This window comes from Sarcophilus harrisii, chromosome 5 (genome assembly GCF_902635505.1).
Source record: "Sarcophilus harrisii chromosome 5, mSarHar1.11, whole genome shotgun sequence".
Lineage (NCBI taxonomy): Eukaryota > Metazoa > Chordata > Mammalia > Dasyuromorphia > Dasyuridae > Sarcophilus > Sarcophilus harrisii.
Window position 1 is genome coordinate 83753654 of NC_045430.1, and position 72089 is coordinate 83825742.

Below are 72089 nucleotides of genomic sequence, written 5' to 3' on the forward strand. Positions count from 1 at the left end.
GGGCTGGAATTCTAAGGGAATTCTAGCAGAAAAACAGAAGCAAGGAGATATATTTGTACATCTTTCAATCATAGATATGCTAATTCTATGGCTCATAGATAGGAAAGAGATTAATCAGTCAGCAATGAACTGAGGAGTGGTCTACACTTTTGTTTCAGGAGTTTTATCTGTGGGAGTTTCCTGAGACCTGAAGCTATCTGATTAAGGGAGTGGTCAGAATCAGACACATTGAATATGGGAGGTTCCTGAGGCAGATTCCAAAAACTAGAAGATTTAGGACTACTGACTTACTCCTAGAACAGAAGCCCCCCCCCCCAAGGTCAGGGGACCCCAAAACCACCAAAAGCTATATTTCCCTAGAAGCTATACCATATCGGATAAAGTTATTGATGTTAACCTTGAATGAAGTAGACAGAGTGCCAAACCTAAAGTGCCAAACATTCATTTCCTTGAGCTTAAATCTGGCCTGAGACCTTTACTAACTGTGAGGCTGGGTAGTCACTTAACCTTGTTTGCCTCAATTCCTCATCTGTAAAATAGTTTGGAGAAGGAAAAGGAAAAGCATTCCAATATCATTGCCAAGAAACCCCCAAATGGGGTCATGAAGAGTCAGACATAACTTAAAAGAATATAACAATAAATATAACAAATATCCCTAAGTAAACAGTGTATTATAGTAGACCATAGATGAGGTCTTGGGCAGCTAGGTAGGCATTGGCAAAGAAAGCCTGAAGCACTGATAGGATTATATTACTCCCTGGGGTAAACAGAAAGGGATCATCTAAGACTTAAGTGAGACTTTGTTCTTAAATCTTTTGTTCAAGTGGGCTTTTAATTACAAACCCATCCCAGTTGGAGGTCTTTAGAAATCCCTCTTTATTTATCCAGTCAGAAAGCCAAGATATTACGTCAAACTCCCAAGTTATAGTTCTCCTACACTGATAGTGTAGATCTCCACTAAATTCCTTTTAGGGTTAGCCCACCATGGTGTCCTGCCTCATGATATCTTTCTTCTCATCTCTTCTCCCCCATAGTCTCATGGCATCTTTCTCCTTGTATACATAACTCTTTAGCATTTTATCAATTCTATCTAACCCCCTTTTGGTGTTAATAGGCTAAACTCCTCTATGGATTTAGACTGCTAGTCAATATTGTTCTTCCACCTCCTGGCATATTTCCTTTATATAGGAATATATATCTTCCTTCTGGTTATCTGTGATTTTCACCAGGGAACTTGTCTTTCCTCTTGTTAATTGTTATTTGGGTTTTTTTTTTAAATCCCTCATCTTGCTAACTCCTCTCTGTTAATTCACATAATAAGGAGCACTTCTTTTTTACCTGATTTATTGTCGTGGTTGTTCCATATTGTGAATTGAATCTCTAGTAGGCTATTTTTATAATATATAATAACATATTTATATATGTTTATAATATAACAACAATTATTGATAATAATAAATATTAATATTCTTTTTACAATTTATTTAATCTATTTCATATTTATCATTTCTGATGTCTATTCTATCTCATCATCATCAAATTGCCAGAGTAAAGGCTGGACTTAGTTCAAAGTAAAATTTTAAAGTTTACCTTATTGAAATTGCTACAATAAAAAGACCAAAAGAGCCCAGAGAAAACCTTAGTCTGCAAAAACTTGACTTGTTAAATAGAGGGGGAGAGGGGGTCAGTCAAAGACAATGTTGATTTAGAACACAATGTCATTTACAAAGTTTTATAAAGCAGGATGATGGATGATCATGTGCAGAATTATCCTATACAGCAGAGAGAAACAGTGGAGGGGTAGGTGACATTAGTTTAAAGAAAACTTGACAACAGATCCAGTTAAGGATATTTATGGGGGAATATAGAAGGAGAACAGAAAACTGAAAAAAAATTGGACGAGATTTTCAAAGATTCTTATGAGAAACTCTTTCCAACATCAAGAACAATGCAGTGGATTCTGGTTTTGTTTGTCCCTTGTCTCAAAGTGGAACATGACATCAGGGAGGTAATACCATGATATACCAGTAAACTGGATTTAAGTGAAGGAGGGCTGTGCAAGGTCACTTGCCCCACTTTCCCTTTCAGAGCTATCTGGGTTCAATAGCCAGATATAGATCAGGATGACTGGAAATAGCTCTGGATGGAGCAGATCTTGGCCTTTTTAAGTAAAGGTCTTCAACAGATCTTAGTTTGACTGAGGCTACACCGATTCAGTGATTAAGGCTAGATAGCAATTGAGGCAAAGAATGGCCTCTTTCTTCTGGTAAAAAAAAAAAATCTAAGCACCAGCCCTGAAGTCAGGAGGACCCGAGTTCAAATCTGACCTCAGACTAGCTGTGTGACCTTGGGCAAATCACTTAATCCCAATTGCCTCAGGAAAAAAAAATTCTAAATCCATAAATAAATAAATCTGGAAGGGGAAGAATCTTGAGATTTCTGGCAATCATAAACTCAAATGTGTCTATAGGGAAGGTAGGAATAAAATATAAAAAGAACCAAGGTAAGGCAAACACCCTAATCTGGACAAAATGAATAAAGCAAAAAGTCCTGTTGGTGGCAGAACAACTGTGAGGATATTGAATCAATACTCAGAAAATCTGATGGAAAAGAAAATAACAAAGACAGGGAAAAAATTAGAATTAATTAATATAATTAATTTTAAAATGACTGAGAGAATATAAATAATAAATGACCTTTATGCCTACTGAAAAAAGCATACGCAAAAAAGAAATATAACTATACAAAATCTTTTCAAAAGTCATCTGTGCAGAAATTGAGAGTATCCTCAATGAGGATATTAATAGACAACAAGTAAATGATATTCAATGATGGATTCCACTGTTACCATTTTGTACAAGAAAATGTACAGAATACAGTGTCTCATAATGCTTTTTATTGAGGATTCGGAGATGTACTGAGAAAAAAATACATTCTTAGGAAGTCCTTTTAGAACACCATGTGAACCTTCTAGCTACAGTTTCTCCAGAAATCAATTTAATTCTATATTTTCCATTTTGTTAGTCATTCTGTTTGATTTATCTAAAACTGCGAAAGAGAAACTGAAGTCTATTGATTTTATTATATTACTGTATCTTCTTTTTTTCTTTATAATTTTTCCTTTATAAATTTAGATGCTAAAGCATTGGAAGTATATATTTAATATTGATATTGGTTTGTTGTCTATGGGTCCATGTTTTTTTCCCTCTTTTATCTTGTAAAGTTTTTGGTTTTATTTTTGTATATTGTAAGTTTTTGGTTTTATTTTACCTAAAAGTAAAATTTCAACTTCTGGTTTTTTGTTTTTTTAATTCACCAGATGCAAAGTAAATTTTTTTCCAACACCTCATTTTTATTCTGTCTGTTTTTAAGAGAGTTTCTTGTAAGCAACAGGTTGTGGGGTTTTGTTTTCTTATCCAATCCTTCAATCTTTTCCAACATATTAGTGTAATCATATTTTATGTATTCCCAGGTCACCTAAAAGGGAAACAACTATGCAATGGAGGTCAGAGACCAGCTTCTGTGAGAATATTAAGATATTCTGAGAATATTAAGATATTCTACATTATCCTGTCATATAAGTAGGAACAGCTCATTTACATTAGATTGTTTAATTCATTCAAAATAATGAGAATTAGGTTTACATTTTTCCTCCATTCATCTCTAATATTTTTTTCTCTTCCTGGCTACTACAGTACTTTGTTTTCTTAACTATTTTAGTTCAAACTACTTTAAGATAATTCTGTTCCTACTGACTCTCTTCCCTTCACCCTTAATCTCCCATCTTATATTTTGTCACTCCTTTCCCAAGTTTTAGAGTTTTGCCTAACTTGCCTTCTTTCTTTCTTTTATCTAATCATTTAATTCTTTCTCACTTTTTTTTCCTTCTCAGTTAATTCATTTAGAACTTATTGGCAGTTTCTCTTCTTGGCATCATACTCTCCCATGGAGTTCCTCTACAACAAAGGCTAGCCTTTATTTTCCTTCATAGAAAATGCAGGTGAAGCAAAGGATTTACAGGAACCCATAAACAGATATAGCTGATTGGTATAGTTAGGAATATGAATTCAAATCCAACTTCAGACATTTCCTAGCTATGTGACCATGGAAAAATCACTTAATCTCTGCCTTCATTTCTTCAATTCAATTCTTCAAGGATACTAGCATCTACCTCCCAAGGTTGTTGTGAGGAATCAATGAGATAGTATTTACAAAGTGTTTAGACACAGACCTTCAACATAGTAGATGTCATATAAATACTAGTTTACTAATTTAAAATACATTGAGTTCTTTTTCGGCCCAAGTGCAACATTACCAACAGGAAAAGTATTCACAGCCATGGATTGATAAGCTTCAAGGGCAACCATAGCTGTCTTACCTTACCTCCTGTAGAATCAGTCATAATTTTAGAATTGAGGTTTGTCCTTCATATTCAAGGAGAAGCAATCCCAATATAATGTTGGGGTCAAAATTTACCATGTACAACTGTGGCTGATTAATCCAATATGAGCTCGGAAGATTCAACTACAGGTCAGACACAAATAATCTTTTTGAACATTTGAGATGGAGATGTCTCTAGATTTGCTCAGCATACATTTCCTTGGTGTTACTGAGAATCTATTTTGCTCACAGAACACAGTGCCTCCTATATCTCACAATCTATACTAACATACTTCAGAGAGACTTTGAGAGTGTCCTTATACCATTTCTTTTTTTGATTTGTTTTTTATTTTCTTTTTTCTGGTTCTACTGTAATAATACATGTATATTAATTATCAATTAGAGAATGACTTATTTTATACATTTGAATTTATTTCTTATATATCTTAGAAATAAGATCTTTTTCAGAAAAACATGCAGCAAAGATTCCCCCACCCACCCCAGTTAATTGTTTCTCTTTTAATCTTAGCTTTATTAGATTTATTTGTGCAAAAACTTTAAAAATTATCCATTTTTTTATTCCATGATAGAAGTTCATTTTGGGGTTCTTAATTTCTTTCCTCTGATATTGGATTGTTTAAATTCTATATTTCTTCTTCTATTAATTTGAATGTAATATTCTTCATAAGTATTCATCTATTTCATTTAAGTTTTTGTACTTAGTTGGGGGAAATAGTTTCTATTAATCTCTTTTATTTCTTCATTTTCTGTGAATTCCCAGTTTCATTTTTATACAGTTAATTTGGTTTTCCTGTGTCCTGACAGGTAAAAAAATAACTCTAATTGGTTAACAATTAATATGAGAATGAATATTATGTACTGGTGGGTTTATTCTAATGAGAAGGTGAGGAATGTGATTTTGATTATATCAGTCTTGGACAAAATGAGTCCTTTCTACCCAAAACACCCCCGCTTCAGGCAATTTAAACAAAAGGATCTATTCTACACCTGTCTAGCCAGAGTAGGTTAGTGGTGAGGTTACAGTAAGAATTCCACCTAGATAAAGAGGGCTATACCCTTTAATCAGAACTAAACTTTCCTAATCAAACAGGGTCTCACACAAGATTGAAGCCAATCTCATCATCATCTCCATCCTTCAGAGGCTCCCTTCCTCTAATAAATAAATGAGGAAATATAAAGAAGAAAAAACCTAGATGCTTCCATATTAGTAACTTTAAAAGAATCTTTTTTTTTCCTCTGGCTGAGATGAATAGGGTTAAGCGACTTGCCCAGGGTCTCACAACTAGGAAGTGTTAAGTGTCTGAGACTAGATTTGAACTCTGGTCCTCCTGACTTCAGGGTTAGTGTTCTATCCACTGTGCCATCCAGCTGCCCATAAAAGAATCTTTAAAAACCATAAAGAGAAGGGCAATTCTTCCAATAAGAGTCTGTTCCTCTTAACTCTTAACACCAACAATCATCTTAAGGGTATTAGAGAATCAATCAGAGTATGTTATGTCTTGTCAGTAAGGTATTCATACTGGAGAATTTTCCCCCTCAAATGCTTTCAAACAGTGGACTCTGATCTAGAATCTCACCATATTTGAAGGAGACAGCCTCATTAAATTGAGCAGTAGATCTCCTGATCAACCTTTTTACTCTTATTCTTATTAAGAATTCTTATTACCTAGACTATATCATGCCTTTGGAAAGACAGTTCTTTGAATTAGCCCATCAGTGCATATATAGGTTAGACGTTATAGAAAAACAATGAGTTGGGTTCAGAACTGAATAGTAATTAGAAAACAAATTGATTTGTATTTTTAAAAAATTACACCTTCCATTTAATAATCTCAGATTGTTCCCTTGTAGAGATTGAATTCAATGCACTGAGGTCTGGACTGCTAAGCACTTGAGGCTAACTACTGATTGGACAATACTCTATGGGCATATGCTACGAAAATGGTCCTTTCCACTATCCATACTGTCTCAATGATTGGTGTATAGAGGATTGTAGGATGGACGAAGGGGTGGAGTAAAGCTAGCTAGGGACACACTCTCCGCGGAGGAGGAGGAGGAGGAGGAAGAGGGGGAGAGGAGAAAAGGAGGAGGAGGAGGAGGAGGGGAGGCAAGGGAAGGGGAGGAGGAAGAAGAGGGGGGAGAGGGGAGGAAGGGGGGAGGCAAGAGGGGAGGAGGAGGGGGGGAGGTGGAAGGCAGTCGCAAAGATTCTGCTTCCATCCTGTTTAATCCTGAGTCTAAGACTAAGAATAAAGATTAAGGATTTTTGCTTATCCTGACTCTGGTTGATTCTGGGGTGTCCTGGGTGCTAGCGTGGTCGTTACATTCCCTATTTAAAAAAATAAAAAAAGATCTGTTTAACATCAATCCTCTTCTAGTGCTGCTATATAATTTTGATTCAGATAAGATTTTAATTTCCAAAAAAATCAAAATTTCAAGCAATGCAAAAGTTAATAGATCCATGGTGGGCATCAGAAAGCTGCCATATGTTGTCAGTGATGATATGTATAAAAAGACTAGAGAAAAAAACACCATCCAAGAAATGTATTATCTGAATTAGGAATGGACTTGTTCATGTATCTAGGTAAAGGTATAACACATGGAAAACCTGAATGCTCATATTCCTAAAATGTTAAAGCCCAGGAGCAATTGTCTCAGTTAGTCAATAAACATTGATTAGGTTCTGTTCTAAGTGTCAGAAATACAGAAAAAAAAAAGTTTAAAAAAAATTTTTTTTCAGTTCCAGCCCTCAAGCATTCATGGTCTAATGGGGAAGATAGCATGATGAGAAAGAAGAGAATTTCATTCTTAATAAGTAACTAATGAAAATGTCATCACAGGATATGGATAGGGGAAGGAGGAAAAGTCAGGACTGGAAAGGCAAAAGGAGACCAGTTTATGAAAGACTTTAAACACCAAGCAGAGGCTTTTATATTTGGTCCTAGAGATAATAGGAAGCCACTGGAGTGTATTGACTTGGAGCTTGATTTGGTCAGCTTTAGAGAGATCATTATGACAGGTAAGTGAAGGATTTATTGTAGTAGGGAAAGACCTAAGGTGAGGAGATCAACCTAAGGTTGAGTTTAAGATATCTGTGCTGCATCCAGTTTCAGGGTCCAATAGATCTCTAAAATATTTTGATTGTATATCTCTATTGATAAAAAAATCTTATATATGTTCCCTTAATATTTTGTTATTTATCTTTCTGTTGAGAAGTAGTTTGACCCACCAAATAAAGAGCTTACTTTGAAGATGAAAAAACAAAGGTCTAATCCCTTCATCCCACACATAATGAGGGAACTAGCAAATAGGGAACCAACCTTTGAAATATGTGCCATATGTTTTGCTTGCTGGCAATCCAAGTACAGGTTCAGTAAGCCAACTTCTATAAATATGTAATATTCCATAATTTAAGGACTCTGCCCACTAAAATACACAAGTATTTGATAGTTATCTTTTCGGTTTACTGAATGGTAATGAAAAGTCTATTTTTTGTTGAGCCAAAACTGGTTGTGCACACAAAAGATACAATAAGAGGGAGCTCTTCTTTGTTAGCATTAAAATGAGAAAAAAGAAATGTCATTTTTTAGGCACAGATACTTGCCTATCTCCCCCAGCCAGGCTGTCATATGGCTATAAACACATGGTACCTCTACCCTGTGTCTGCCATATTTATTCTTTTCTGCTCTTAGATGATTAAGAACCAGAAACAGACTAGACCAGTTTAGGGAACATGTCAAAGTAGGTCAGTAAATTTCAAGGTCTCCAAATTTCCTCCACAAACAAAATTTGTGCCTCAGTGAACATAGTCTGGTTAAAAACAAAGAAGACTTGGGGCAGAGCAGGGGTCCTTCTGGGATAGCCCAAGAAGACCAAATCAAAGACCCCAGGCTGAGTATTATTCATTGTAAAGTGCAAATACCCAACCATAGAAGTTTACTATGGAAATTCATAGTTCATCTTCAGAGGAGGACACTGAAGTAAAAAAAAGCTTCTTCTACTCCAAAGAATAATGATAAGTGGTTCCTTCCCAGAGAGAATTTATAGAATAACTCATAAAAAGAATTTAAGAATCAAATGAGATACAGGAAAAACTTAAAAAAAAATCCAAGAAAAACAAGATAATTTTTTTTTTTTTAAGTTAACCAACTAGGAAAGGAGATACATAGTCTTTAAGATGAAAAACTCTTTGAAAATTAGAATTTGGCAAGTGGAAACCAGTGAAGCTGTAAGAGACCAAGAAATAACAAAACAGAATTTAAAGAATGAAAAAAAAATGAGCAGAATGTAAAACATCTCATTTAAAAAACCAAAAGATATAGAAAATAGATCAAGAAGAGAAAATATAAAAATAATATGAGTACCTGAAAGCTGTGACTAAAAAAGAACCTTGACACAATAATGCAAGAAATAATCTAAGAAAAGTATACTCAAGTAATAGAACACGAGAGAAAAGTAGTAATAGAAAATCCACCAATCATTATTTCAAAGAGATCTTTTATGGAAAACACAAAGGAATGTTACTGACAAATTTCTAAACTCCCAGATCAAAAAGAAAATATTTCAAGAAACAAGTAAAAAACAATTCAAATACATTAAAGCTACAATTAGAATTGTTAAGGCTTATCAACAGCCATGATAAACAACCACAGGTACTGGAATCATATATACTAGCAATCAAAATAACAAGGTCTGAGGCCAAAAATATCATATCTAGCAAAATTATTCATAATATTAAGTGAAAAAAATGTATATTCAACAAACTTGAAGATTTTTAGGATTTTCTTTCAACCAAACCCAAACTCAATAGAAAATTTAACATATAAGAGTTCACTTTCAAGGAACTTAACATGGACAAATTGTTTGTTTTTTTAACATGGAAATATATATCATATGTTTAAGATTAACATCAGCTATTAATTAGGTAGCTCAAAAGAAAGATTAGGACAGAGTCAAATATGATCTGACTTTAAAATGCAGAACCATCTAAGAAAAGCTAAAAATAGTAATTACGCTATACAAATGAGGTTCAGAGGAAAAATAGAGAGGCATTAGAGGGGGGAGGAGGCTCACAATTTTGAAAATCTATTCATATTGGGAATAGACTAAATAAGCAACACTACATATATAAATAAATAAGAGGGGAGAGATAACAAAGGGTGAGGGAAGAAGACAAGAGAGGGATCCATGGATGGGTGGAGGTTAAGTACTATCAGGACAAGTTATGGAGCAGAATTAATGTTAAATGGTAATAATATTTGAGATGGTAACTTGATGAGAACTTTGCAACTCCTCAGGTTTCACCATAATTCTGAGAAAATCTACAACCATTGGGTTCTGAGGATCTAACTCACCGATATGACTATCTTTTGAGAAAGAGAACCCAGAGCCTATATATGATACACATATACTGACTGTCTGACCTACGGCAAGAAAGTTAAAAAATCTTTATGTTTTAGTCAACTACTAAGTCCACAAGTTATTATTGTTGTTCTTTTGTAAAGAGAACCAAAGACATCATGAAGGTGATATCTTGACTTGTTCATGAATTGGATTTAAGTGAGGCAGAGTAGGGTGTAGGATGTGTTCAGAGAAAACTAGTTCAATGTGAGGGTAGCTGACTCCTTTCAGGGCTGTTTTACCCCCTTTGTGTCCACCTGATCCACCCAACTCTCACTTGTGGCTCAAAGAAGTATACAGAGTGTACAAAGCATGTATAGCAGCCATACACCAGCAAATCATTTTGGCAGACAGGATTAGCAGGTTACCAAAGGGTCTCAAAGTCTATGGTGAGTTGGGGTTAAACATGTGAAGACTTCCCCTGGTGGAATGAGTGGATGAAAACAATTTGTTTCAATAGTCATGAAGGCATACAGCTAAAGCAGGAGCTGAGGAGTACTTAAATGAACAGCTCCTTTTGTGAGAGAAATCAACAGATATCACCTCCAAATAGCAGCCCTGAGTAAAACAAGGCTGGCAAATAAAGGCCAGTTTACTGAAGTCAGAACTGGATATGCATTTCTTTAAAGTGGCCACAGTGAAGGGGAGAACCATTAAACTGATGTAGGTTTTGCAATCAAAACTAATCTAGTAAATAAGCTTGTGACCACCAAAAGGAGGCCCATAACAATGCAATTGTCACTTGCAGGAAAATGCCATGGTACTATCATCAATGCCTATGCTCCCACCATGACAACCCTAATGAGGTCAAAGAAAAATTTTATGAAGATTTAGAGACCCTTATGTGGTGTTCTCTTCTTTTTTATAATATAATCGTTCTCTGGGAACAGGTTTCTTGGAGAGGTTTTCTCGAGGCAGCCTTAGTTTCAGTTATGAGTAATAATCACCTCAAATACAGCCGCTGATAAATTCCAAACGTTTATTTTCTCCTTCCAAGTCTTGTCTCTTTCCTTGGGCCCGGGTTGTTTTCTTAGAGGTCTATATCCCTCCTTGGTTCCAAGAGCTCTTGCAGCTTGTCCTTTGTCGCCTCCAGCTCCTTCTGAATCTTGGTTATGAATCTTCACAACTGTCGTCTCCACTCACTCCCGGCTCTCAATCTCCCAGAGTGCTCCTTGGCCCTGAGAACTTCTTGCTTATATGCTGTACACTGAGTACACACCAATCATTATATCACTGGGAAACCATTATTTGTTGTAGGATTAAATCAATGCTAAACTAGATTTAACCATTGTCTTCTCAATTCTACTTAGTACCTTGTTTCAAGTTCTGGTCCATAACATCTCCTTGTAGGATCAGATCAATCATACTGAACCATGCTAAATTAAATAATTATTGTCTCTATCAATTCTAATGACTTAACACTTTGTAAGGATTCCAACACCCTTATCATAAATATATCAAAAGAGGTTAATTTTTTTTAGATCCATTTTTTTTAATTATAGCTTTTTATTTACAAGATATATGCATGGGTAATTTTTCAGCATTGACAATTGCAAAACCTTCTGTTCCAACTTTCCCCCTTCCCTCCACCTCCTCCCCCAGATAGCAGGTAGACCAATACATGTTAAATATGTTAAAGTATATGTTAAATACAATATGTGTATACATATCCATACAATTATTTTGCTGCACAAGAAAAATCTGATTTTGAAATAAGGTAAAATTAACCTTAGAAGGAAATCAAAACTGCAAGTAGATAAAAACAGAGGGATTAGAAATGCTATGTAGTGGTTCACACTCATTTCCCAGAGTTCTTTCCCTGGGTGTAGCTTTATTCTATTTATTATTGAATGAATGGAACTGATTTGGTTCATCTCACTGATGAAGAAAGCCACGTTCATCAGAACTGATCATCATATAGTATTGTTCTTGAAGTATATAATAATCTCTTGGTCTTGCTCATTTCACTCAGCATTGAGATCCATTTCTAAAACCATATGGCCTCAGATGAAGGAAGACCCAAAGGACTCTAAGAGGACAAGTTTTAATGCTAGAATACGCTCATATTACCAGACATGGCAGGTAGTCCTTGGGATGAATGGAGATGGAAACAGTAACAATTATGGTCATTTATTATTGAAGATTTGTGCATCTCATGACCTTCTTATCACCAAAACTATATTCCATTTACCTAAACACAATAAAACGTCATGGATGCACCCTTATAGCAAACATTAGCATTTAATAGACTATATGATTGTAAGGAGAAGAGACAGATAGGATCTGAGAGTTACAAAGGCAATGTGTGGTACAGTGATGGACTGATCATAGATCTATCCTCCCCAAGCTGAATTTTTACATTCAACAAAAGTGGAAGCCCCAAGACAAAAAGACTACCAGAAGAATGTATGTCAACAGCTTAAGAGGACTTCTCTGAGAGGGAATAGCTTGTTGCTAATTTGGAGTGAAAGATGAGCCAACACACAAAAAGTGAAAGTGTAGCAGAAAAGGACAGCCTTTTGGTGTACAATGTTACATCTACTCATCTGATAATCTTTTTGCCTTGGGGCTTCCACTTTTGTTGAATAAACACTCTGCTTCACATGATAATCATAGGATATCACTTGAAAAGGACCTCAGACATCATAACTCTAGAGTCAAAAAGCCTGGGTTTAAAAACTTCTTCTGTGGTTTATCTGAGATCTTGGGGATTTCATGTCTCTGAGACTCAGTTTCCTTATATATCAAATGAAGGGAAGGAGTAACTTGATGGATTCTGAAGTCACTTTGAGCCCTACATTTATTTTCCTATCATCTTGTTCTTATTTTAAAGATGAGGAAGTTGAGGCTGAAAGAGGTAAGAACCATCTTCAAATTAATGAGTTAAAATAATGATATTGCTTGCTAGAAATAGGATTGTACTTAAAATTAGAGGACCTGGATGGAATCCTCACTACTTTGTGTGACCTTATGACCTGTGTAACCTTTCTCCTCCAGATCTATAATCTTATGTCTAAATTGTATCTTAAGCACCTTTTAGAACTGAATTCTTAAATTGTCATGAGATAGTGTGGAGCAATGGAAAGAGTAAGCAGAATAGTTTAGTCTTCCAAGTAACAGCCATTCAAATATTGGAAGACAACTCTCATGGTCCCACCCTGGGTAAACACTTCTAAATCCTTCAGTTGATCTCCACTGAATTGGTTTCAAACTACTATTCTGGGTACCCTATCTCTATCTTATCCTGTCTATATCCAAACTCAATGTTCTTTCAACTCCAACAAAACAAAACAAAACCTCACCTCAAAGTTCTTTCCACTGTTCCACACTATCTCATGACATAACATGTCTGAGGACACGCTCAGTGCCTGGTACATAATAGGTACTTAATAAATGTTTATTGATTAATTCATTGAAAGTTGCAGAAAATGACATGTAGACTTCTTGCCAGGGAAATCTTTCTAACAATAAGAGCTGTCCCAAAGGGAGTGGACTCTTCTCAACAATCTGGTGACTCAAGGCAATTCCAATAGACTTAGGATGGAAAGTGCTATCTGCATCCAGAGAGAGCACTATGAAGATTGAATGTGGATTGAAGCATAGTATTTTCACCTTTTTGTTTGTTTTTTTCTTTCACATGGCTTTTTCCACTTTTGGTTTGATTCTTGTATAATATGACAAATGTGGAAATATGTTCAAAAGAATTGCACATGTTTAACAAGACAGGTTGCTTGCTGCCTTAAGGTAGAGGAAGGTAAGAAATGAAGGGAGAAAAATTTGGAACACAAAGTATAACAATGGATATTGAAAACTATCTTTACATGTATTTGGAAAAATAAAATGCTATTGAAAAACTGAGAAATTTTCCAGATTATATTATGGCAAGAGGAGCTTATACCCCAGGAGTTCAAAAATGCCTCTATTGTCCATCTCTATAAAGGTAAAGGGAATAGATTGTTCTGCAACTGTCACAGTGGGAAGAAGGGATCTCTCTCTTAGTCATTAGTGGCAAGATTCTTGCCAGAGTCCTCTTTAATAGACTGACCTTACACCTAGAAGAAGGTCATTTACTTGAGAGCCAGTGTGACTTCAGAAAGGCCCAAGAAGAGTCAATATGGTGTTTGCCACCCAACAACTCTAAGAAAAATGCCAAGAGCAGAACAGAGGTTTGCACATAACATTTGTAGATCTGACCAAGGTCTTTGATACTGTCAGCCGTGAGGGCTTCTTGGAAACATTGCCTAGTATTGTACATCAATTTTACATTGGCATATTTGCCCAGTTTCTGGACAATGGACAATGCTCTCACTCTTTCCAGTCACCAGTGGATGAAACAAGGCTGTGTGCTTCTTCTCATTGATGGGATGTGAACTCTGAAATTGTGTCCTCTTTAATCTGTAAAAGAAGGGAAATTTGGAGTCTCAGGCCCTCCTCTGGGAAAGCATATCTTCCCAGACAAATTAAGTGGCTTCATTCATTTTGGTCAAATCACCTCCCATTGATCTTTGGGGGGTGGCCTGAATCCCCTTCAGGAAACTCCAGACTCTGGGGGGGAAAAAGCCTTCAAAATGATTTCATTCAATTGGAGATCTTGGTCTGATAATCAGCTCAAACTGCCCCCTGCCCCCAAGTTCCCAGGCCAAGACTTACCCATAAAACAGGGATCTGTTAACACACTTTTTGCAAAATTCCTCACTAGGAACTTGCCTGCTAAGAGTGCCCCTTTTTAGTGAACAATAAACTTTCCTTTTCTGACATTCAGACTTTTTCGTTAGTGAATTCTTTCACGCTGGATCTGCCCTGACCCCAATTCTCACAACTCTCTGCACTACCACATCACCATGATGTTTTCTCTGTTTTTTATAAATTTCTTTCATATAGATTTCCAAAATTTCCTTTCCTTCCCTATAATCTCATCATATTGTTTAGGAAAATTTTCAAATTGAGTAGGTACCTCATCACCACCATCATTTACACTCTTATGTTAAGATAGTGTAAAAAAAAAACTAAACTAAAAGTTAGTTTTATTTTTCAAGTACTTGTATATATTTCTCACTACTGAGTCCTAATTAAAGTTTTGCCAACTCCTAAACTCATTTTATCTTTTCTCTGTCAGATGAGGCAAAATGTTCCCTGATTCATCATCAAAATAGAACATTTTGAGCAAATAAAAATGAAACATACTGAAAAACCTCTCTTAAATATGTTAATCCCTCCATCTTTGAAAGTATTTGTTACACAGTGATCTTAAGTTTAAATCAATTGAATCTTCAACTGAGCAAAACTTACAAGGAACAAAAAGTCCTTTTTTTCAGTTCTTTAGAAAGTCAGGATACAAATAGCTGGCTTTGGAAAACATCAGAGACAGGGATATCATCAGAAACAAAGTGAGACCAGCCATAAAAGTAGAAGGAGACAAGAAAAGACCAATTTCTTCCAATTCTTTACAAAGTACAATTGTATGTAAATGATTCAAAAGCAGAACAGCTTAAGACAGCCAGTTCTTAACATAAGTAATTTATTTTCATTCATACTAGTATTGTTGTTTGACTAAGGACTCTGAAATTGGAATGTCTAGTCTATACATAATTAGAAGAGGGAAGAAAGGGACAAAGAGACAAAAAGAGATAGAGAGATAGGGAGGAGATTCAGAGAGAGAGAGCCAGAAAGAAAGGAAAAGAGAGAAAGAGGAGAAAAGAATAAAAAAAGAAAGAGAAAAAAAGAGACAGTGATGGGGGGTAAGGAAGGAGGAAGAGAAGAAGGTGGAAAAGGAGGAGAAGGAAGCAGAAGTTAAAGAGAGGAGGAAAGTGTAGAATTGTGCATAACCTGTCAGATGAGCCTTAGGACCAATCGAAAAAATTTCTAGGAAAAAGCTGCTAGATTATGTAGAGTGAAAGGAGCAGAACCAGATCATTTCACACAGTAGCAGCAATATTGTAACCCTTTATTGAAGCTGTGTTCCCTTTAAGATTATCATTAAACTGTGTTCCCTTTAAAATTAAATTGTGTCTCCTTTATGATCTCAGAGATCAGAATCATCCAGGCTCCAAGGAGTCTGGAGAGAAGGCCCATCTTCCCAGGATGAGAGAAGCAACACTATTCAAGAGCAAATGAACTCCCATTGATCTTTTTGAAATTCTAAATTGTCATTCAATTGAGAAATCCTGGTTTGATCAGCTCAGGCTGTCCCAGTCCCCCCATCAAGATACCCATATAACAGGTTCCCTTAAACTCACTCCTTGCAAAAGGCCCAAGCAATTTGCTAGCACCCTTTTGCCCACTGAGGAGACATTCCCTTCTCAGTGCAAAATTCCATTTCCCTAATAGGTCTTTGTGGATATAGAAGTCAGTCTCTTAGTAAACTGGTTTCTATCCAACAAAAAATTTTTATTTTGCAATTAATAATTTGGGAATAAGTGAATTCTTTCACTTTAAACCTGCAGCCGACCAAAAAGGGGATTTTAACAGCTCTCTCATTGCCACTAACCTCATTACCACCGGGAATTGAGGGGATACAAACCTCAACCATATGATTTTTGGAAAGCCAAAAATTCCAACTCAGCATTGCCAAAAATTACATAGAGCAGAAATTTGCATTTGTATTTGAAACTGTTTGACAGTGAAAACCCTTGAAGCTAAAAACAGTCTTATATAGAATTTATGGCAAGTTTCTTGGTCTTAGAACATTTATTCAAAAACAGATTAACAAGATTTTCCTGTGGTTTGTTTATGCAATTAAACACTTCAATGGAGTAGGTGGACTGCTGGAAATATTGGGAAGCATTATCAATAGCTTTGCTTTACTTTTTAAGGTAGAACATAAATAGTTTCTAGTGAAAATGTTGATTCCCTTACATACAGTCATGAGCTTATATCTTTTTTCCATGCACAGTTGGCATAGTACAATTTTTGGAGAAAAATCCTTCATTCACAGAGCCAGTTATTAAAGGGCTGATGAAATTCTGGCCTGATGAAATTCTGGCCTAAAGTATGTAGTCAAAAGGAGATCATGATCTTTGAGGAGCTGGAAGAAATTTTGGATGTGATTGAACTTTCTTAGTTTGTTAAAATTCAGGAACATTGTTTAAATGAATTTCCAAATGTGTATTTAGCCCTCACTTTCAGATGGCAGAGAAGGCACTATATTATTGGAATAATGAATAGATTATGACTTTAATAGAGAACAATCCAATATTATTCTTCCCATCATTTTTCCATTTTTTATAGGATTTCCAAAGAACATTGGAACATGGCTGTAGTTACTTTAGTGCACAATGAATTGCTGCTGAGTTCAAGTAAGAAGGAAACAAGCATTTATTGAGTGTTTTTGTGCTTATTATGCACCAGTCACTTACTTAGTTCTGTGACACATACTTATGTCATACCAGAGAAACTGAGGCAAGTAGAGATTGGTTTTTAATTTTAATGTGGAGAGTTTAAACTAACTTACCTGTTGTGTGCTTTCTAGAGCCCCCCAAGCTGGGGTACCAAAGTATACTGTCTGGACCAGCTCTCTGGAGATGTTGGGGCCAGCCTAAGTCCAAGGACCAAGGTCTTAGTGGAGGAGTGATGAGACAAGACTCCCTTGGTTGGTAAAATATGGGGTCCATTTATGCAAAATTCTCCCAGCTTTATATATCCTAATGCCCTTATGTAACCAAAGCAACACAGCGCATGCACTAACTATATATTGCATATGCTGGACAACATAAAAAACTTGTTATTGTATGTAGACGACTCTTTGCCACCTGATATCTCTCTGCTTCAACTACAACACAGGTTGTCACTGACTTCTCAGGAAGGCCGAGAGCCCTTAGGGAAAATGGGGAGCAGAACCAGACATTGTCAGCAGGTTCCCTCTGGGATAAAGGATCTTATATTTTACCCAGATTTCCCCCATTATCTGTGGTCCTCTACACTTAACCAATGGGAAAATGCTTCCAAAGCATTCTATACAAATAAACAAAGGCAGAGAGCTTATATAGAGTTTTAGTTAATTAGGGTTTGCAAACAGAATATATAACCTGAGTACAATCTCAGGCAAATGGGTGGGGGTGGGGGGGGGGGGCAAGGACACTGGACAGACAAGTCATAATTCCAGGAAAGGATCATAACTTAATCCTGACAGGTTAGGGGTCAATGTAAGAAGGTTGAGGACAGGAGACAGTGAGGATATATAAGATTTATATCTTACCTGGATGCTTTCTCACTTGATCTTAAAGTTCCTTAAAGAGCTGATATATATTGAAAGCTACAAATTTTATTTGGGCTGTGACAATTCTTTGTACCACACCTATTGAATAGGCTGAATCAAATATATTTACATCTCTTGGATAATAAGTAAGAGTTAGCATGATTGCATACAATTCTTTCTGCTGAGTGGACTGAAAAGGAGTTCTGACTACTCTCTTTATAGTTAAGTCATGAGAACATATAGCACAAATGTTATGTTTGGATGTATCTGTAAAGATAGTTGGTCCTTTAAGACGAACCTTAGAAACATTTTCTTCAAAAATCCATTGCTAATTATGTAATAGCTGGGTTATCTTATTGGAGACCCTTGTGTAAAATTTGGAGCTGTGGTCAATAAATCTTTCCACTCTGGGATGGTTTCACAGCATACATTAATATGTGCATTGGTATAAAAGGTATATATCTTGTCAGGTCTCATCCCAGATAATTGTACTACTCTCTTAATCCCCTTTAATAAAATTCTAGCCACAAGCTGGTATAAGGCTTTGTTCTGGTAAGGAGTAAGACTGTTTTGGTTGTGCTGGGAGGTTCACCCACTCTATCACACTGTCTCTTTGATGAAAGACTCCTGTGGGTGCCTCTTTTGTAGCAAAAACTGATATTTTCAAGGCTTTTTGAGTGACTCTTTCAACCACATTGGATAAGGCCAGTTCAATCTCTCTTGGAACATAATCTCTTGATCTTCTTTTGTAAACTGGCATGGTGAGTCTAAAGCAGTCTTCCCTTAAAATGTTATATAATGGTGGTAACAACATGATTTTTGGAAACGCTTTTTGTACAGGAATAAGAGCAGGAGCCACATACATTTGACACATAGTCATGCCATTTTTCATTCCCTGTGGCAAAACTGTCCATTCAAATCTTTTATAAGGCTCAGCTAAATTAATGCTGGGCACTGAAAAGACAAATCTTTTCGTAGAAGAATAGAATAGAAACAATCCTTAATCCAAAGAGGCCATTTCCTAGGCAATTGAGGAGATGGAAGCCCAAGCTGAAGAGCTCCCATTCTTTGCATTTGTCCATTTACTCTTCTTAAATCAATCAACATTCTCCATTTTCCAAATTTCTTTTTTACAACAAATACAAGGGAATTCCAAGGACTTAAAGAAGCTTGTAAATGTCCTTGGTCAAGTTGCTCCTGTACTATCTCTAATAAGGCCTGAATTTTTTCACTTTGTAAGATGCCTCTTTCCCACAGATTGAAGGGGATCCTTTCAACTGTAAAACTCCCATTTTAAAGGGGTAGTACTAATTCCAGCTATTATTAATCCTCATGCCAGACATATAGGTATTTGGCCAATGACTAGGCCAACTGACATCTCTAATGACTGTACGATCTGCATCTCTGTCTACCAACCTTTCAATGGCATGCCATTCACATAGATAATGAGCAAAGGACATTCAGTTGTAGCAGCTGCAATCCATAATATTCCTGAATTCTGTTACTGGGAGTCAAAGTTTGAATAAATATCACCAAATTGTATTCCAGGAGTGTAAATCAATAAATCTGATGCTACTCCTCCTGGGTCATAGATCACACATTGTCTACCTGTATTAGTGACTGGAACAATAGCTACACATTCCTCAGTTTCCCAAATCAGTATATGGATAGACACTGTCTTATAAGCCTTCTCAGAGGGTGAAATGATCTAGTTAATTGTGTGTGGAGGCAAAGAATCTGTAAGCTGAACAAAGAGAGTTTCAGCTTTCCTGGGAACCTCTCTATAGTCCCAGCAGCATACAGCTTTACTTTCTCTAACTGCAATCCCCTTCTCCCACAGGCTTGCTTAAAGACTGATCAGGTTGCTTTTCAGAAGACTGATGTTGGAGTGCTGAACTCTTAAAGACCCTCTGGGCATAATAACAATTGCTGCCATCAAGCCAACACAAGTTTTTCTTGCCGGAGGCTCTAAAGCCTAACCCTGCCTCTTGTAATGATGATATAGGGGGTTGGCTGATACTTTGTGGGTGGTACTGATGATATCATCACCCTTCCCTCTCCTCCTCCTCCTCTTCCCATCCACAAAGGCAGAGCTGAGGGAAGAGGGTCAGGAAATGGGAGATACCCTAAAGGCGCATGATGGGTGATAGGCAAAATTGAAACTGAAACCAAGTTTTGAAAGTGAAAAGCAACCTACTCTTTCTCATTAGCAAATACTTAACTCTTTTCTTTATTAAATGACTATGCCCCATAGATTTCCTAGAGCTGTAGCAGATGAGATAAATTAGTAAAACGCTAAAAAGGATTTCTTTAGCTATGTCCCACCTGCTATGCTCTCTGGAGTTATAGTCACCAACTCTCTGCTTGCTTTTTTTCCTGATATTTCCTTGTTTGGCTGTTCAGGTTAAAATCTTCCCTAGTTTTAAAACCTGTGGGATTCTTTAACCCGTTATATTCACTTGGTTCTCCCATTATTAACTGCTGTATATTAGCTTCTTTTTCCTTCTCTGCCTCAGTCAATAGGCTGAGCTCTTATTCTTTCTGTTCTAGCTGCTGTAACTTAACTTTTTGTCTTTTCTCTAACTCAACCTGTAATTTTTGCATTTCTTGTTATAGTTTCTGTAATGTGATTTTTCATTTTTTCTCTAACTCAACCTTGTAATTTTTGCTCTATTTGCTCAATCATTTGATTTTTTTCTTGCTGAGCTGTTCTTAATGGACATGGGAATAAAAAACTTGGAGCTCAGGAGTAAGCTCCCTGCCCCTCTGGTGTTCTCTGTTAGAGAGAACTCCACCTACTTCCTGGTCCCCACAACTTATGTAGGATCTATGAGGTCACATGCACAGCCAGTTAGAGAAGGAGAGGTCTCCCGTTGATAATGCAATCTCAATGCAAGCAGAGCTTCCACCCAGAAGAGGATCCATATTGTTCACAGAAACCACATCCAGGATCTCAGGCTTCAAGGCCTCTATACTTCCTGATTGTGCTATGCAAGCTTCCTCTCCAGATCCTTACAAGAATGCAGTGAAGTTCAAAGGATATGAACAGACAATTCTCAGATGAAGAAATTGAAACTATTTCTAGCCATGTGAAAAGATGCTCCAAGTCATTATTAATCAGAGAAATGCAAATTAAAACAACTCTGAGATACCACTACACACCTGTCAGATTGGCTAGAATGACAAGGAAAGATAATGTGGAATATTGGGGGGAATTTGGGACAACTGGGACACTGATACATTGTTGGTGGAATCGTGAATACATCCAGCCATTCTGGAGAGCATTTTGGAATTATGCTCAAAAAACTATCAAACTGTGTATACCCTTTGACTCAGCAATGTTACTACTGGGCTTATATCCCAAAGAGATTTTTAAAAAGGGAAAGGGACCTGTATGTGCAAGAATGTTCATGGCAGCCTTCTTTGTAGTGGCCAGAAACTGGAAACTGAGTGGAGGCCCATCAATTGGAGAATGACTGAATAAATTGTGGTATATAAATATTATGGAATATTATTGTTCTGGAAGAAATGACCAGCAGGATGATTTCAGAAAGGCCTGGAGAGACTTACATGAACTGATGCTGAGTGATGAGCAGTACCAGAAGATCATTATTTACTCAACAACAATATTATATGATGATCAATTCTGATGGATGTGGCCCACTTCAACTATGAGATGAACCAAATAAGTTCCAATAGAGCAGTAATGAATTGAACCAGCTACACCCAGGGAAAGAACTCTGGGAGATGACTATGAACCACTACATAGAATTCCCAATCCCTCTATTTTTGTCCACCTGAACTTTTGATTTCCTTCACAGGCTAATTGTACACTATTTCAAAGTCCAACTCTTTATACAGCAAAATAACTGTTTGGACATGTATACATATATTGTATTTAACTTATACTTTAAGATATTTAACACGTATTGGTCAACCATCTGAAGGAAGGGGTGGGGAGGAGGGAAAAAGTTGGAACAAAAGGATTTGCAACTGTCGATGCTGAAAAATTACCTATGCATATATTTATACATAAAAAGCTATAATTTAAAAAAATAAAAATAAAAATCTAAAAAAAAAAAAAAAAAGAAAGAAAGAATGCAGTGAAGTGTAAACACCTCCAGGCTAGTTCTACTGAAACAGCATTAGGGGATCTCTGGGACTAACTGAGTTTGGAGGTAACTTTGGCCCCAGCCACAGAAATTTTCCTCTCCAGCATGGGGAGTTGGAAATGTGAATTGGGAAGATTGAGGGAATCTGTTGATAAGGGATTCCAGAGCCAGTTGTGATGTGGAGACATGGCACTGGCTGGGAAGGTGCCAACACATGCCAGGTTGAGTGAATAAGCAGTGCAACAGAGAAGCTGCTGGCCACAGGCACTTATAGGAGGATAGAGTTCTTGGTTTGGGGTTCCAAATCAGAGAGGAGAACTTAAAAGAAACTAAGGCCAGAGGCACCATCCCTCACACTCCAGGACTAGTTATAATTTTGGAATTTGGATATAATTTGGAAATATATACTATTTGAATAATCAAATAATAAATTTGAATAAATCAAATATTTGAAAAAAGAATCCAGTCATAAAAAGTTACAATGGGAATAGAAAATATTGGGTTTTATCTTTAGAGGAGGATACTTAAATATATATATATATATATATATATATATATATATATATATATATTCTCTCCTCAAAAAGTAATATTAACTGGTCACCTGACCCAAAAGAATTCATAGACGAACTCAAAAAAAAATTTAAAAATGAAATGAGAGGTATTGACAGAAAAAAATTGAAAATAAGAACAATTCAAGAAAAACTGGATTATTGAAAGAAAGTCAATCAACTGGAAAAGGAGACCCAGAATCTTAAGGAAGAAAATTATCCCTGAAAAATTAGAATTGGGCAAGGGGAAGTCAACAAAGATATAAGAGGTCAAGAAATAATAAAATAAAATAGGAAGAATGAAAAAGTACAAGAGAATGTGAAATATCTCATAAGATGATCAGCTGATCTAGAGAACAGATCAAGGAAGAGAAAACATAAGAGCAATTGGATTACCTGAAAGCTATAACAATAATTTTTTCTAATCTTGTTACAATAATACAGGAAATAATTAAATAAAATTGTCCTGAAGTATTAGAAGAAGATGAGAAACTCTGCAGATAAGCTCAGGTTCCTTCCATCCTCCTCCAATATAGGAAATGAAAGAACAAGATAAAAAGAAAAAAGTCCAAAGAGTAGAATTATTGGGAGGGACTTTACTTTTTACTGATTTGGAGGAAAGAAAGTTATCCATTTACAGTTTTATGACCTGGAGTTTAAATGGAGGAAATAAGATACTTTAGCCTATTTACTTTTTATTCTAAGTTCCTGGATGAAGGCAAAAGGGAGTCTACATGCCATCCCTGCCTTAGTAGAGATCTTTAGAGCCAGAATTTAGTATAATTCCCTCCACTGGAGTTCTTGCTGAGGGGAAAAGACTTGCCAAGGAAAAAATTTGACTAAAATCTTTGAGCTTAAATCAAATTGAACAAGTTAAAGGTTAAAAAAAGAAAAAGAAAAAAAAAAAGAAGCATGTATAAAATACCTTCTATGTGCCAGGCACTTTACCAATATTATTTTATTTGATTCCCTCAAGGAACCTTGGAGATGTGTGTTATTACCATCTCTATTTTGAAGTTGAAGAAATTGAGACAGGCAAAGGTTAAGTGATTTGCTCAGGACTATACAACTAAGTATCTCAGGTTGGATTTTAATTCAGGTCTTATTGACTCCAGGTCCCATACTCTAACCACTGTGACACTTAGTCTCTGTGACTGTCTCAGTAAAATACTTATAAATTACTTTGTTCTCCACTCAACCTACATGAAGCATAAAACTAAAGGGAATAAAATTAGAGTTGTAGATGTCAAGAAGATTACTGGCATCCTGAAATCAAAACTCAAGGGGAATAACATATTTAGAGTAATTAGCACCTACTCAGTACTAGTCTTACTAATTACTTTGAAACAACAAAATGGAGAATGACAGAGTTTAAAAGTTTCCAAGCAAATTTAGAAATTACCAAGATAATATTAATGAGACACAGGATCCATCAACCTAAAGCATCTTTAGAATTATTAACATTTTTCCTTCAAAAAAAAAAAAAAGAAGAGGTTGACAGATATCCTTAAAGCACATTAAAAACCTAGAGAAATACTTCTAGAATGAACAGAATATTTTTTAAAAATAAAGTTATTTATCTTAAATGTACTTGTAATCTTTTCCTCCTAGTGGAACTAAAAATGAATAATAACAATTCTGCTCCCAAATAATAATAATAATAATAAAACCTTCTTCATAAACATGTATGGTATAACAAAAGCAATTGCTACACTGGCTATGCCTCAAAATGTATGTAAATAGACATCATTTCACAGACAAGCAATAAAAGGTACTAATAGATATATGCCCCTGTTACTTATCAAATGTAACCAGAATTAATTTACCTCCATATAGTGCTTAGGAAATGCTTTAGATCAAAGAATAGAATGAAAATCCAAATATGGATGATATCTTCAGTAATGGGCCAACAACAACAAACAAACAAACAAGATTGAACAAATGGCTAAATCATGAAGATTCATTTACAGAAATGAAAGGGTTAATTATATCAGTTCAAGATCAGGTTATTGCCACCAGAAGTTACAGAAAGGTTACCTATATGGAACCTCTTCTAATTGATTGATAGAGATTTTGAAAGAGGAAAGGTGGTTCAACATCACTGCAAATTACAAAAATTTAAAATTGCACTAAATGCTAACCAGATGCTACTAAACTACAAATGCCTAATAAGAAGCAACCAGATGATCAGAATGATACATCAAAAATTCACTATCTTTCACAATGTAGCAAGTTACAAGTACCTGTTCTATACATGAAAATTTTGAGATGTCCTTGAGCGTTCAGGGACTAAACTATACTAGAACTGACTAGAGCAATATTCTCTCCATCATTTTATCTATACCTGCAGTTATGGAACAGCCTGTTACTTTCTTTAAAAATAGTGAGGGGGCAGGTAGTGCAGTAGAGAGACCACCAGCCCTGAAGTCAGGAGGACCAGAGTTCAAATCTGGCTTCAGACATTTAACACTTTCTAGCTGTGTGACCCTGGGCAAGTCACAACCCCAATTGCCTTAGCAAAAAAAATGGTGAGGTAATAGAGGCATAGTTGGATGAAATCAAGTAGGAAAATATGCAGGTCGAGGAAATACAAGGTATCAAAATCTCACAGAAATATGAAAAGATGGAATTTGATGTATGTGCACGAATGTTTGTGGCAGCCCTTTTTGTAGTGGCTAGAAACTGGAAACTGAATGGATGTCCATCAGTTGGAGAATGGCTGAATAAATTGTGGTATATGAAAATTATGGAAATATTACTGTTCTGTAAGAAATGACCAACAGGATGATTTCAGAAAGGCCTGGAGACACTTACACGAACTGATGCTGAGTGAAATGAGCAGGACCAGGAGATCATTATATACTTCAACAACAATACTAGATGATGACCAGTTCTGATGGACCAGGCCATCCTCAGCAACGAGATCAACCAAATCATTTCTAATGGAGCAGTAATGAACTGAACTAGCTATGCCGAGAAAAAGAACTCTGGGAGATGACTAAAAACCATTACATTGAATTCCCAATCCCTATATTTATGCACACATGCATTTTTGATTTCCTTCACAAGCTAATTGTACAATAATTCAGAGTCTGATTCTTTTTGTACAGCAAAATAATGTTTTGGTCATGTATACTTATTGTGTATCTAAGTTATATTTTAATATATTTAACATCTACTGGTCATCCTGCCATCTAGGGGAGGGGGTGGGGGGGTAAGAGGTGAAAAATTGGAACAAGAGGTTTGGCAATTGTTAATCCTGTAAAGTTACCCATGCATATATCCTGTAAATAAAAGGCTATTAAATTTAAAAAAAAAAAAAAAAAGATGGAATTTGAACCCACATGTGCAGATCACAATGGATTAGTAATCCATTGCCTTAACCATTCAGCCATCTCATCAACTACTCACACAGGGCAAAGGCTCACAAAATGGTTGGAAAAAGTGATACAAGCACCCTTTCAAGATATCTCTTAAGAACTTTAGAATCAATTGTATGGTATGGAAGTCACTAGCACAGGACCGCACAGCATGGTGTGCCCTCATCAAAGAAGATGCTGACTGTGACATATTTAACATGTATAGGACTGCTTGCCATCTGGGGGAGGGGGTAGAGGGAGGGAGGGGAAAAGTCAGAACAGAAGTGAATGCAAGGGATAATGTTGCAAAAAATTACCCTGGTATGGGTTCTGTCAATAAAAAGTTATAATTTTAAAAAAGAGAAGATGCTGTACTCAATGAGCAAAATTAGCTCAGAAGAAACAGGAAATGTGCAAAGTCAGAGAAGCAACCCCAAATTTTCGTTGGGATTATTTGTGTCCAATCTGTGGCACAGCATTCCAAGCTTATATTGGTCTGATCAGCCCAATGGACACCCTATAACTTGACGCTAACATAGTGATACATTTTGATTCTCTTTGAGAACGAAGGATAACAACTGACCAGCCAACCAACCTGAAGTTGTCCCTATGATGTCACTGAACCACAAGAAAATGAGCTTATGTAGCAGTTTATATACTTTTATTTAATTAAAAAGCATTTTTATCAATTTATTTATGTTCACAGAATATTAAACATAAAATGACAATAATGAGATTACACCTAAACCCAAGATGACTGATATCTAAGCTTTATAAAACCAAGACAAGAAGATAATAACAACATGCATCTATCTGTATATCACTTTAAATTTTGTTTTTAAAAAATTGCTTTGTCTAAATTATCTAATTTGATTCTTACTTCAACCCTGTCTGGTAAGTACTAAAGAAATTATAATTCCCATTTTACAGATGAGTAAACTGAAAGAGATTTGTGTGTCATGTTTGCCAAGTTGATCAGATCTCAACATTAGGATTATTCATTTGGAAGTACTACATACTATGGAATGGAAAGAAGTAGAGACCAAATGCAAGTAGAACACTAAGAAGGCTATTATGTCATTTAATTAAAAGTTAATGAAACCTAAAATAAAGTGGCAACATTAGGAAAGGGAAAACTGAGGGCTTGAGAAATAGACACACAAGAAAGATTACAGAAAAGTAAAATTAACAGGATTTGTAACTGATATTATGTAAAGAGTGAGGGAGAGAAAAGTCAAAGATTAAGCAAAAATTTCATAGCTGTTTGAGAAAATTAGATTATCAACAACAAAAAGAAGTCCCAGGTTAATCAGTCAGCAAGTACCTATCAAGCACTTATTACGTTCCAGGAACTGTAATGAGTTCTGAGTAAAGAATAAAAAGTTAAAATTTGGACAAAGCATTTTTTATAAAATTTAAAGTGATATATAAATGTGTGCTATTATTAGTTTCTGCTTGTCTTGGTTTGATAAAGCTCAGATAAATATCACTTTGGGATTAGATGTAATCCCATGATTGTTATTTTATGTTTAATAGTCTTTGAACAATTTTAACTTGTCTTCATTTTCTCAGAACCTTTTTTCTCAGAATTTATTTCAGTTCCAGAAACGTAGAAAGCCCTTGATAGTTACTTGTTGAGTGTTGTTGACAACAAAATGGATACACCCAATAGGCCACTGGAAATAGATGACTGGTCTTCTGGGAAGAGATTAGGGATGGACATACACATTTGTGTATCGTTTGTGTAGAAGTGATATCAAAATCATGAAAGTGAACAAGATTGCCAAGGGAAAGTGTGTTAAAAGAGAATAGAAAATGGGCAAGTATATAGACTTAAGGAAATGACATGATTAGACTGCAAAAGGAGGAGATGAACCAATAAAGGAGACAGATTAAGCACAATCAGAGACATGAGATATAAATCATGATAATGCAAGAAAAGTAAGGAAAGCTATGTTTTATGGTACACACATATATACATACACACAAATGAAACAGTTTTGGTTTTGGATTCCCATTGATTAGGAAATAGCAAAAAAATTATGGCATAGAAATGTAACAGAATATAATTACACAAGAAGAAATGAGAAATATGAAGATTTCAGAGAATTGTAGGAAAATGTGTATGCAGAGTGAAATAACTAAGAGAACAACAACTCCAACAATATTAATTTTTAAAATCACTAAAAAGGAAGTTGAACTCTGAATAATGGGAAAACCATTGAAGGTTCTAATGAAGCATACCCCCTCTTTTTTGTGATAGAGAGATGAAACATTATAAGAACTAGACATGCATATACTTATTGTGTATCTAATTTCTATTTTAATATATTTAACATCTACTGGTCATCCTGCCATTTGGGGGAGGGGGGGGGTAAGAGGTGAAAAATTGGAACAAGAGGTTTGGCAATTGTTAATGCTGTAAAGTTACCCATGCATATAACCTGTAAATAAAAGGCTATTAAATTAATTAATTAATTAATTTTTAAAAAAAGAACTAGACATGCATTAGTAAACAAGATTTCTGTTTCAGATTTTTTTCTTTGTTACAAAAAGAGTTCAATTGGGAGAAAAGAATGGAAAATGACTGTTTTATAAAGATATAACCCTTTTTAAAAAATAAAACGAAAAAGGAAAATATGCCCATGACATCAAATGTTCAGTAGAATATAAATTCCTTGAGAACATGGATTTTTTCTTTAAATCCTGAACACCTTGCTCATAGAAAGCACTTAATATAGTGCTTGTACTGAACTGAATTAAATGTGTTTCATATAATAGGCACACAATAAATAATTGTTGAATAAACTTCAGGACTTGCCAGATATAGTAGGTTGATCTAAATCCTGAAACTAGTCTCTGATTTAAAGGAAATCATGAATGTGATTCATTTAAGAGCACTTTCCACTCTTTCTATCCCCCAAGTATAATAGAGACTACTATAAAAGAACTATACATCAATTAATAAGACTGTCAGCAAGCATTTATTTTTATTTTTATTTATTTATTTATTTTTATTTAATAGCCTTTTATTTACAGGTTATAAGTATGGGTAACTTTACAGCATTAACAATTGACAAACCTCTTGTTCCAATTTTTCACCTCTTACCCCCACCCCCTCCCCCAGATGGCAAGATGACCAGTAGATGTTAAATATATTAAAATATAAATTAGATACACAATAAGTCTACATGACCAAACTGTTATTTTGCTGTACAAAAAGAATCAGACTCTGAAATATATTGTACAATTAGCTTGTGAAAGAAATCAAAAATGCAGGTGGGCATAAATATAGAGATTGGGAATTCAATGTAATGGTTTTTAGTCATCTCCCAGAGTTCTTTCTCTGGGCGTAGCTGGTTCAGTTCAATTACTGCTCCATTAGAAATGATTTGGTTGATCTCGTTGCTGAGGATGGCCTGATCCATCAGAACTGGTCATCATCTAGTATTGTTGTTGAAGTATATAATGATCCTGGTCCTGCTCATTTCACTCAGCATCAGTTCATGTAAGTCTCTCCAGGCCTTTCTGAAATCATCCTGTTGGTCATTTCTTACAGAACAATAATATTCCATAATATTCATATACCACAATTTATTCAGCCATTCTCCAACTGATGGGCATCCACTCAGTTTCCAGTTTCTAGCCACTACAAAGAGGGCTGCCACAAACATTCGTGCACATACAGGTCCCTTTCCCTTCTTTAGTATCTCTTTGGGATATAATCCCAGTAGTAACACTGCTGGATCAAAGGGTATGCACAGTTTGATAACTTTTTGAGCATAGTTCCAAACTACTCTCCAGAATGGTTGGATTCGTTCACAACTCCACCAACAAGCATTTATTTTTAAATATAAATTTTTTTAATTTTTAAAAATCCAATCTATTTTATTTTTAGATCGGAATTCTTTCTTTCTCACTTCCTTCTTCCCTTCCCTCACCAACATTGAGAAAGCAAGAGAAACAAGACTTATTACAAATATGTATACTCAAGACAAGTCTAGAAACAAACAGAAGAATTGGAGTTGCATAAGACCAAGGCCAACCCACCTTTTTATCAACTTTAACTTTCTTTCTGGCATTTTTATTCTGATGTTGATTCTCATCTAACTGTTAATTTGACTGTTTGACCTCAGACATTGACTCTAATGCTCCTGAATCTCTGTTTTCCTGTCTATTGGGTATCTAATCAGTCAACAAGAATTTATTAAGTCCCTACTATGTGCCAAACATCATGTTAACTGCTGGGGATGCAGGGGAAAGAAAAGTCCCTACTCTCAAGGGGCTTATAGTTTAATGGGGATGTGAACAATCATTTCCAAAGAAGAGATACACAAGCTAAATTGAAAATAATTATTAGAGAGAAGGCACTAGCATTAAGAGGAATAGGGAAAGACTTCTCATAGAAGAATTTACCTGAAACTTGAAGGGAGCCAAGGAAATCAAGAAGTAGAGATCCAGCCATGTAAGAACAGTCATTAAAAAGGCACAGCAGGAAATAGAGTGTTTATTAGAAACTATTAGAAGACAGGAAAGGCAGGAAAAGGTTAGTTTCTAAAAGGATTTAGGAGCTAAACAGACAATTTTATATTTGATCTTTCAGGTGATCAAGTTTCTTGGATGAAGGAGATGGATGTGAGAGTCAAACCTGGAAAAATCACTATGATGACTAAACAGAAGATTCATTGAAGTTGGAAGAAATTTGAAGCAGGCAGACTCACCTGCAGGCTATTACAATAGATAGCAATATCAGAAGAGAGAAAGGGAAATATGTAAAAGAAATTATGAAGGTAAAAGGGAGTAGGAGTCAAGGATAGTATCTAAATTTTGGACCTCGGTTACTGGGAGGATAGTGATATTGTCAATGGTAATAACAAAATTCATAAGAGGGAAATATTTAGGTTAAAAGTTTAGTTCAGTTTTAAACATGTTGAGTTTGAGATGAATATGGAACATCCACTTCAAAATGTCCAAAAGGTGATTGGGATTATGAATTAGGAGTTCAGGATAGAGGCAGAACTGAATAAGTAGATCTGAGAATTATCAACATAGAGATGAAGCTGACGAACACACCAAGTGAAGTAGAATAGAGGGAAAATTGTACAAAGTACAAGTAGAAAACCTTGAAGAACATCAATAGTTATGAGGCATAATCTTGATGAAAAACAAAGCAAATAGGACTAAGATAGTAAGTAGAGAACTGAGAGAGAATAGTGTACAGAAAACCTAGAAAAACAAGGTGGATTAATAATATTTAATTATTATTAATTAATAATGTAATTATTATCTGTACTTTAATTTTAATCTTCAAAGCTGCAGAGAGATAAAGAAGGATAAAATGAGAAAAGGCTATTAGGTTTGGCGATTAAGTGATCAGTAATTTTGAAGAGAAAAGTTTCAGTTGAATGATGAAGTTGAAAGCCAAATAGTAGAAAGTTAAGAAGAGTGGGAGGAAAGGAAATGAAAATATCCATTGGAGATGACCTTCTCAAGAAAATTAACCACAAAAGAAAGGAAAGACATAGGACAAAAGTTGGTGAGGCTTGTCAAATCAAATGGAGTTTTTTGAGAATAAAGAATGTATAGACATCTTTATAAGGCATTAGAGAAACAACCAATAAACAAGGAGAGATTGAAAATAAATGAGAGAATAAGAATGATGGGGGACATAATCTTCTGGACAAAACAAGATGGAATGCTATAATTTGTGTATATAAAGGGGTTTGCTTTGGCAAGAAAAAGGGCTCCCTCTTCATATGAGATTGGGGTGAAGAAAAAGATCTAGATGTTATAAGATGAGGAGAAAAAGAAATGTGTCAAATTTTGGAGGAAAATTAAGGGAAAGGGTGCCATGGGAGAATTGAGGAGGGAAAAACCTCTGCAGTTAATGGGATAATGAATCAATTAGAGATGTGTAAAAGGACTGCTTTGTCATAGCAAAGGTCCACTTGAAATTAAGTTACATAAATTTGTAGTGGACCTAGCAATATAATCTCATGATTTTCTCCACTTTGTTCAGCTGTATGTGTATAGCAACAAAGGTAGTGGAAGAGAGTAATCTAAGGCTTAATTTTGATAGGATAAAATCAGCAATAGGATAAGAAGCCAAGGGACTTATGAGAAGAGGACAGTATAGAATTACACTGGTCTACCAAATGGAGTCGGGGCAAGAATGGTAGACTAAGAAATAACTGAGGTATCCAAGGATTAGATGACACGTTGGGGATGAAGAACAGTTTGAAGCTGCAAGACAGAGGGAGAGATTGAATGAAAATAGATTGTGATTGGAGAAGGGAATTTCAGAGTTCATGAACATGGAAGTAGAAAATTTGTGGGTAATAAGATCAAAAATTTTCATCTTTAAATGTTGCTAAGATGGAATGAAGGAATAGGCCATGGGAAATGAGTAAATTGAAAAACTGTAAAGTTGGAGTATTTGTGGAAGTAACAATAAGTGTGTTGAAGTTCCCTAGCACAAAGTCTAGAGTTGTGGAAGAGAAAAAAATTATAAGCCAGGCACTGAATTCGTTGAGAAATGAAGGAGAATGACTTAGAGATTGATAGATAACAAAATTTTGATTGGGTAATGAATATGAATTGAGTGAGCCTCAAAGAAGTTGAGTGATGATAGTAAAGGAAAAGCTTAGAAAGGGCAATAAAGAGCAAGGAGTATTCCAAATGCCCCAATTTGACCCATAAGTTGGTAGGAAAGGGAGAAAGTGCAAGCAGTGCTAGAAAAGATGACCAAAGAAACTTTTATCGTTAGGGAGTCAAGTCACAGTTGACAGTCAAAAGATGGAAGGAGTAGTAAAGGAAAGATTTAAGATGAAAACAAGTTTTTTACTATAGAGCAGACATTCCAAAGAACACTATGAAAGGTACTAGTGGCTTTAGAGTGAGAGACATTAAAGGGATTGAAGTGAGGAAGATAAAAATAAGGAAGTGGGCTGTAAGGAACAGAGAATAGAGTTTGAAGAATAACATCTGGAAGTTTAAAATAACTTAAATAAAGAGGGGTTGACCTGGTGGGAGTTTGTTAATGAATTGTGGAAATTTATCAACATTTCTAAGGGTTTAGGGTCAGGATAGAGTGTTCTCAGGGAATTGGGAAGCTAAATGGCAGCACAATGAAATAGAATGGTATTTTTCTCCTTCCCAGGCAGGCAGAAACAAACCAGACTACATCAGGAGATGAAGAGGCACTTTTTTCCTTAAGCAAGGAAATTTCTAACCTCAACCTTGCTTGAATCTTTGTATTCTGTATCTTATTTGATGTTTGACCATCTGTCTGGTTGCTAACTAATTTATACTGGTCTCTATCAACTCTCTGAATATGGGCTCTTTTTCTGGTTTCTTGATTATCACCTTTTAGCTATCTCCATAGGTCTGGCTTCTATAACAGAGTTTTAACTTGATTTTACTAATCTTAATCCATCAGTTCAACTCATCAATTTATCACAATCCATGATCTTTATTTGCTTCCAAAATTACATAATTACATTTCAGCTTTAAGTAGGTTTTCTAGCCAAATACCCCATTTATCCATTAACTAAGATTTCTAGCAACCTCAAATCAAAACTTAGATTGATAAGTAAATAAAAAGGGCCTCTAAGAAGTCCATACATTTTATTCTACAAAGGAGACAAAATATATACTACTACTCTAATCCAGGTTACAAATTAACTAAGAATTATCTATAAAATCAGAGTTATTGACTAAACAGCTTTTATTAACTAGTAACTAAAATTTTTCATTTGTCTTAGATTATAATCAACAAATGTTAATTAATTAGAGTTAGACACACTGAAAAGATGATAGAAACACAAATAGTGAAACCATAGAACTCTAGGGCCATTTACTAGAGGGGCAAACAGCCCCAGGATGCAGTATTGTTCTATAATATACCACATGGAATTTATATAATAATATATGTAAGGATGGCCAGAGTCATTAAGAAAAGGATCAAGTTCAACAAAAGTACAAAGTAATGATTATTTTCATAATAGCATTTATAAAGTGTAGAGGGCTGGAACTCTGAAAAGGTGTACTTGAATCTTAAACAGCAGAATACTTAAGGCTAAGTACCTACTCAATGTGAGATAATGGTTCTATAAATATATACTTAGATGATATGGTGATATGATGATTGTCGTTTGCTGAATGTGTTGTGGTGAGGTAATTGTAGGCAAGGGTTAGAGGGCTGAGAGAGAGGGTCAGAGTCTCTCTGCAGCAGCACATATAGGAGGGAAGATTTCAGGCTCCAGAGTCCAGGATCCATCTTTAATGAGCCATGTAGCAGTTTCCCTGCCTCCTTCACTTTTCCTCTTAAAGACCAAGGACTTTGACTGATCCTGACTCTGATCCTGAGGCCTTCCAGAGAGCTAGCCCAGACATCATAATAAAGCACTTTAAGGTTTACAAAGTATTTACAAATATTCTCTAGTTTGAGCTTCACAAAAGCCCTGGGAGATAGGTACTATTATTATCCCCCTTTTAGAGATGAGAAAACTGAGGCAGACAGAGGTTGTGACTTGCCTGGATTGACACAGCTTGTAAGTGTATGAGGCTAGATGGGAATGTGGACCTGCCTGACTCAGCTTTCTTCTGAAGCAGATAAATATTTCCTACATTTTGGGAAGATTTTGATTTTTAAATCATTTTGTTGTTTTGGTGCATAAAAGGGAAAGTTTCAGTTTTCTGGAAATTTTATTCATGTGGAATGCTTCATTCCCTGGTGATTTCAAATTAATGAGGCATTTAGGAGCTCCTTCACAAAGGAATAGAAACCTTAAAAAGAATACATTTCTTTTAAAAAGCTACAGAAATATCATTATCAAATTTCATGATGTCCAATTCCTTCACAAGTCAGCTTTCCAATATACTTTTAGATAGCATGTGCAGGTTTCTGTAAATTTTTAGACAACAAATAATCTAACAGTCTTGTAGGCAAATATGACATAGGAATATATAAGAATTGAGCATCCCAGCCGGCTGAATAGCGATATCGGGGGTAAGAGCATGTCAGAGCATGTTCCATACAGTCAGTTACCAGGTTCAAATTCCTGCAGCAACGCTTCATTATTACTTTGATAAAGTTGAGAGCTGTAAGCAAAAAGAAAAAGTACTTAGCCTTTTTGTTCCTCACTTATTCAGTCTAAAATCCAGTAGCACAAGTTTACAAAAATTCAAATGTAAACCACTGAGAGGCTCATACAAATCCAAATATTTGATGCCTTTGGACAAATTTATGGATAATCACACCATGCATTCAGCATTCGATGAAAACTGGGCTTCTTCAGCTTCTTCAAAATGACTGAAACTTAGACCTTGAAATATGGGCAACCTTCCTTTCATAAATTAAAAATTAATCAATAATGTATCTTTCAGTTACAGTAATTATTGCAATAATATAAGTTTTTATTACTATAATATCTAGCATTTATACAATGCATTTTAGGGTTTGCAATGTGTTTTGTGAATGTTATCTTAATTCTCACAACAACCATATAAAGTAAATACTATCATTAGTCCCATTTTAAAGATGAGGAAAATGAAGTTGTAAGGTTAAATGACTTGTCTGTAGCTACACACCTAGTAAGAGTCTGAGGGAGGGTGTCAATTCAAGTCTTCCTAACTCTAGGTTCAGCATTCTTTCTACTATATTACCCAGCTGAGAATTATAAATAGCAAGACCCTGAGTATCCTAACAAAATAAACTTTTTTCTTATTGACTTTCAAATCAAAGATATCTTCCCCCCCAAAAAAAACAACAAACAAAAAAAAATGTTAATGAAGCAAAATAAAAACTTACTTGGATTCAGCTCATTAAAAAAATGAGCTGAATCCAAGAGAACAGTTGTACCTATTAAAAGCAACATTGTGTGATGATCAATTATGATAGACTCTTTGCAGCATTACAATGATCCAAGAAAATTCCAAAATATTTGTAAAGGAAAATGCAATCCACATTCAAAGAGAAAGCTGAGAAGTCTGAGTACAAAACGAAGCATGCTATTTTTTATTATTTTTTTCTTATTATGGTTTTTCCCTTTCTTCTTTCACAACATGACTAATTTGAAAATATGTTTAACATGATTTTACTTGTATAACCTATATCAGATTGCTTGCTATCTTGGGGGGAGGAAGGAAAGGAGAAAGAGAGAAAAATTTGGAATTCAAAATCTTACAAAAATGAAAATTGAAAACTATTTTTACAATGTAATTATAAAAAATAAAAAACTATTAAATTATTTTTTAAAAGAACTGTGACCTTCCCCTTTTCTTCAGACAATACTATAAACCTAGAACCAAAAGGAATAGAACTTCTTCCAATCTACTCCATTTTCAAACTAATTTGGTTGGACCATGTGTATAGTTGGAGGAGCCCTGCAACCCAGTAGAACCAATTTCAAATTCTGCTTTAAATGCTTCTGAACTGGGTGACTACAGATGAATCATTTAACTTTTTTTAATCTCCATTCCCTCGTGTATTTAAAAAGGATAATAATACCCTACTATTTCCCCCACTGACATTGTCGAGAGGATCAAATGGGATAATGAATGTAGTCATTGTAAACCATGGTATGAACAAAGTTTAAAAATAGAGCAACAGAAAGTATTCTGTGGAGCTGGATTTGAGTTCCTCATCTGTTTCTCAATTACCTGTGAAACCTTGGAAGCATACTCTTTAGACCTCAGGTTTCTCACTTGTAAGATGAAGAGGTTAGACTAGATGGATTTTACTTATGATTATGTGACCTATAAAGTTTTATTAATTAAATGGTTTTAGAAAAACCTAAGGAGACTCATATGAACTGATGCAAAGTGAAGTGAGCAGAGTTAAGAGATCATTGCACACGGTAGCAGCAATATTCTATGATGATCAGCTGTGAAAGACTTCCTATTTTCAGCAATGCAATGATGCAAGAGAATTCTGAAGGACTTATGATGAAAAATGCTATAAGAAATCATGAGTTCAATGATCTTACAAAGTCTGGAAACACTTGCCTGAAATGGTGAAGAGCAAAATGAGCAGAACCAAGAGAACATTATATACAGTAACAGCAATATTGTTTTTAAAACAACTTTGAGTAACTAAGTCATTTTGACTATTATAAATAGAAAAATTAAAAATAAAGGAGATATGAAGAGAAACACTATCTGTGGCCAGAGAAAGAATATACCTATTTTTGTCTAATGGTGGCCTTTTCCAGGGCAGGGTAGGAAAAAAAAAAGGAAAAGAAATTTACATGACAATTTCTTGTATATTTAGAAGGAATAGCAAGTTGTACATAATGGGTTAACAGTTTCATGTGCAATTTTCTTTTTTGTTATATCATATTTTAGAAATACTTGTTTTATTCCACGAATTAAAAATATATATATTTTTTAATTTCCAGGAAAAGAATTGATGGAGTACAAGTACAGATTGAAGCATACTTTTTTAACTTTGTTTTTTTCTTTTTTTAATAATGATAACTTTTTATATTTCAAAACACATGCAAAGATTTTCAGCATTCACTGCTGCAAAACCTAGTGTTCCAAATTTTTCTCCCTCTCTGTCCACCTCCCTTCTCTCCTAGACAATAAGCAATTCAATATAGGTTGAAGATGTGCAATTCTTCTAAACATATTTCCATGCTGCACAAGAAAAACCAAATCAAAAAGGAAAAAAAAGAGAATTACTTTATTTTTCTTGGCTCTTTTTAAAAATCTATATTCTCTTTTGCTTACATGGTTAACATGGAAATATGTTTTATATGACTGCACATGTACAATCTATATCAAAGTACTTGCCTTCTCAAGATAGGGAGAGTTCAAAGTTTATTAGGATTTCTTTGGATCTTTGAACCACCAAGAAGAACCAAGTCTATGAAAAACTATGAAAATTGATCATCACACATTCTTGCTGTTAACGTGTACAATGTATTCCTGGTTCTGCTTGTTTCACGCAGCATCAGTTCATGTAAATCTTTCTAGGCCTTTCTAAAATAGCTTGTTCATTATTTTTTTATAGAACAATAATCAATTATCTTCATATACTACAACTTGTTCAGCCATTCCCCAGTTGTTGGGCATCTACTCATTTTCCAATTCTTTGCCACCACAAAAAGAATTTCTATATTTTTGCACATGTGGGTCTCCTTTCTTCTATTAAGATTTCCTTGGGATACAGACCCAGTAATGGCACTGATGAAAGTCAAAGAGTATTCACAGTTTTATATTCCTTTGGGTATAGTCCAAATTGTTGTCCAGAATGATTGGATCAGTTCACAACTCTACCAACAATGCATTAGTGTCCCAGTTTTCCCACATTCCCTCCAACATTTATAATTATCTTTTCCTGTCATTTTAGCCAATCTGAGAGATGTGAGGTGGTACTTCAGAGTTGTTTTAATTTGTATTTCTCTAGTCAATAGTGATTTAGAGCATTTTTTCATATGATTATAGATGGCTTTGATTTCATCATCTGGAAATTGTATTCTTTGATCATTTATCAATTGGGGAATGACTTGTATTCTTATAAATTTGACACAATTCTTTATGTTTTAAAAATGAGATCTTTATCAGAAACACTAGCTGTAAATATTTTTTCCAGCTTTTTACTTTTAGACAGAAAATGTCATCTGTATCCAGAAAAAGAACTAAGGAGATTGAATATAAATCAACCCATGCTATGTTCACTTCTTTTTTCTGTTTTTTTTTTAAACCTCTCCTATGGTTTTTCCCTTACTCTGATCTTTCTCTCCCAAGATGATTCATAAACTAATGCATATTAAAAATAAATAAATTTACTAGAAACAAAAGAAGAGTTATAAGAGGGAAACTGGAACTCAAAAAATAGTAAAAATAAATAAATAAATATTGACATTGTTTTTACATGTAATTGAGAAAAAATAAAAACATGGCTTTTTTTTTTAAAAAAAAAAGATAAAATAAAAAGGGAACAATAGTCTGGAATAAGGGTAATAGAGAGAAATTAGGGAACAAAATGTGGAGAAATGTAAAATAAAATAAAATAAAGTATTACCTAAGTGTCAGTAAGATTAATCTCAGAAAATTTGTTATTCAAAATATCACTATTAAGTCTACACAAGGTATCATTTCCTGCTAACCCTTCCCATTCAAAGACATTCTTGTAAATGCATAAATTCATTCTTTTATTTTCCCCCTCATAGAATACACCATTGCAATCCATAGAGAGAAACTCACTTTTCTCAAAGAATTCTTGTCCATAGCTTTCTTTAATCTCCACTGAGCAGTCATTCCACGACTTTTTAAAATTCTCAACAAACGTCTCCTCATTTGTTAAGTTTGTTTTGAAATAGCCAGGCTCAATGATGCAGACTTTCACTCCAAAATATTGCATCTCAAGCCTGAAAAAGATCCAAGTTAACAGGATGATTTAAAAACATCTTCACATTTAATGTTCCTAGAAAGAAAATGCAAATTAATTCAAGAAGTTGTGAAATCTCTCACAAGATCGCAGCTCTAGACTATCTAGATCTAGGGAGGGAGACTAGATCAATTGAGTCAAACTCAAGCAGAAACCAATCCCTACAGGCTGCAAATTAACTTAAACAATTTTAATCAAATTCCTGCCCCAAAATTTATCATCTAGTTTTGTGACCCCTGGTTAAGTCTTTTAAATTCTTTTAAAGGCTGTTTCTTCATGTAGAGGGCCACAGATAGGGGGAACTCTAGGCAAGGTATCTTCTTGTCTGTATTGAGATTGAAGCAGAGTGATACCAGGTGGCAAAGAGTCATCTACATACAATAGCAAGTTGCTTATCTGGTCCTGTACATAGTATACAGTTAGCACATGCACAGTGTTGCTATAGTTATATAAGGATATTAGGGTATATAAGGCTGAGAGAATTCGGAATAAATGGACTCCATGTTTGACCATCCATAGGAGTCCCGCCTCATCACTCCTCTTCCAAGACCAAGGACTTGGGCTAGTACTTGATCTAGTCCAGACACACTTCATCTACAAAATGAAGCTAGTAATATTCCGGTGAGTATTCATTTATTCTGAATAATGTTTTGAAATTGTTGGTATCAGTCTATTGATTGAATTAAGTGCCTACTGTTCTCCAGGTACTGTGCCTAGATACTGGGATTACAAAAAGAAGCAAAAAATAAAAAAATAAAATAAAAATAAATCCCTGTCCTCAAGAAATTCACAATCTAATGAGAGAGAAAACATACCAATAACCAAAAGCTCCCCCTACAAGTCTCTTAATATTAATTAATTCACTCAAGAAACATTTAATTATCTTTTTTGTGGAAGATATCATGGACTAATGAATCGAAAGCTGTTTTTGGAGTCCAAAAAACCTGGGTCCAAATTTGGCCTCTCACACATAATAGGCAAACTGAATTATGGGAAAATCACCTTGGTCCTGATTATCATTAGATAACTCTCTGAAACTAGAAATGGCAAATCTGCATTGCCAGTGGGAGCCCTACTTTGGGAGCTCCCTAGACTGATGAAATCAGCTGAGAGGGAAGGAAGGAAACAGGAGGGAGGGAAGGAGAGAGGAAAGGAACAGGGAAGGAAGGAAGGAAATAAAGGGATGAAGGAAGAAAGGAAAGAAGGAAATAAAGGGATGAAGGAAGGAAGGAAGGAAGGAAGGAAGGAAGGAAGGAAGGAAGGAAGGAAGGAAGGAAGGAAGGAAAAAAGAAAGATTTATAAACTTTAAAGTTCTATAGGTGCTATTATTATTTCCATCCCTTTGTCTTAAAAGGATATCACCTTACCCACATGTGTAAAAATGTTTGTAGCAACCTTTTTTGTAGTGGCAACAACTGGAAACTGAGTGGATGCCCACCAGTTAAGGAATGGCTGAATAAGTTATGGTATGTGAATGGATTATTGTTCTATAAGAAATGATCATCAGGATTGTAATATTCTTCTCTAAAATTTAATGTTCTCTGGGAGCATGTTTCTTGGGGGGCTTCTGGAGGCAGCCTTAGTTTCAGTTCAAAGTAATCACCTCAAATGCAGCCAGGTATTAAAAGTCCAAATCCTTTATTGTCTCCTTCAAAGTCTTGTCTCCTTTCTGGGGCTTTGGCTAGCTTTTTTGGAGGCCTATTTGTAGTCTTGCCTTCTCTGGCTTCTGAATCTCCTCAACTTCCAAAGGTTTGTGCTTCAGCCTTCAGCCACCACAAAGGTGGAAGATGGAATGAATCTGTCTCAGCCTCTGAGAGCTTCTAGTGCACTTGTCCTCTCTGGCCCTGACAGCTCCTCCTTATATGCCCCACACTGAGTATACACCAATCATTATATCATTAGGAAACCATTATTTGTTGTAGGATTAAATCAGTGCTAAATTAGATTCAACCATTTGTGTCCTCAATTCCATTTAGTATCTTGTTTCAAGTTCTGGCCCATAACATCTCCTTGTAGGATTAAATCAATCATACTGAACCATGCTAAATTAGATAACTATTGTCTCTATCAATTCCACTGGCTTAGTACCTTGTAAGAATCCTTTGTTTCAAGTTCAGAGTTCTGGCCCTTAACAATTTCTGATGAAAAGACCAGAGCTGAATAGAAAATTGGATCTTCAAATACAGAACTCAAGAGAAGAATAAAAAGGTAAAAAGGAAAAAAAAACTGTCTTTTAAAAGTTAAAAATCTTATATCTCTATATGGAAAGATGACATTTAACTCGAGATCTGGATCTCTTTTATGGGTATACTTAAAGGTTGCAGACATAATTTGATTTTATTGTAAAGTGAGTAGAATCAAGAGAATACTGTATTTGTATACAACAAGATTATATGAACAACTCTTGACAGACTTGGTTCTTTTCAATAATGAGTTGATTCAGGCCAGTTTTAATAGACTTTTGATGGAGAGCCATCTGCATCCAGAAAGAGGACTGTCCGGACTGGATGTAGATCATAACATAGTATTTTTACCTTTGTTGTTGTTGTTTACTGTCTTTTTTCTTAATAATTTTTTCCCTTTTGATCTGATTTTTCTGTGCAGCACAATAAATGTGGAAATATGTATAGAATATGTTTAACATATATTGGAATACTTGCTGTTTAGGGGTGAGATGGGGGGAAAGGAGAAAGAAAACTTTGGAACAAAAAGTTTTGCAAGGGTGAATGTTGAAAACTATCTTTGCATGGATTTTGAAAATAAAAAGCTATTATTGAAAAAAAAAAAAAAGAATATCACCTTAAGGAGACAAAAAAATGCATCAACTTCTGGAATGATTCTCAGTCCTTCTCTGTTTTAGAAAATTTAAGTGTCAATCTGACTCAGCATTAACTGAGCATTTATTAAATCCCCTACTACATCCCAAGTGGGCAGCTAGATGTTACAGTGGAGAAGGCACCAGGCCTGGAATCAGGAAGATTTGAGTTCAAATCCAACCTCAGAAGTTTGTTAGCTGTGTGATCCCAGACAAGTCACTTAATCTCTTACCTTAATTTCTCATCTATAAAATGAGAACACTCCAAAAAAAGAAATGCCAAAGCATTCTAGTATCTTTGCCAAGAAAGCCCCATGGACTTTGTCCATGGATTCAGTAGAGACAGACACAAGCAAATGACTGAAACAACAATGTTCCTAGAGACCATTATTGATCACAAAATAGAAAATTTTGATTACATCAAATTAAAAAGCTTCTGTACAAACAAAACTAATGTAAACAAGATTAGAAGGGAAGCAACAAAATGGGAAAACATCTTCACAGTTAAAGGTTCTGATAAAGGCCTCATTTCCAAAATATATAAACTGACTCTAATTTATAAGAAACAAGCCATTCTCAATTGATAAATGGTCAAAGGATATGAACAGACAATTTTCAGATGATGAAATTGAAATCATTACCACTCATATGAAAGAGTGTTCCAAATCATTATTAATCAGAGAAATGCAAATTAAGACAACTCTGAGATACCACTACACACCTGTCAGATTGGCTAGAATGACCGGGAAAGATAATGTGGAATGTTGGAGGGGATGTGGAAAACTGGGACACTGATATATTGTTGGTGGAACTGTGAATACATCCAACCATTCTGGAGAGCAATCTGGAATTATGTTCAAAAAGCTATCAAACTGTGCATACCCTTTGATCCAGCAGTGTTACTACTGGGCTTATATCCCAAAGAGATCTTAAAGAAAGGAACAGGACCTGTATGTGCACGAATGTTTGTGGCAGCCCTCTTTGTAGTGGCTAGAAACTGGAAACTGAGTGGATGCCCATCAATTGGACAATGGCTGAGTAAATTGTGGTATACGAATATTATGGAATATTATTGATCGGTAAGAAATGACCAACAGGATGATTTCAGAAAGACCTGGAGAGATTTACATGAACTGATGCCGAGTGAAATGAGCAGGACCAGGAGATCATTATATATTTCAAAAACAATACTATATGATGATCAATTCTTTTTTTTTTTTTTATTTAATAGCCTTTTATTTACAGGATATATACATGGGTAACTTTACAGCATTAACAATTGCCAAACCTCTTGTTCCAATTTTCACCTCTTACCCCCACCCCCTCCTAAATGGCAGGATGACCAGTAGATGTTAAATATATTAAAATATAACTTAGATACACAATAAGTATACATGACCAAAACATTATTTTGCTGTACAAAAGAATCAGACTCTGAATTATTGTACAATTAGCTTATGAAGAAATCAAAAATGCAGGTGGGGATAAATATAGGTTAGAATTCAATGTAATGGTTTTAGTCATCTCCCAGAGTTCTTTTCTGGTATAGCTAGTTCAGTTCATTACTGCTCCATTAGAAATGATTTGGTTGATCTCGTTGCTGAGGATGGCCTGATCCATCAGAACTGGTCATCATCTAGTATTGTTGTTGAAGTATATAATGATCTCCTGGTCCTGCTCATTTCACTCAGCATCAGTTCGTGTAAGTCTCTCAGGCCTTTCTGAAATCATCCTGTTGGTCATTTCTTACAGAACAGTAATATTCCATAATTTTCATATACCACAATTTATTCAGCCATTCTCCAACTGATGGACATCCATTCAGTTTCAGTTTCTAGCCACTACAAAAGGGCTGCCACAAACATTCGTGCACATACAGGTCCTTTCCCTTCTTTATAATCTCTTTGGGATATAATCCCAGTAGTAACACTCTGGATCAAAGGGTATGCACAGTTTGATAACTTTTGAGCATAGTTCCAAACTACTCTCCAAAATGGTTGGATTCGTTCACAATTCCACCAACAATGAATCAATGTCCCAGTTTTCCCATCCCTCCAACAATCATCATTATTTTTTCCTGTCATCTTAGCCAATCTGACAGGTGTGTAGTGTATCTTAGAGTTGTCTTAATTTGCATTTCTCTGATTAATAATGACTTGGAGCTCTTTTCATATGACTAGAAATAGTTTCAATTTCTTCATCTGAGAATTGTCTGTTCATATCCTTTGACCATTTTTCAATTAGAGAATGGCTTGATTTTATAAATTAGAGTTAATTCTCTATATATTTTGAAATGAGGCCTTTATCAGAACCTTGACTGTAAAATATTTTCCCAGTTTATTGCTTCCCTTCTAATCTTGTCTGCATTAGTTTTGTTTGTACAAAAACTTTTCAGTTTGGTATAATCGAAATTTTCTATTTTGTGATCAGTAATGATCTCTAGTTCTGCTTTGGTCATAAAACCTTCCCCTTCCACAGGTCTGAGAGGTAAACTATCCTATGTTCCTCTAATTTATTAATAATTTCATTCTTTATGCCTAGGTCATGAACCCATTTTGACCTTATCTTGGTGTACGGCGTTAAGTATGGATCAATGCCTAGTTTCTGCCATATAAGTTTCCAATTTTCCCAGCAATTTTTATCAAACAGTAAGTTCTTATCCCAAAAGCTGGGATCTTTGGGTTTGTCAAAGACTAGGTTGCTATATTTGTTGACTGTTTTATCCCTTGAACCTAATCTATTCCACTGATCAACTGATCTATTCCTTAACCAATACCAAATAGTTTTGGTAACTGCTGCTCTATAATATAGTTTTAGATCTGGTACAGCTAAGCCACCATCATTTGATTTTTTTTTCATTAATTCCCTTGAAATTCTTGACCTTTTGTTTTTCCATATGAACTTTGTTGTTATTTTTTCTAGGTCATTAAAATAGTTTTTTGGGAGTCTGATTAGTATAGCGCTAAATAAATAGATTAGTATGATGATCAATTCTGATGGATGTGGCCATCTTCAGCAATGAGATGAACCAAATCAGTTTCAATGGAGCAGTAATGAACTGAACCAGCTACACCCAGGGAAAGAGCTCTGGGAGATGAATATGAACCACTACATCGAATTCCCAATAACCACATTTTTGTCCTGCATTTTTGATTTCCTTCACAGGCTAATTGTACACTATTTCAGAGTCTGATTCTTTTTGTACAGCAAAATAATGGTTTGGACATGTATATTTATTTTGTATTTAATTTATACTTTAACATATTTAACTTGTATTGGTCATCCTGCCATCTAGGGGAGGGGGCCAGGGGAAGGAGGGGAAAAATTGGAACAAAAGGTTTGGCAGTTATCAATGCTGTAAAATTACCCATGCATATAACTTGTAAATAAAAAGCTATTAAAATAATAATAATAATGAAAAAATAAATAAAATAATTGTTTGGTGATTTGACTAAATTCCAGGCCCATGTTACCAACTAGATGTACTGAACATCTCCAGATGGATGGGACATCCCAAAGGTATCTCAAAACTCAATACTTCCAAAACAAAAGTCATTATCATTATTCCTAAATCCTCTTCTCTTCCTAATCTCCCTATTTTGGTTGAGGTCACCATAATCCTTCTACTCACTCAGGTTCCCAACCTGAAGAAATCCTCAATTCCTCACTCTCACTCTCTCCTCATATCCATGTAGTTGCCAAGTCTTGTCAATTCTACCTTGACAATATCTCTCAGATATATCCCTTTCTCCTTTTTTATGTTTAAAAAAATAATTTATTGTTATTCCTTTTAGATTTTGAATTCCAAATTTTCTCCATTATTCCCATATTTCCCACATCCACTAGAAGACAAACAATATAATATCCATTATACATGTGAAATCATGCAAAACGTATTTCCAAAGTAGCCATATGGCAAACTAAATTAAGAAAGTGAGAAAATTACCCTTCAATTTACACTAAGATTTAATCCATTCTATGGAGATGAATAACATTTTTTTTCATCATGAGTCCTTTGGAAATGGCTTACATCATTATATTACTCAGAGAAGTCAAGACTTTCACAGTTGATTTCCAGGTATTCCTAAATTAACTTTGTTTATAATTTTTTTATAGAACAATAATATTTTGTTACCTTCATATACCACAAATTGTTCAACCATTTCTTAATTGATAGGCATCTACTCATTTTCCGTTTTCTTTGCCATTACAAAAAGAGCTATCCAAACTTTTTTGCACATGTGAGTCCTTTCCCTCCTTTTTGATTTCCATGGGATATAGACCCACTAGTGGCACTACTGGATCAAAAGGGTATGCAGAGTTTTATAGCCCTTTGCTCTCCAGAATGATTGGATCACTTCACAACTATACCAACAATGCATTAGTATACCAGTTTTCCCATACTCCCCCCCCCCCAACATTTACCAATATTTTCTTAGCCCATCTGAAAGGAGTAACATGGTATCTCAGACTTATTTTAATTTGTATTTCTCTAATCAGTAGTGATTTAGAGCATTTTTTCAATATGACTATAGAAGGCTTTAATTTCATCATCTGAAAATTGTTCATATCCTTTCACCATTTATCAATTGGGGAATTACTTATTTTCTTACAAATTTGACACAGTTCTTTATATATTTTGGAAATGAGACCTTTATCAGAAACACTGGCTGTAAAAAATGTTCTCCAGTTTTGTACTTCCTTTTAAATCTTGTTTGTGCAAAAACTTTTTAATTTCATGAAATCAAAGTTGCCCGTTTTGCATTTCATAATGTTCTCTAGTTCTTCTTTGGTCATAAATTTTTCCCTTTTCCAAGATCTGTTAGATAAACTATCCCTTATTCTCCTACTTTGCTTATGGGATCTATCCTTTTCTCTTCACTCACTGCCTAGTTCTGGGCCCCATCTACTTGAGGAATTGAAACATTCTCTCTGACCTCATTCCTTCTCCCTTGGATGTTTGGATGAATAAAACATAACAATAGTTACCTCAGACAGTCCGAAAAAGCTTCCACTCCAAACTTGGAAGAGCAGTAGGCCGTTGAAAAGGCTGCCATTCTCCCCAAGATGCTACAGACATTGACAATCCTCCCCCTGGCTTGTCTTATCATTGGTAACATGTTTAGTGTCACCTCAATTAATCCAATCAGGTTGACATTCAATGTCTTTGTGAGGATCTCCTTGGTCATCATCTCAGTGCAAATATGTGGGAGAACAATTCCTGCATTATTGACAAGGCCCCAGAGTCCTACAAAAATGTAAATCAAAATCACAAGTGCATTAAAATGTATGATTGGAAAGGGACATTAGAGCTCGCCTAGGCTAATCTCAATTATAGATTGTAATATATTATAAACTTAATGATTTTGATGAAAGTCAGTATAGGAAAGAGAGCCTTGGAGTCAGAAAGGTCTCAGTTTGCACTCTGCCTCTGATATAATTAATTGCATGTTCATGATTATTGCAATCACTAGATTATAAGCTCTTTGAGGCCAGGTACTATCTTTTGCCTCTCTTTGTTTTCCCCACAGCTGAAATTCCAGATCATAACCTAATTAGTTTGATTAATTAGGAATCAATCAATTAGATTGATTAATAAGGAATCTAACATATTATCAAGTACAAATATTCCCTCTTTTCTAGATATGGAACTCAAGTCAAGAATAGCTTTAGAAACACAAAAGTTTATTACAGAACTATAAAAAATAGTGAATATGATTACTATGGAGAAGCACAGGAAATGCTGATACAAAATAAAGCAAATAAAACCAAGAAAACAATATACACAATGACTAAAATATTAAAGAAAATAATAATAATAAAACAATGGAAACTGAATGATGCAAAATTATAATGACAAAGGTTGACCCCAAAAAAGAGATGTGAAAAAGCACTTCTACTTCCTTAGCAGAGGTGGGAGAATGTGGATGTGAAATACTACATATTACATCAGGTTTTTGATATGCTGGTTAGCTTTGCAAAAGTGTTTTCCTTCCTCTTTTTTATTCTTTCTAATAAAGAATGGTTCTCTGGAAGTAAGTGGGAAGGCAGATAGGAAATGTGGATGATGTAAACATTTAAATTGTTTTTAATGGAAAAAAAATTTTTAGTTTTTTTAAACTTTTTATTGGATATTTTTTAATGCTAAAGTAAATTTTTAAAGAGATGAGCACATTAAGTCAATAACAAAAAGGGAAAGGAGAAAAAAAAGCAAAATCTCAAACTGATTATTACAAAATTACAAAAAACAAGTTTGGCCCCAAAAAAGAGATGTGAAAAGATGCTTCCTCCCATAATCCTTGCGGAGGTGGTTATGAAACATTGCAGTTCAGTGTCTTGTGGTAAAAGAATCTGTGTTACTGCGTCAGAGTACATGTCAGTAAATAAGGTATAAAAAGATTAGAAAGGTAGGAAAGGACTAAGTTAGGAAAAGCTTTGAATACCAAACTTTTGATATTGTTTGAAATAGGGAGCCACTGGAGTTTATTGAATAAGTGGGGTGACAGGATCAGATCTGAATTTTAGGGACTTGAGACAGGCAGATCCATCAGGAGATTATTGCAATAGTTCAGGAGTTAGATGACGAGAGCCTGCTCTAAAGTGATAGCAGTGACAGAGGAAAGAAGGGGCTTATTCAAGAAATGTGGTAGGAGTCAAATCAGCAGTTCTTGGTGTGTGGAATAGAGAGAGATAAGGTGAAGAACTTACAAGAATGTATGAATTCTCTTTCTGTATTTTATTTTCATTATTTCTGTGTTTCTCCTATGTCCTGTATAATATGTGAAGGCTCATATTTACTTCAGCCTTGGCCAGCTATAAACGTATTTACTTAACCTGAGCTGATGACATTTATCAGTATTTGACATTTAATCGATATCTTGTCTATTAGATGGACCACTATCTGCTTGATTAAGCCTGAAGGCCTGATTTTCTGTTATGATATTTGAATGTAATGGAATATTTTGTTGTTGTTTACTTGTTTTGTGTTTTTTTCTTTCTCCCTTTTTTAACTTTTTGGTCTAATTTTTCTTGTGCAGCATGATGAATATGGAGGTGTGTTTGGAGGATTTGAACATATTTGACCTGTATTGTATTGCTTGCTGTCTGGGGGGAAGGGAGGAAAAGAAGTTTGGAACATAGGTTTTGCAGGGGTGGGTGCTGAAGACTGTCTGCATGTATTTTGAAGATGGGGTGGGGGCTGTTATAAGAAAAAAAAAGAAAACAGAGAAAGGGCCATCAGATTTGGCAATTAGGAGATCATTAGTAACTCTATGTATGTGAAGTCAGATTGTATCAGATTACAAGGAAAGTGAGAGATGAAAAAATGAAAGAATCTGTGGTTCATGGCTTCTTCAAGAAGTTTAGCTGCAAAAGGCAGAACAGATACAGGACAATAATTAATGGGGATGGAAGGATCAAGTGGGTTTTTTTTTTTCAGGATGGGGAAGATGAGCATATTTGTTGGCAATAGAGAAGTGACAGACTAGGGATTACAAAAGGGGCAATCTATTGAAACCTATTGAAAGGGACAAAATGGAATGGAATCACTTACACAAGAAGAGGGATTAGCCTTGTTAAAGAGTCAAACCATTCGATTCTGATAGACTTGTGATGAAAAATGCCATCCACATCCAGAGAGAGAACTATGGAAACTGAATATGGATCAAAGCATAGTATTTTCACTTTTTGTTGTTGATATTGTTTGCTTGCTTGTTTTTTTTCCTTTCTTGTGTTTTTCCCCTTTTGATCTGACTTTTTTGCACAGAATAATGAATATAGAGAAATATATTTAGAAGAATAGCACATATTAGATTGCTTGCTGTCTAGGGGAGAGGGGTGGAGGAAAAAAATATACTTTATAAATATATTTTCGAAACAATCTTGGTCAAGTTTTTTGGTGTTTAAAAATAATGCCTTTAAATCCTCTAGTCCCAAATTAGAAACACCCCTCCTAAGTCCCCAGTGTTCTTTTTCCAAGGTAAAGTACTAAGCAAATGAAAACAACAAAATAACATGCCATAACTGTCCTCCTAAATGACAAAATGAATCTTTCAAACCCCAAATATCCCTTCTTCCTGCTTAAGGAAATGAAACAATGGCTCTGTTTCATTCATACCTTTATTTCCCACACACTCCTTCACCCACTGGGCAGCTGCTGTGATGCTCTCCGTCTTGGTTACATCCAGGATCACTGTCTTTACTCTGTCTGAAGTCTGATGCCTCAGCTGCTCAGCTCCTTTCTCTGTCAGACAGGCTGCCAGCACCCTCAGACCTCGAAGGTCCAGCTGCTTGGCCAGCTGGTTCCCAAATCCAGAGTCACAGCCGGTGATGAAGACATATTTGTCCTCGAGATTACTTACAACCTGCTTCTCCCGATACCAGCGAAAGAGATAGTAAAGGCCAATGAGGGAGGCCACGTAGAGCCACATGGGATGCGATTGGTCTTTCTCTATAAATAAGGTATGAGAAAAATATCAACTGTTCTGCTGTCTTTCAATCTTCCAGAAGCCATTTTTTAAAAATAGTTTCCTTATAGACCAGACTTGTGATTTCATTAATGGAGAATTCTGAGCAAAGAGAGCTATTTCTACCAGAACAGGTAAGTACCTGTTCTATAAATTATCAGGCTTAGAGACTTGCCTAAGTCATTTAGAGGTTAAATAATTTCCCTAGAGTTATCAATATATATTACCAATATAAGGCAAAGAGAAAACTTGAATCCAGGACCGCAGAAGCCACTTTCAGGCATATGATTGAGGTCTCTGCCCACAGCAAGGTTCCACAGTCCTGGTGCCAGGAGTTATTTCTTCAATGCTTATAAAAATTCTCTGAAGAACTTGGGAATTGATTGCATGATATGAACAGGACTGCCTAGCACAGCTGCCCTCAAAAAAAGTGCAGAGTTCTATGAGCAAAGCAGAATTGAAGTAGCTCAAAGAAATGTGAGATGCACAGATTTATAGAGAATCCATTCCAAATGTTTACATCCACTATTTGTGCCCAATCGGTGGTAAAGCATTCTGAGCTCATGTTGGTCTGATAAGCCACAGTTAGACAGACTGCATCTTGACTATATCAGTGACCTCACTTTGGTGCTCTTCAAGAATTAATCATATTATAATTATAATTATTATTTTTATATTATTATATTATATATTATTAATATGTTATATTATAATTATTTATAATTATAATTATAATTAATCATAAAATTATTCTTAGCAGTGACTCATTAGGAGTTGACATCTCTAGAATGAATGCCAAGGATACTTCTCAATCAACATGAACAGTGAAAATTCTACAAGTACTTTTCAGAGAGAGACAAATAGAGAAAATAAAGAAAATGTTATCACTCCCTTCAACTCCAGCACTGCACACCGCATTCATGCCATGTCATCCCTAGTTATCATGATTTCAAAGTTCAAGCAGACATATGCATATTCTTTTATTCTTTTCTCTTCTCCCTTCCCTCCCCTCTTCTGTTTTCTGGGAGGGATATATCTATATCCTTCCCCATGTGAAGACCAAAACCCACCTTCTTCCTTCAGATAAGCAGATGGTCTGAATTCTTCTCACTGGTATTATAGGGAGTAGAATGATGTGGACTAATTGTTAAGAGACTTACCGTCAGGAAGACAACCAGGAATCTGGGGAGAGAAAGAAATTTTGAAGCCATATAAAGAAAAAACAAATTTTTTTTTCCTAAAAAAAAATAAAAAATCTAGGCAGAATGAATTTAAATATGACAAATATTCTCAGAATCCCCATTGATAGTTTAGATAAACTTTGCTCATGAAAAATTGTGAATTGTGAAAAATTTGTGAATATGAAATTTTAAAGTATATCTTAGTCAAATGATAATTACTAACAGTTAATTTTTAAGTAATAAGAGCTAGACCTACTATGTGCCAGGCATTATGATAAGCATTTTGCAAATATTATCTCATTTTATCCTCACAACAACCTGTAACATAGATGATATTATTTTCCCCATTTTAATAATAATAATACTAATAGCTAATATTTATAGAGTACTACTATGTTCAAGGCACTGTGCTAAACACTTTCCAATTATTACCTCATTTGAGTCTCACAACATTCCTAAGGAGGTGAGGTGCTAGTTTATTCCCATTTTATAGATGAGTAAATTGAGAATAAATGACTACTGCCCCCTACATCTTCTCTTGTTTCAGCTAATATGTTTGCTTTAGGTAAATCGAGGACAAAGAGTTAAAGAGAGCTTCCAAGCATCAGAGTCATTGAGATCATCAAGATGCTGAAAAAAAAGTGGTGAATGATATCCAAAATGTTTTGTAGTGGGAATAAAATGGAAACTAAGTAGATGTCCATCAGTTGGGGAATGGCTGAATAAATTGTGGTATATGAATGTAATGGAATATTATTGTTCTGTAAAAAAATGATCAGCAGGATAATTTCAGAGAGACCTGGAGAGACTTATATGAACTGATATTAAGAACAGTGAGTAGAATCAAGAGAACATTATACACAGCAACAAGATTATATGGTGATCTATTCTGATGGACATGACTCTTTTCAACAATGAGGTGATTCATGACAATTCCATTAGACTTGTGATGGAAAGAACCATCCACATCCAGAGGACTATGGGAACTGAATGTGAATCACAACATAATATTTTCACCTTTTTGGTTGTTATTGTTTGCTTGCTTGTTTTTTTCTTTCTCAATATTTTCCCTTTTGATCTGATTTTTCTTGTGCAGCATGATAAATGTAGAAATATGTTTAGAAGAATTGCACATATTTATATTGGATTACTTACTATCTAGGGGAGGGAGGAATATGGGAGGGAGGGAGAAAAATTTGGAACACCATGTTTTGCAAGGGTGAATGCTGAAAACTATCTTTTCATGTATTTTGAAAAATAAAAAGCTATTATTATATATTTTTTAAAAGTGGTGAATGGGATGTATAGGACTGCTTGCCATCTTGGGGAGAGGGTGGAGGGAGGGAGGGGAAAAATTGGAACAGAAGTGAGTGCAAGGGATAATGTTGTAAAAAATTAGCCTGGCATGGGTTCTGTCAATAAAAAGTTATTTAATAATAATAAAAAAAAAAGTGGTGAATGGGAGGAAAGGACTGATGATCAGAGAAAAGTTTTCAGAGACCAGATAAGGAAGGATCTTTTCCATTAGGGAACCGGAAAGCAAAGACAAGACTTAAATGGGATTATAGACATTGACACAAAAATAAAAGAAGCAATTCTAAAGTTCTTGCAGGCCAAAAGCCTCCTAAAGGAAGATTCACTGGGAAGCCAACGAAAGAGAAACTTTAGGCTTCTGCATATGGAACCATTATTGGGAAATGGTATCCATGACGTCTGACACTCTTGAAGTCTTGCCAAGCTGAATTTATCTTGACTAGGAACTTAGAGATTTATAGCACCCAACCCAGACAACATTAGGACAAGTGACTCCAGACACAAGATCTGAAAAAAAGGATTCAGTCAACAGTAACAGCAAGAATGTGGGATGATCAGCAATGGAAGATTTAGTTCTTCTCAGTTGTTCAGTGATCCAAAACAATCCCAATAGACCTTAAACAGAAAATACCATTTGCATCCCGAAAAAGAACTAAGGAGGCCGAATATAAAGCAGCACATGCTGTTTGCTTCTTTTTTCTATTTTTTTTTCTCTCTCCCATGGTTTTTTCCTTTTGCTCTGATTTTTCTCTCCCAAAATGATCCATAAAACAATGTGTTTCAAAAATAAATAAATTTACTAAATAAAAAGAGAAAGGGGTCAGTCAGACAAGAGACAAGAGAACCAAGGACTAAAGCTTAATGATAATAATAGTTGGCATTTAAATAAATTAAATGGCAAATTCCTAGTATATGTCAGGCACTGTGCTGTGCTTTGCAAATATTATATCATTTGATCTTCACAAGAATCCTGTAAGATACATGCAATTATTATCCTCCTTCATAAAGAAGGAAACTAAGGGGAAATTTGCCCAAGATCACACAGCTATTGAATATCTGAGCACTGGTCTTGGAGTCAATAAGTTTAGTTCCAAAATTTAATATCTGTGTGACCCAAGACCATCCAAACCTCTCAGAAGTTCACTTTTACCATCTGCAAAATGGAGTTCATAGTACACTGCCTCACCCATTTCAATTGAGCAAATATTTATTAAGCTTTTATTATATACAAAGTAGAATGGGCACAAAGCCAAAAACAAAAACAAAAATCCTGAACCCTTCCTTCAAAGAAGAAAGCTTTGTAAACATCTTTGAATGTGAGCAATCATTAAAAATTATCAAAGCATTTCTCTTCAAAATACATTTAAAGCCTGAAAAGAGTCAATTTTATGGCAGCTGCTGCCTTTTGTTATATTTATTGTGATCAACCTTCATATCAATAGACAGAAATCTTATAAAAACTTACAACTCAGTTTCAAAGAAAGAAATATTCCTGACTCTATTCCTGTTTTAATATATAACTTTCAGCAATTTGAAACTATATCCAAAGGGCTATAAAACTTTGCATGCTCTTTGATCCATCAATATCATTACTAAGTCTGTATCCCAAAGAGATCAAAAATGAGGAAAAAGGATCCACACATGCAAAAATTTTGTAGTAGCCTTTTTGGTAGTGGCAAGGAACTGGAAATTGAGTGAATACCCATCAATAGGGGAATGGCTAAATAACTTATGGCATATGAATATAATGGAATATTATTGTTCTATAAGAAATTATGAGCAGGCTGATTTCAGAAAAGCCTGGAAATATTTATATGAATTGATGCTAAGTAAAGACACTGTACATTTACAGCAGGATTATGTGATGATCAACTATGATAGCCTAAGGCTATCTCTTCTCAGCAATTCACAGTAATCCAAAAGAATTTCAATAGGCAAGGAATAGAAAATGCCATCCACATTCAGAGAGAAAACTATGGAGATTGACTGCAAATCAAATTATACTATTTTCCACCTTTTTTTGGTTTGCTTTTTCTTTGAGTTTTTCCTTTTGTCCTGATTTTTCTTTCACAACATGACTTGTATGGAAATATATTTAAAATTATTGTATATGTATAACATATCAGATTGCTTGCTGTCTTGGGGAAGAGAAAGATAAGGAAAAGAAGAAATTGGAACTCAAAATCTTACAAAAATGAATGTTGAAAACTATCTTTAATTGTAATTAGAAAAATAAATAAATGTCACCTCTTACTATTAAAAACTAAGTTTCCTTTTTTGTAGCACTTCTCATTTATACTGCTTCTACTTTATTTTTTTTATTTTGAAAAAAATTTCTTTACATTATCCCTTGCACTCACTTCTGTCCCGACTTTTCCCCTCCCTCCCTCTACCCCCTCCCCCAGATGGCAAGCAGTCCTATACATGTTGTATATGTCACAGTATATCTTAGATACAATATATGTGTGCAGAACCGAACAGTTCTCAATAAGAGAAGAATTGGATTCAGAAGGTAAAAATAGCACGGGAAGAAAAAAATGCAAACAGTTTACATTCATTTCCCAGTGTTCTTTCTTTGGGTGTAGCTGCTTCTGTCCATCATTAATCAATTGAAACCGAATTAGATCTATTCTTTGTCGAAGAAATCCACTTCTGTCAGAATACATCCTCATACAGTATCGTTGTTGAAGTATATAATGATCTCCCGGTTCTGCTCATTTCATTTTGCTTCTACTTTAAATTTGGATGTCAGAAGTTTAAACATAGCAGAACTCATTTGTTCAAATATGTGCTTATCAGGCATGTCCATGCCACCAGCAATACTACTACCATCCCTGCCAGAGGAAAATATATTTGTAAGATTCAAAAATAAGATTTGATGATAAAATTTAAAGGTGCATCCCATAATAAAACAGAAAAGGTAAATAATAAAAATTAGAGGTGTGAGAAAATTGGAACACAGATGCATTTTTAGTAGAATTATGAACTGATGCAAAACATTCTAGAGAGCAATTTGGAGTTATGCTCAAAGGGTTATAAAGCTTTGCATACCTCCTAGTCCAGCAACACCACTACTAGGTCTGTATCCCCAAAAAGATTATAAAAAGGGGAAAGAACTCACAGGTACCAAAATATTTATAGCAGTTTGTGAGGGATGCCAAATAATTGGAAATTCCAATTTTTTCTCCAACAATTGGAGAATGTCTGAACAAGTTGTGGCATATAACTGTAATAGAATACTATTGTTCTATAAGAAATGATAAGTAGACAGATTTCAGAAAAACCTGCAAAGACTTATATGAACTAATGCTAAGTGAAAAGAACAAAACTGGGAGAATATTGTACACAATAATAATATTGTGTGATGATTAACTGTGATAGATTTAGCTCTTCTCAGTAATACAATGATTAAAGATAATTCCACAAAACTCATGATGAAAAATGCCATCCCCATCCAGAAAAAGAGCTATGGAATCTGAACGCAGATCAAAGCATAATATCTGTACTTTTTTGTGGCTGTTTTTTCTTTCTCGTGTTTTTTTCCCTTTTGTTCTGATTTTTCATTTACAACATGACTAATGGGGAAATATTTAACATTATTGTACATATGTAACCTATATCACATTGCTTACTGTCTTGGGGAGAAGAGAGGGAGAGGAGAGAGGGAGAAAAATTTGAAATGCAAAATCTTATAAAATGTTGACAATTATCTTTACATATGAATGGAAAAAAATATATTTTTTAATTTTATTAAAAACTTTTTATTTACAAAACATATGCATGGGTAATTTTTCAGCATTGACCCTTGCAAAACCTTCTGTTCCAAATTTTCCCCAGCTTCCCCCCACTCACTCCTCTAGATGGGAGGATATCAAATACATGTTAAATATGTTAAAATATATGTTAAATACAATATATGTATACATAAAAAATATATTATTACGTGCAAAAAGAGGGGGGAGGGACAGCCCAAATTTTTTAAAACAATTTTTAAAGGTTCCTTTTCTCTCTTTTTCCAAAACTTACCCCAGAATCCGTAAGGAAAGGGAAGATTTTAAATAGCTTCACCACACTAAAATTTCCCATTACTCCATTCCTTGGTTCTTCTAGGCAATGCTTCACTCTCTCTCTTTCACTACTTCACAAACTGAATAATCATTATCAAGTCAGAGTCAAAGAATAGGAAAATTTTTCTAAATAAATTTTTAATCTCCAGCAGGCACTTATCTTGCTCTCAGTTAAATAGTAACTAATCACAAAAATTAATAGTAGTTTATCCCTATAACAACAAAGGTATTAGTTGAGAAAGTTTTTAATGTTTTAAATACCCAAAGAATTTTATCTATTTTAAGACCAGGTAGACAAAAGACAGTGAATTTTGACCCAAAAGAATCCAAGTTCAAAGATCAATTCTATAACTTACCATTTGTGTTATCTGTCAGCAAGTCACTTCACAGCCCCAAACTTCCTTTGCTGAGATACAAAATAAATTGGTTGGATTAAATGATCCCTAGATACTTTTCAATTCAAGCTCACGTGATGTCATAGGCAAGCAAGGAATTCATGCCTGTTAGTAAAATTCCAGGAACTAATTTATAATAACAATCTTGTTGTTCAAGAGGAATTGGCCATCACCTCTCATGGGTTTTTTCATAAAGCCAACATTCCTCTTCCCTGTCCCCATTACAAAATCATAAATTTTCAAGGTCTTCAGACCATAATCAGATTATTCCCATACTTTGTTGTCCTCTCCCCTTTCCCAATCCACTCTGCACAACTCATGAAGTCTTACTTGGTAGAGATTAAAGGTCTCAATAGGCAAAATACAAATCACCTTTACAACTTCATCTAAACTAGTTTTAAAGTAGTTTTATTGGTTTTTGTTTTTAAATATCACCCTCTTGTGGTGAAAGTTAGACTTGTCCCATTCTGTCCTATCCTGACTGAGCTCCATAGCTCAAAGCTCAATGGCTCATGAATCTGTGCAACAGATAGAAAAGAAGTTAAAAGATCATTTTTGATGCTTTTTTAGCACATACACTCCTTCTGAACAGTTTATACAATGTTGTTGTTCTCACACCTCTCAGATTGGCTAAAACAACAGGAAAAGATAATAATAAATGTTAGAAGGAATGTAGGAAAACTGGGACACTAATGCATTGTTAGTGGAGTTGTGAACTGATCCAAGCATTCTGGAGAGCAATTTGGAATTATGTCCAAAGGGCTATAAAACTGCATACCTTTTGACCCAGCAGTACCATTATTGAACCTATATCCAGTAACGATTTCCCAAGAAATTTATAAAAGAGGGGAAAGGACCCACATGTGCAAAATATTTGTAGCAGCTCTGTTTGAAGTAGCAAAAAATTAGAAAATGAGTAGATGTCCATCAATTAGGGGATGACTGCACAAGTTGTGGTAGATGAAGATAGTGGAATATTGTTGTTCTATAAAACTGATGAACAAGCTGATTTTAGAAAGACCTGGAGAGATTTACATGAACTGATGCTGAGTAAAACAAGTAGAATTAGGAATATATTGTATACAATAACAGCAAAAGTATGTGATGATCAACTATGAAAGACTTGATTCTTCTCAGTGGTTCAGTGATCCAAAGCAATCCCAATAGACTTTGGACAGAAAATACCACATAAATCCAGAAAATGAACTAAGGAGACTCAATGTAAAAATCAATACATGCTACATTCACTTCTTTTTTTCTGTTTTTTTTCTCTCTCTCCAATTGTTTTTCTCTGATTTTTCTCTCCCAACATAATTCATAAAGCAATGTGTATTAAAAATAAATAAAGTTACTAGAAAAAAACATAATGTTGTTGTTTGGTCATGTCTAATGTTTCATGAACCATTTGGGGTTTTCTAGGCAGGGATACTGGAATGGCTTGCCATTTTCCTGTCTAGCTCATTTTACAGATGAAGAATCTAGGTTCACATAGTTAATAAGTAACTGAGGCAAGATTTGAACTAAGAAAACTTTTCCTAACTTTGGACCTGGTACTCTATACACTATGGCATCACTGAGCTGCTCTGTTACCATGTTGCTGAGATACAAAGTACATACTATAGTGAACGTCAAAATTATCTTATATTTATTTTGCATGTTTAGCACATACTTGCATATGTATACAATGATAATATAATAACTAACATTTATATAGTACTTTAAAGTTTACAAAGTAATTTACATGTGTCATCTCATATGATTTTCACAATAATCCTATAAAGAAGCTATTGTAATTATCTCCATTTTATAGATAAGGAAACTGAGGCTGAGACAAGTGAAATTACTTTCCCAGGGTCACACTGTCTGAAGCAGGATTTGAAATCCTTCCTGAATCTAAATCCAGCACTGTAATTGTATGTAAAGTAATCTCTTTGAAGCCAAAGACTGTTTCGAATATATCTTTGTATCCCCAACACCTAGCACATATTTGGTCCGTAACATGCTTTTAATAAGTGATTTGCTGATCGGTTGGTGGATTAGTTGAAGATGTTGGGAGGGAAGGGTAAGTAGGGAGTGCCCTGGATAGATTACTGACCCTGGCAGCACAGGTTCAGGAAAACTTGAGTTCAAATCTATTTTCAGACACTTAACATTTACTAGCTAAGAATATGAGGCTGTTTTTATAAATGAATCCAGTATAATGGATAGTATAGTGGGAAAAAATCAGAGGTCAGGAAATTTAGATCTGAATCCCAGTTCTGATACTTGCTAATTAGATGACTGTGGGCAAGTCACTCACCCACCTCTAAATCTGTTTCCTGTGTATAACTGTGACAGCAGCAAAGCTAAAAGATATGGTCCTGGACCTGACAACAAGAAAATCTGGGATCATATCTAGCCTCTGATACTTCCTAGATGTGTGACCCTGGGCAAATCACATTTTCTATGAATATCAGTTTCCTCATCTTTTTTTTTTTTTCTTTTTTCACTTCAATCTCCCTGTCTTGCCCAAGGTCCCTCATGGACTTGATCACAATATTAATCAGATGTTTTAAACTGCTTTCTCCCGCACTCCCCAAACTAAACTGATTCATACCTCCTTGCATAATCTAGTAGTGTTTCACTTCCAAATGCTTACTATATTGAGACTGGACTTTGTGCCTTACTGCAAACTTAGAACTCCTGGACTCAAGCAATCCACCAGCTTTACTTTCCTCAGCATCGAGAACACAATTGTGCCCAGTCTTTTTCATCTTTCAAATGAGGTTAATATTGACATCGTGCTGTTTATTGTGGGGCTCAGAGGGAAAAAAATGTATAAAAATCACTATGCAAATTTAAAGCACTATAGCAGTAACAGTTATTATTCTCTATCTTATCAAGTTGTTGAAGAAAGTGCTTTGTGGGCCTTAAAATGAAAGGATTCAGTATTTCCTAAAGTACAAAGAAGAACTTTGGAGAATGGAAAGAAAGATAGAGAAAACTTAGTAAGAAGTTGTACAAATGTTGCATGAAAACTCCTTCAAACACTGCACAGAGTAACCAGACACTCTCCAAAATATAAAAAGCAAATTATAGAAGGAGCTGTTGGAAACATTGTTTCCTAAACCAACAATACCCTGACTATTCTGGAAGTCCTGCCAACTTTCACAACATACTAGACCAAAGGCTTAAATTGGGTTGAAGACTTGCCTCTTTGAGACAGACCTTTCTTGCCCTTTCCAATCATCTCTTTCTTTTCTAGCAGGACTTTCTCTGAGTTGTAAAGACTAACCCAGAAGCAAGAGCTAAAAGCGTGGCTCTCCCAAGAAAATTAGGATCATAGCCTTAGAGTAGAAGAGATTTCAATCATTTTTTTTAACTATAATCCACCAGGATTATCAAATCAATCATTTTTAAAGTATAATCCACAAGGTAGCATTGCCAACAATATCAAGGGAATAAATGGGGGAAGGGAATGCAAAGGAAGATAACCTAGTGATAAGACACCTGAAACTCTATTATAAAGTGGTATTCATCATTTGGAATAAGAAAGAAAGTGGCAGATCAATGGAATAGTTTAGATACAGAAGACAGAATAGCCAGTGACAATATTAATCTACTGTTTGATAAATTCAAAAACTCCAGCTTCTGGGATAAGAACTCATTATTTGACAAAAACTGATGAGAAAATGAAAAATAGTATGGTAAAAACTAGACATCGGCAAATATCTCACACCCTATGCCAAAATAAGATGGAAATGGGTTCATGATTTATATGTAAAAGATGATACTATAAAAAAAATTAGGAGAGCAAGGGATAGTTACCAGTCAGATGGTTAGAGAAGGGAGGAATTTATGACCAAACAAGAAATAGAGAACATTATGAAATGCAAAATGAATCATTTTGATTACATTAAATTAAAAAGGTTTTGAACAAACAAAACCAATGTAGCCAAAATTAGAAAAGAAGCAATAGGCTGGGAAACAATTTTAATAATCAGTGTTTCTGATAAAGGTCTCGTTTCTAAATGATAACTAAGTTCCAGAGAACTAAGTCAAATCTATAAAAATAGAAGTCACGGGGTAGCTAGGTGGTGCAGTGGATAGAGCACTAGCCTTGAAGTAGGAGGACCTGAGTTCAAATCTGCCCTCAGACACTTAATACTTCTGAGCTATGTAACTCTGGGCAAGTCACTTAACCCCAATTGCCTCAAGAAAAAAAAAAAAAGAATAGAAGTCACCACACAATTGATAGATGGTCAAAAGATATGAATAGTCAATTTTCAGGTGAAGAAATTAAAGCTATCTATATAAAAACGCTTTGAATTACTATTGATTAGAAAAATACAAATTAAAACAATTCTGGGATACCTCCTCACACCTATCAGATTATTTAAGATAATGGAGAAAAAAAGATAAATGTTGGAGGGAATGTGGAAAAACTGGGACACTAATGCATTATTATTATTGTTGTGAACTGATTCAACAACTCTGGAGAGCAATTTGGGACTATGCCCAAAGGGCTATAAAGCTATGTATACCCTTTGATCCAGCAATGCTATTACTGGATCTCTATCCCAAAGAAATCATTTAAAAGGGGGTAAGAACAAAAATGTTTGTAGCTGTTAGGGGACAGGTCAGTTCTTCAAACTGTGGACCCACAGCTGTGGATCATAACATCTGAAGGAGTTGCAGGGCAGCCTTTGCTGACACAGGTGTTGTGGACTGGGAATGAGACAAATTGGAGGCAGAGGGAAGAGGAGAGAGGTCAGACAATCCAACTGCTTCTCAGTCAGAGAGGTCAGAGAATAGCAACTGCCTCTCAGTCTCCTTGCATCATCATCTCATAAAAGAAGATCCATTCTGGGTTGGATCTCCAGCAGCTACTGTCAGGCGGCTCCCGTGTATTCCCATGTAGCAACTCTTTTTGTGGTGACAAAGAATTTGACAGTTGTTTGACTGGGGATGCCCAACAACTGGAGAATGGCTGAATAGACTGTGGAATATGAATGGAATGGATGTTATTGTTCTATAAGTAATGATGAACAGGCAGATTTCAGAAAAACTTGTAAAGACTTAGATGAATCCATGCTGAATGAAGTAAACAGAACCAAGAGAACATTGTATACAGTTTTGTGTGATGATCAATGATAGATTTAGACCATGTCAGAAATACAGTGTTACAAGACAATTTCAAAAGATTCATGATGCTACCCACATCCAAAAAAAGAACTATGGGGGTTGAATATAGATCAAAGCATATTATTTCCACTTTTTTTTGTTATTTTTCCTTTCTCATGATTTTTCCCTTTTGTTCTGATTTTTCCTTCACAACATGACTAATATGGATATATGTTTAACATGATTGTTCTTGTATAACCTATATCAGATTGCTTGATGATTTGGAGAAGGGAGGGGACAAGGAGGGAGGGAGGGAGGGAAATTTGGAACTCAAAATCTTACAAAAATGAATGTTGAAAACTATTTTTACATGTAATTAGAAAAAAATAAAATACTATTAAGTGAAAAGAAAAAAGAAAATATGTTCATTATGCAAGAGAAAGATCCTGATTTTAAAGACAGGATATCTAGAGGCAACCTGAAAAGCATAGGTCTCCAAGAAGAACATGGCAGGAGAAAAAAACTTCAACACCATAATGAAGGAAATGATATAATAGAATTATCCAGAACTTCTAAGATAGAAAATGAAATTTCAATTAAAAGAATTCACAGATCACCTCCAAAAACAAAATCCCAAGACTGCAAACACCAAGTTACTAGTGGTTAAATTTCATGGTTCAAGTCAGAAACAATATGTTCTGTATGCCATCAGGAGAAAGACCTTCAAATACAAAGGAAAGAACATTTATATGACTATTACACAACTACTGGTGTAATATTCTCTTTAAAATGTAATGTTCTCTGTTGAGATTTTCTTGGGGCCTTTGGAGACAGCCTTCGTTTCAGTTCAGTAATCACCACAAGTGCAGCCAGGTGTTAAAGTACAAATCCTTTATTGTCTCCTTCAAAGTATTATCTCCTTCCCTTGAGTCTCTGCTAGTTTTCTGGAAGCCTTCCGGATCTTAGTTTCAGTGGAGAAGCAAAGGAGGAGAGCTTGCCACCACTTCTCTGTCTTCCCTAGTTCTGATTCTGGCTGAGTTTGTCCAAGCTTATATGCTCTCTTATCAAAGGTGTGAATCTTGTAGAACTATAGTAAGTACTAAGTACATGTACTGAACTAGAGAACTGTTAAGCACCAAGCTAAACAACCACTATCTCTATCAATTCCACTGACTTAGTACCTTGTTTCAAATTCTGGCCCATAACACATTGGGAAAAGGGGAAGGAAAAAGAATAATATGTTCTGAAGATCACTAGAGCTCAGAATGCAGGCCACAGTGATCAACCTTAAAAATCTGAACCAAAGCATACTAGATAAAACATGGATATTTAATAATAAAAAGGCATTTGAAACATTATCAGAAAGAAAACCAGAACTGAAGAAAAACCTTCTCAAACATTCCAAACAATAGAAAGGCAGAAGTGAATGAATGCAGCAGGCAAGGATGGCAATAGCAACAATGACAACAGAAAGACCAGTGTGACTTTTTTTTTCCCTAAATGTAAACAAGGAGAGGAAATCTGGTAGAGGTAAAAGTGAAGAGACAGATGAATCTTATGATGGAATAGTGTCCTCTATGATAGCTGCAATAATTAACATTATTCTGGAAATGAGATAAGGGGAAGTCCTTGGAATAAAGGAAAAACCCTTATTAGTGGAGGATCAATCATGGACATGGCTTCAATAAGGTAAGACACTAAAGTCCAGTAGTCATGGGTTAATGTTTTAAGAGCCAATTCCAGCTTTTAAAAATGCCAGATGTCTTAGGGTAGTACAAGAGGTTGAAAATCCCAATGGGGTTTATAAAACCTCAAAAATTTAAATATGTTTCTCTTTCAGATTCATATTCTTTCCTTATCAATCTCATCCCTCATATTCAAATTTAAAATGGCACAAATATGAATACCAGCCCAGCTTTTGATATAGTGCCATATATATACTACAAAGAAAACTTAAAATAATACCACTTAAAGAGATAATAGTTATACTATGCCTAAAGGGCTATCAAACTGTGCATACCCTTTGACCCCGTAATATCACTACTGGGTCTGTATCCCAAAGAGATCATAAAAAATGGAAAAGAACCCATATGTGCAAAAATGTTTGCAACAGCTTATTTTGTAGCAGCAAGGAACTGGAAATTGAGTGGATGTCAATCAGTTGGGGAATGGCTGAATAAGCTGTATATGAATGTAATGGAATCTTATTGTTCAATAAGAAATTATGAGAAAGACCTACATGAACTGATGCTGAGTAAAGAGAGCAGAACCAGGAGAACACTGTACACAGTTACAACAAAATTATGTGATGATCAACTGTGATGGATTTGGCTCTTCTTAATAATGCTGTGATTCAAGGCAATTTCAATATACTTGGGTTAGAAAATGCCAGTCACATCCAAAGAGTGAACTATGGAGAATGAATGTGGATTGAAGCATAATATTTTTACCTTTTTGTTTCTTTCTTGCTTGTGGTTTTTTTTCTTTTAGCCTGATTTTTCTTGCACAACATTAAAAAATATGGAAATATGTTTAAAAGTATTGCACATATTTAAGCTATGTCAGATTTAATCCCAATTGCCTCAGCAAAAAGAGAGAGAGAGAGAGAGAGAGAGAGAGAGAAAGAGAGAGAGAGAAAAGAGAAGAGAAGAGAGAGGGGGGGGACAGAAAGACAGAGAGAGAGACAGAGAGAGAGACAGAGAGAGACAGAGAGAGACAGAGAGAGAGAGAGAGAGAGAGAGAGAGAGAGAGAGAGAGAGAGAGAGAGAGAGAGACAGGTCTGGACTTCCAGGGTAGAGACAAGATGGAGATGACATACATTTCTCTTTGACCCTTTCCTACTACCCTCACACTAACTAAGAAATTCAACCTCTGAATTAGTTCTGGACTGGCAGAACCCACAAATATTGGGAGTGCAACAAATTACCAACAGAAGATAATTTTGAAAATCACCAGAAAAGTCTGTTTCAATTGGAAATGGGAAGGAAGCAGCTAAGTATAACCAGCTGAGCACAAATGCCAGCTCAGACAACACAGAGTCCCAGGATTGTGTGGACTCCATGGACAGTACTGATATCTAAACCAGGTAGGTTGAAAACAGAGAAAGAAAATTATAGACCAATCTCCTTAATGAATATTGATGCTAAAATCTTAAATAAGATATTAGCAAAAAGACTACAGAAAATCATCCCCAGAATAATACACCATGATCAAGTAGGACTTACACCAGGAATGCAGGGCTGGTTCAATATTAGGAAAACTATCAGTATAATTGGCCATATTAATAATCAAATTAACAAAAACCATATGATCATCTCAATAGATGCAGAAAAAGCATTTGATAAAATCCAACATGCGTTCCTATTAAAAAACACTTGAGAGTATAGGAATAAATGGACCTTTCCTTAAAATAATCAGAAGCATCGATTTAAAACCATCAGTAAGCATCATATGTAATGGGGACAAACTGCAGCCATTCCCAATAAGATCAGGGGTGAAACAAGGTTGCCCACTATCACCATTATTATTCAATATTGTATTAGAAATGCTAGCTTTGGCAATAAGAGAAGAAAAAGAAATTAAAGGAATTAGAGTAGGTAAGGAGGAAACCAAATTATTATTCTTTGCAGATTATATGATGGTATACATAGAGAACTCTAGAGAATCAATTAAAAAACTATTAGAAATAATCCACAACTTTAGCAAGGTTGCAGGATACAAAATAAATCCACATAAATTAGCATTCTTATATATCACTAACAAAATCCAACAGCAAGAGATAGAAAGAAAAATTCCATTTAAAATAACTGTCAATAGTATAAAATATTTGAGAATATATCTGCCAAGGGAAAGTCAAGAACTATATGAACAAAACTACAAAATACTTTCCATACAAATAAAGTCAGATCTAAGCAATTGGAAAAATATGAAGCGTTACTGGATAGGTCGAGCAAATATAATAAACATGACAATACTCCCTAAACTAATCTATTTATTTAGTGCTATACAAATCAAACTCCCAAGAAACTATTTTACTGAACTAGAAAAAATAACAACAAAATTCATCTGGAAGAACAAAAAGTCAATAATTTCAAAGAAATCAATGAAGAGAAAAGCAAATCAAGGTGGCCTAACTATACCAGATCTAAAACTATATTATAAAACAGCAGTTATCAAAACCATTTGGTACTGGCTAAAAAACAGAGAAGTTGATCAGTGGAATAGGTTAGGTTCACAGAACAAAATAATCAATGACTATAGAATCTAATATTTGACAAACCTAAAGGCCACAGCCATTGGAATAGGAATTCACCATTTGACAAAAACTGCTGGGAAAATTGAAAACTGGCATGACAGAAAGTAGGCATAAATCCATACCTAACACCATATACTAAGATAAGGTCGAAATAGGTTCATGATCTGGACATAAAGAATGATATTATAAACAAATTAGAAGAATATAGGATAGTTTACCTCTCAGATTTGTAGAGGAGGAAGGAATTTGTTACCAAAGAAGAAATAGAGATCATTATTGATCACAAAATAAATGATTTTGATTATATTAAATTAAAAAGTTATTATACAAACAAAAGTAATGCAGGCAAAATTAGAAGGGAAGCAATAAACCGGGAAAATATTTTACATCCAAAGGATCTGATAAAGGCCTCATTTCTAAAATATATAGAGAATTGACTCAAAATTTATAATAGTTCAAGTCATTCTCCAGTTGATAAATGGTCAAAGGATATGAACAATTTTCAGATGAAGAAATTGAAACTATTTGTAGTCACATGAAAAGGTGCTCCAAATCACTATTGATCAGAGAAATGCAAATTAAGACAACTCTGAGATTGTGTTATTAATCAGAGACTTGTCTTAGGACAGCTAAAAAGGAATTTATTGCTTTTCTCATGAGAAAGGACACACCCAGGGTCAACCAAAATGGCATCAGCAAGGAAGTGCAAAAGTGAACAGTTCTCCGGAAGTCTACATAAACCCTAAAGCCAAGTCCTCATCCACCCTCCTGACTCTTCAGAGTTTATGAAAGAACTTGGCCCAGCAACAAAAGAGCATGAAATAAAGATGTTTGCTCATCAGGGAGGGAGACTTGTAGTCTTGTCCTTTCCCCATCTCGTCACAAGACGAGATGTGGTCCAAAAATGTGATGCTCTAAGAGGGGTTCAAGAGTGGAAAGCTAGAGACAAAGAATAAAAGATTCTTTTCAAATCTCAGGCCACCCCCCCCCCCCAATCACAAAATCCAGTCTCTGCCCCTAAAGAGCTTCCATTCTTACATTTTTTTGAGGGAGAAAACCTCCACTCCAACACTCTCTAATATCCCTGTGGATTTCAACCCTCCAATTCAAGTCTCATTTCTCCAATTTAGCCTTCATCATTGTGGCAAACAAATGCCCATCCATTTCTCACAATCCCTCCACCTTTTCTTTTTTAATAATTTGGTTTCCACTTACTTTTCTAACATCTCAAATTTGGCTAATACTTTTTACATTACACTTCATAAAAGTCTATTATCTTCTACACAGATCTCCTGGTCCAGAATGGATAATTAATCCCTGAATTCTCTGCTAATTCTTCTGACAAGGCTGTATTAGGAGTGTCCTCCTTTCCCTGCCAATAATCTGTCCAGAGTCATTCTATTTTCCCAAGTCATTCTGTTAGTGACATCTAACTACTCTGCTATTCCCTTCACTGTTGTAAACAGTTACCCAATACTATTTACCCACCAGAATAGGAATGACCCAAATCTCGAACTCATTAGATTTCTAGCCTTGAATTCATCAGTTACTATCCTTGACTTTCTTCTTCAAATGTCAGGGTAAAAAGAATAGCCAATTGGATCAATGCACAGGTGCCCACTTAGTTCCCAGGCAAAGCAGGTTTGAGAGTGCTGCCTCCACAATAACACCCAAAGTTGGCATATGCTTATCCCTGAGAAATTGCCAGAGCTTCCAAACTCAAGTCCACATCACTACAATCCCTAAATTTTAGAATCTTTCACCCTGCCTTGAGAGGCAAACTGATTATTCTCCAGAGCTAAGGGATTAGTGTAGTCTGGTTTATTCTCTCACAGAAAGGAAAGGTAGAAATTTTATTTATTGCATTTCTCTCCAGGAGTGTTATTTTGGGAAACTGAAGGATCCCATACTTGAATTCACTCTCATGTTTTTTTCATATCTAAAGGGAATGGTACCATCTGAGCATGGGGCAACCTATAACAAAGACATAGAAATTGCTTTTCATTCAGATTCTTTGCAGAGTGTTTTACCAATTCTACTCAGGCATTGGTGTCTATCCCTTGCTTTAAATCCTTGACTTGATTCCAAATCTTCCTAAAGAAATCTATAGCTATTAAATCTATTTGCAACTTTGATCTGCATTTTCAAAATGTCTAGTCATTGTAGCAAACCAAACATTACTCTGAATTGGGCAAGCAGTTACATAAAATCCTTTCTCTATCAGGGCACAAATATTTATTCAAGCCTCTATAATTTGATAAGCATTAAATCAAACTGTTTGTGGGATATCTTTCTCAGTAATATTAATGCAAATCCCAAATATCATTGCAGCAGGGGAGTAGCATTAATACTATATAACCTGCCCCCCTCAAAGCATTGATGAACTCCTTACAGGGAACCCACTAAGACATTAGGGAGTTGGGGGTCTATTTACCAATTAGTTCCAATTCATTCTCAAACCAATGGAACCCAAAGTCTTTTTGGGATATGGGGCCATGATCTCATCTTCTGAAACTATTTCCTGCTGAGAATGGACATTAAGCTAGGTCATTCTACAGCATCCCATTTGGAGGAGTTTAAGCTAACTGAAGATTCAGTTGGTAGAATCAGACCCCTGAAGCAGTCAATACGACTGCCTGGTGCTGGTCATTTGAAGATGAATTGCTCAAAGTCTAACAGAAAACAAGCCTATGAGAACTCAGAGAGAGAGCACAAGAGCACTAAGAGCAGAATCCTCATTTTAGTGAAGTGTGCTTATATCTTCCCTGAAGACTCTATAAATAGCTAGTTAAATATCATCTCTTTTAATAGAGATTACATTATAATGCAATGACAGAGGTATTTACAAAATACAGGTCTTATTTGCCTGTCCAAAGCAGGATATTAAAATAAAGATTAACCCAAATGTCTACATGAGGCATATGTGAAGCCTCTCTGTCAGTATTTTTTTCCAGACAAAAATTCCTCTTCTGAACAGGTTTTAGGAGAAAGGGATTCAATGACACTTTCAGGACTCACTTGGGCTCCTGGCCTGTTATCAGTGAAAATAGATTTCAAAAGAGCCTTTTCAGCCTGTTGTAAGCCTAAGAGAAGTTCCACTGACTTGGCTCTGGGATCAAAAGCTGGCCTGAAGGTGTTTAAAAACCACTCAGATTTCTAGACTGACCAGCAGCTTTTCATATCAAATAAGTTATTCAAAAGAAAATATGTTTGTGCCACAGGACACACACTGGACAAATATGCTATTCCCACATTTTAATAAACTTACATAAAAATTGACTTTCCCATTGATGTAACAAAATCTTCCATGTTACATCTTTCTAAGAAAACTTGAATACACTAAAATCCTCTTCTCTAAACCATATGAAGGATTTTTCAGCTTTAGTTTCAATAAAATAACAATTATGTCCCACAAACAGTTGTATCAATTGTTCTTACGTTATTTTGAAACCATTTAAGGATCTTATTTCATACAGACACATACCTCTAGAAACAGAGGTAAAATATTCATTTACCTAATCACTTAAGATATAATGACCAGAGGGGGCGGAGCCAAGATGGCGGAGAAGACACACGCGACTTTCTAAGCTCTTCTCTTACCCTCTTTATCAATATTATATCGAGCCTCAAAAATAGTATTGACTGCTACAATTAAAAAGAAGGAGAACAACTCACCCGGCCGAAGAAAACTGCAGTCTCCCAAAAAGGTTGGTTCAGGGCCGGGGACAGCAGACAGGGAGAGAAATTGGTTCGAGGAGAGTCTCAAACCGAAAGTGAAAGCACAGATCCCCAAAGCGCAGCCCAATCCGCAGTGGGCTTTTCCTTGGGGCAGTTGGGACCTGCCCGGCAGAGGGCGAGCCTGGGTTAGCCTCCAACCTGCGCGTGGGGGCCGGCTTGGGGCCATAGAGCCCAGGGGCCCATTTGCATTGGGCAGAGACACTAGGGCAGGTTCAGGGCGGTCTGGGTCTGTGGTCTGGGTCAGCTAATACTCACAGTCCCACAGGAGTCTCCCGGCCTGGGGCAGTGACACCCCCCTTGTCTCTGCGGGCAATGCTAACCCCCACTCTACTAAGCAGTTTGTGCTCGGCCAGTGCCGATCCACTTCCTGTTGGGGAAGGGAAAACTCTCCTCAGAGCACTCCCAACCTAGCCGGAAATCGGGTTTTCTTTCCCTGCTCTGCAGAGGAAGCTGAACCCCTTTGCCTGGAGACCTACCCTAAAAGGCTTTAAAACATGAATAAAAAATGAAAAGAACGATCCACTTTATACAGAAAAAGAGCAGGTCAGCAAACCAAGGGAGATCAAACACAAAATGCATCAGACTGTCCTCCTTTTACATGATGCTTCAAGAAGAGACCAAAAAGTCTCAAAAAGGTTAGAAGTAAATGGGGAAAGAAGAAGCCTTAAAAGAGCAACAACCCTGAAATATGAATTGGAAAAGTTTAAAAATTCCCAGGAAGTAGGGAAACAAAATTGGTAATTGGAAAAAATAAAAAATCTAGGAAAGAAAATTGTGTTGGAAAAATAAAAAATTCACTAGAAAATGGATTTGTGAATTGGGAAAAGACAAAGAACTCCCAAGAAAGTGGATCTGTGAATTGGAAAAGACAAAAACCCAAAAAGAGGATCTTGAATTAGAAAAAGAAAATAATTCACTAAAAAAAAAAAAAAATTGTGAAAGGAAAAAAATTCCAAGACCAAAACAATACATTTAAAAAAACTCAATTGGAATATACAGAAAGAAGTAAAAAGCAATGAAGAAAATAATTCTTTAAAAATTAGAACTGAACAAAGAAATAATGTCATGAGACAGCAAGAATCAGTCAACAAAAACAAAAATGACAAACGGAAAAAACCATGATTATCTACTTGCAAAACGACAGATTGAAAATAGATCTAGGAGATAATCTGAGGATTATTGGATTTCAAAACTATGATGAAAAAGAAATACTATTTTTACAAGAAATCATCAAAAAACTGCCCTTAATAGAACGAAGGTAAAATAGGCATTGAAAAAATTCATGAACCCTTCTGAAAGAAACCCAAAAAAAAACCCCAAAGGAATATTTGGCAAAATTTCAAAAC

General features: G+C 35.3%; 1 protein-coding gene and 1 pseudogene across 4 annotated transcripts; one reads left to right on the top strand and one right to left on the bottom strand.

Moving 5' to 3' along the window:
• The first annotated feature begins 16331 nt into the window (after positions 1-16331).
• On the top strand, positions 16332-17295 carry LOC100932207 (annotated as a pseudogene).
• A 16807-nt stretch (positions 17296-34102) lies between these two features.
• LOC100931687 (17-beta-hydroxysteroid dehydrogenase type 6) lies at positions 34103-57990 on the bottom strand. Of its 4 annotated transcripts, none has more exons than XM_003772365.4 (6): positions 57609-57990; positions 51851-51872; positions 50342-50674; positions 47215-47473; positions 39227-39390; positions 34103-35116 (listed from the first exon to the last, which is right to left on the bottom strand). In XM_003772365.4, the coding sequence occupies exons 1-6, from the start codon at positions 57609-57611 to the stop codon at positions 34899-34901; spliced, it is 999 nt and encodes a 332-aa protein (XP_003772413.2). In that variant the 5' UTR covers positions 57612-57990; the 3' UTR covers positions 34103-34898. The 4 variants fall into 4 exon arrangements, with proteins under 4 accessions (XP_003772413.2, XP_031797005.1, XP_023361184.1 ...); XM_031941145.1 differs by having other exon boundaries at positions 51761-51872; XM_023505416.2 differs by lacking the exon at positions 57609-57990 and adding an exon at positions 57212-57348.
• Positions 57991-72089: the final 14099 nt, after the last annotated feature.

Bases quoted from the DNA above. Each gene is read 5' to 3' on its own strand.
- LOC100931687 (XM_023505416.2), bottom strand. From the start codon at position 57,271: ATGGGAAATTTTAGTGTGGTGAAGCTATTTAAAATCTTCCCTTTCCTT. The intron at 50,675-51,850 runs GTAAGTCTCTTA...CCTTATTTATAG, and splicing joins TCCTGGTTGTCTTCCTGACG to AGAAAGACCAATCGCATCCC. The intron at 47,474-50,341 runs GTATGAATGAAA...ACATTTTTGTAG, and splicing joins GGAGTGTGTGGGAAATAAAG to GACTCTGGGGCCTTGTCAAT.